The sequence below is a fragment of the Nicotiana tomentosiformis genome, chromosome 7 (genome assembly GCF_000390325.3).
Source record: "Nicotiana tomentosiformis chromosome 7, ASM39032v3, whole genome shotgun sequence".
Taxonomy (NCBI): domain Eukaryota; kingdom Viridiplantae; phylum Streptophyta; class Magnoliopsida; order Solanales; family Solanaceae; genus Nicotiana; species Nicotiana tomentosiformis.
In genome coordinates, this window is record NC_090818.1 from 71614137 (window position 1) to 71686225 (window position 72089).

The 72089-nt window shown below is 38.1% G+C and overlaps 4 protein-coding genes across 4 annotated transcripts; 2 read left to right on the top strand and 2 right to left on the bottom strand.

The window, feature by feature from the left end:
• The first annotated feature begins 9690 nt into the window (after nt 1–9690).
• Nucleotides 9691–10152, top strand: LOC138895781 (uncharacterized). Its single transcript, XM_070180510.1, has one exon. The coding sequence runs from the start codon at nt 9691–9693 to the stop codon at nt 10150–10152; it is 462 nt and encodes a 153-aa protein (XP_070036611.1).
• A 10888-nt stretch (nt 10153–21040) lies between these two features.
• On the bottom strand, nt 21041–21403 carry LOC138895782 (uncharacterized mitochondrial protein AtMg00810-like). The gene has a single exon (XM_070180511.1). The coding sequence runs from the start codon at nt 21401–21403 to the stop codon at nt 21041–21043; it is 363 nt and encodes a 120-aa protein (XP_070036612.1).
• A 7757-nt stretch (nt 21404–29160) lies between these two features.
• On the bottom strand, nt 29161–29623 carry LOC138895783 (uncharacterized). Its single transcript, XM_070180512.1, has 2 exons — nt 29614–29623; nt 29161–29567 (listed from the first exon to the last, which is right to left on the bottom strand). The coding sequence occupies exons 1-2, from the start codon at nt 29621–29623 to the stop codon at nt 29161–29163; spliced, it is 417 nt and encodes a 138-aa protein (XP_070036613.1).
• A 19723-nt stretch (nt 29624–49346) lies between these two features.
• LOC104088245 (patellin-6) lies at nt 49347–51866 on the top strand. Its single transcript, XM_009592890.4, has 4 exons — nt 49347–50204; nt 50317–50441; nt 50719–50860; nt 51396–51866. Exons 1-4 carry the CDS (start codon nt 49488–49490, stop codon nt 51660–51662), a joined length of 1251 nt encoding a protein of 416 aa, XP_009591185.1. The 5' UTR covers nt 49347–49487; the 3' UTR covers nt 51663–51866.
• The last annotated feature ends 20223 nt before the right edge of the window (nt 51867–72089 follow it).

Below are 72089 nucleotides of genomic sequence, written 5' to 3' on the forward strand. Positions count from 1 at the left end.
AAAATGAGGGGCGAAGAGATGGACAAGGCGGCGCGCTGTAATGTTGACGCCGGCTAATTCGGCGAATTTTGTAAACATCATGGCTACCTTAAAAATATAAGGGGCGAGTTACGCCGGGCACACGTTGTAGTACCAGCATAAGTCTTCTATTAGCGGCAGTAAAGGAAACGAGTACCCAATCAAGAACGGGTATGCGTAAAGGGCGCAGAAGCCGGGACGGTGAACCCGAACCTCGTCATCGCCCGATGGGATCAAGTCTACACGACCAAGTAGGACGAGTCTAACCTTGAGCTCGGCTAATCGCTCTGCCATCATCGCAAATTTGAACTACTCTGTCACCACTTTCGGCGCCTTATGGAAGTCTGGTTTGGCATCTGGATATCGCGATACAATCTCCTCAACAGTAGGTAAACTATCCTCCTCGGCGGCAGTTCTGCCTTATTCCCCCTAATCGGGAAAAACCACGTCTAAAGGAATGGAGTGATATTCCATATGAATATGTAATAATTGCAAGGACATCATTGCAGAGAAAAGCAGATGGTGAAGCAAAAGGGAACGACTTTCGAAAACAACAGAGAGTTGTAAAGATTCTACGAAGAAGATGAAGGAGAAGCTCTTGCTTAAGAAGAAGAAGGAGTTTGGAAAAAGTTTCAAAATCAACAAACCATTCCCTATTTATAAGATTTGAGGACACCAGAATCGAAATGGCAGGCCATGATTGTTGCACCCTATTTTGCACTAGTCAAGACAGGATTCAAGTTGTGGTTTCTTTGTTGTTGATGAAAGAGAGTCTCCACCTAATATTTAAAGGTATACTAGGGTACCTATTTAATTACTAAGTCATGTTATTTAATAGTCTGCTAACCGATGAGATTATGGGTAAGGGTTCTTGTTCTTCTAAGGGGAAGGTGTTAGGCCCCCCTTAAAATCTACCTAAGGTAGCTCCATAGGATTTAGACTAAGTTTGGGATCAATTGTTTTATAAAAGGCTTTGACTAGTGATAAGGAATGATGATTAATGTATACCTAAGTATGATATCGATAGAAAGAATGTGAGGTCCTAAAGGGAAATGAGTTTATGAAGAGGTTTATAAGAGATATTAAAAGAATCTTGAGATTGGTACATAAATGGTGTAGATTGTATAAGTTTATAAAAAGATTGAGTTATGAAAATACTTTGATTTGGGGGATGGTTAGTTACATAAATCTAAAGGATGTCTTGCAAGAAAATGAACCCAAAATTACCTCAGATTCAGAGGGTTTTCAAAGAAGAGGTCGTTTGCTGAAAATTCCTTAAAGGCGGCAATTCTTGAAGTTCTCATTTTCTTTCTTTTGAAAATGAAGCTGAAATATGATTTTTCTTTTTTGAAATAGAGATGTTGTTTTGCTAAGTTATGGATTTTGAAAATCTTTCAAGGAAAGGAGGGTGAGTGAAACACAATAATAATTTGCGGGCAAATTATATTTATTGAGTTAAGGATCTACTTCTAACTAATTTCTCTTTTAAATCCTATGTTGTTTAAGGCTTGCCTAAGTTCATACGATACTAAAGCATGTGTTCTAATATATGAGTGTTATATACATGAGAGAGAGAACAACAATAAAGACATAACAAATACAACTAACATTAAACTAATAGAAGCAATAAACTAAATTAACGAGACAGTAATAATGATAAAGGAGTTGAAGGAAAGAGAACCGAACTCTGTGATTGGGCCTCAAGAATGAAGGCCCAACAATAAAGAAACGTGAACATAGCAGACGTTGGACTCCTGGACGAGATGCAATAAGGTTGGAATTGGGCCTGAGTTCATCAAGAACTCAAAGGCCCAAACAGATGTACATGTCAAAAAAAATAAGAGAGTCATTAGACATATATCCAATATATATTTAGCATATTCTAACTACAGATCATACTTTAATGTTTATGATAAATACACAAACAGATAACTGGAGAAAGAATAAGATAAATATGGTAGAGAAAATTATATATTAATGTGATGGCTTTACTTAGCAAATAATTCATATGGAAACCTTTCGTTGTAATTAAATATTAAACCCTTAAAGAACTGAATGTGTCAATGAATTAAGAGCTAAGGAGGGAACCACACTCGAGGTCAATAATCCCTTTGGATCCCTCAATACTTCAAAGTTCCCAGGGGACTCAAGGCCCGGGGCAATGCTTGTGCCGGGGAGGGCAACCCAGCCTAGAGTCAAACTCCGCTCCCAAATACCCTGAATCACTAATGACATATTTTCATTACGGGTTTAAGTGCCAATGAGGCCCTTCCAATGCAAACTAAGTACTAAAGCATTACTCACCACAAAATATATATACTTTCCTCTTAATGAAAATAACACCAGAGAATACAGATTTGCTTTTAATACTAAATAGGGGACACATATCAAGGAAACCTAAAAGGGGGCTGAGTTTCCGAATACACATATATAAAAAAAGAGGTTTCATAATCACACCATTGCAGGAATGAATCATTAAGGCATAACATATTCAAACAGGTATTGATAACGTTACTTGGCACCTTAAAGCCATCGAGGCAGATTCAAACCAATAGTCATAATCAGCCATTGTTACAGAGAGGTTATCAAGGTCATGGAATTAAGCTCTCATCATGACTACAAATTCACAGGTTCAAACATGGCACCCCTAAGGTCTAAAACGGGTCATGCTTCTAACAGTATTAGTAAGTCAATGTATTCAGATAATATCAACAAATGAACTTCATAAGGTTTGAGAGTCAAGTTCAGCTTCAGGTTAATAATAAAGAGGAGGACTAAGCATCACTCAAAGCAGAACATGGTGTTACAGAGTTAAGCAAAGAGGCTAGCAACATTCGGTCAACTTTTCATAGGCAGAATAAATGAGGTAGTGATCTCATACAGGTAAAGAAAATTTACACATTACAGAACCAAATTGATCGTGCAAATGAAGAAAGGAAATGGAAAACATTGCATCAAAACAAGTTCAAATTCAAACATAAATCTAGTTCAGCATAAAGATATGAAGTGATCATGCTTCAACTCCTAAAAGGGTCACTTGATTATAACCTAGTGTCTAAGTCCTTTCTTCATGGAAGATAAGTTAAATATAGATACATGCAAACTTTACAAAAATCAACAGGGGCTCAAAAGATTAAGGACATGAATGTATTGCACATGTGTGTGAAGATCTCTACTGATTATGGAACAAATAAACTTAGTTATGCAGCAATTACTAGTTGACTTTATCCAAATAAAATTATGACTTACACTAAGAAGAGGAAAATAGTTTAACCTTAACAGAATATATATATATATATATATATATATATATATATATATATATATATATATATATATATATATATATATATATATATATATATATATATATATATAAAAGATTCATGAGAAAAAGACAGCTTGATGCAAATAAGATAGTTTCCTAGGCATACAACAGTTGAGCATGATCATGAAAAAGTTATATTGATAGCCCAGAAATTACTCTCAGTGTTAACAGGTGCAAATACAGAGAAGAAAGCATCTAAACACTCAGATTCTTTCAACTTAGTTAAGTGACATGGACATATTGAATTTTCAAGTGTACATCAGTTAAGATTACCAAATAATGCACTTGATCATAAACAAATAAGGTGCAGGGAATAATATGCATAAGTGAACATTATAACAGTATCACTGGTGAAAGAAAAACATGAACATAATTGGTTTAACAATGATAATAATCAAACAGAGTAAGGACCATAGTGGTAACTCAGAGGCAGTTTAACAAACACAGTCATACAAGAAAGTATTTAGACATTGTAAGTTCAAACTTAAGGTTAAGAAGCAGGGATATAAGTCTTGAACAAATTCAGGTTTTATTTTAGCAATAACTATCAGGCAGCAAAGATTCATGAGAAGAAGACAGCTTGATGCAAATAAGATAGTTTCCTAGGCATACAACAGTTGAGCATGATCATGAAAAAGTTATATTGATAGCCCAGAAATTACTCTCAGTGTTAACAGGTGCAAATACAGAGAAGAAAGCATCGAAACACTCAGATTCTTTCAACTTAGTTAAGTGACATGGACATATTGAATTTTCAAGTGTACATCAGTTAAGATTATCAAATAATGCACTTGATCATAAACAAATAAGATGCAGGTAATAATATGCAGAAGTGAACATTATAACAGTATCACTGGTGAAAGAAAAATATGAACATGATTGGTTTAACAATGATAATAATCAAACAGAGTAAGGACCATAGTGATAACTCAGAGGCAGTTTAACAAACACAGGCATACAAGAAAGTATTTAGACATTGTAATTTCAAACATAAGGTTAAGAAGAAGGGATATAAGTCTTGAACAAGTTCATGTTTCATTTTAGCAATAACTATTAGGTAGTAAACTTAGCTTCCAAAACTCACAAAATTACAGAAGTGCAATAAAACAGAGATAACTTTATTATAAGTCACTGAGAACTATGAAGTTTATATTGAACATAAACATATAAGAATTTAGGCATGGAGACTGTAGGAAAACTCAAAACAAAGATCAATAATTATCATTTACCTAATCGATTATTACTTTAGAGAATCATAACAGAACAAGCTGATCATAAAAGGTTGTCAAACTAAAAAAATATAAATATCAAACATGTCAAACACATACAACATTATTATAATCTACAGAAGTTAACATCGACATATCTAAATTATTCAGAGAGATGAGCGAAAGAAAAGAGAGAGAAAGATGCTAACCTTCTTAAGGGTAGCAGACCAAACGAATTCTTTTTGTAGCTCAAAGATCCCGGAAACCTTCAAGCTTGAACCAGCAAAGAACTCGGCAAAAGAGAGGAAGACAGTAAGAGACCTAAGACCAGAAACCCTAGTTTTCTTAGTGTTTTTGTACTTAGTATGTTCGTGATTGTATGTGTGTTCAGTGTTAGGTTCTTCTTAGGTGAGAGCATTGAAGACCCCTTTTTATAGTGGCATTAAATGCCTCTAGGTTTCAACAAGATTCAAAATGATAGTGGAAGATGACGCATGGTAGATGATGATAGCAAATCGAGTGAAAATCTGAAGACAGAGGGGGAAATTCAGTAGTGATTTTACCTGAGTACTGGAGTGGAGTGAGTCGATCATTGATGGCGACGACCCATCGGACAAAGCTACAAAACCTAGAGGTCACTACGTTTGACCTCTGGGTAAATAATCTTCATAATGAATTCTGAAGAGGCTCCTCATATGCTTCGATTTGAAAGAACATAAGAGATCTCAGACGATTTGAGGTTTCACCCTTTGGTCTAAGGTTTCAGAATTAGGGCCTTTGAATTTCATCGGTCGAAATGGAAAGAAAATAGCAGGATTCACAGTACGGGAACAAGATAGATGGCCATACATGCTTGATTCGAAAGAACGAAGAAGAAATCAGACACTTGCCTCTTTAAGCCTAGGGTTTCTGAATTGGGGATTTTGAATCTAGTGAAGAAAATGGAAAGATAACAGCAGGATTCGCAGATGTAGGGAGGAAAATCGAGTGTTTGTGGTTTGATTTGTGACCTTGCACAAATTTGTGCAAGGTCTGTGATTGATTTGGTGTTGGTGAGTTGAGAGAATAGAGAGAGGAAGGGGAAAGAGGGACGGCGGTTCAAAGAGAGAAATGATTAGGGTTAGGGGGATACAGGACCAGTCTTTAAGGGTTAAAAACGGATAATGTGATCTGGGCCGTTGGATCTTTAGATCAACGACCCTAATAATTTAAGGTTTAAACAATTAAAACGAGAAAATATGATAGTCGTTGGATCTTTGGATTTGAACGGCTGAGATTAAGTCTGGTGAGATACAAAAATTAAAGGAAAATTGGGGATAAAACGTGGGTCATTGATCTGATAGATCAACGGTCCAGATTCATTGTGCTTTCTTTGTGAGTGAGAGAGGCGAGTGATGTGGCAGGTTGTGATTGGTTTAGGGAGAGTGGCATGGATTGCCAAAGTGGAGAAGGAGATGGGTGTTTGGACTTGGTTAGGTCCGAATTGGGTCTTGAATTTGGGCTAAAAATCATTTAGAAAGTAGCCATTTTGTATTTAATGAAGGAATTGCAATTGTAGCCTTTTAGTTTTTAACCCTTTTAAAATCAATTTATATAAACTTAACAATTTTAATAAAAAATATGGTAAAGTTTTAATTACTATATGTTGCTAATTATTTTAATTAATTATCCATAAATGACACATATTTTGAATTATAGTACTAATTTCGAAATATTAACATAGTAACCTAATTCACTGAAAATTAAGGAGTAATTTTGTCAAATTATAAAACCTATGTAATGTATATACAAAAGTTATTTTATGATAGTGAATACATTTGTAATTACACAATATCAGTACTACATGATTAATTTTGAAACTAATACTTAATTAATTTATAAAAGTAGATATTCATTAATAGAAAAATACTTTTAAAGTATTTATTATAAATTGTTAAGCGTGAATAAATTAGTTTTAAAAGGGAGGGTCAAAATTGGCCGTCAACAATGATTAGCACGAAAATCGAAACATAGAGCCAATCAAGGGTCACACTTGAATCGATGCGGCACGCAAGTAAATAGTGTCATTATGACGCATGACGTCACCTTTTCTCTTGGACCAGATGGCTCCAACGGACTTCCCGGGAAAGTCAAAGAATTCAAAACGTGAGGGCCTCAGAAGGCCACATTGCCCTGTATCCATGACCGCGACCTATATAACCAGCTCGATAAGATTGTATCACAAACGACATTGTCCACTCATCGACCTCGGGGACGACCTCGATGAGCGGAGGGACTAACTGTATGGGACAAAATTTATCTCTAAAATATTTAAGTAAGGATGGCATTAGCGAAACACTCCCAGGCTGCCACATGTCGAAGTGGCTTAAGGAACAATGAAGGTCGTGGTTTAAGAGTCAGCAAGGATTGAGGTATAGTAGTCGTCAAGGATCGAGGCCGAAGTCGAATACCCTTGACAAAGTTATAATGGCTAGTCTCAAGATAGGACATTAAAGAGAATATTCTAGTGGATATTCTCTGCACTTGTACTGTTAGATTTTCTAGGACATGTTCCCTATAAATAGAAAGAGACATAATGATAGGAGACATGAGATATTCATTTGTAAAAGACACTTTGACTTTATTCAGAGAATCTGGCCTTATTACATACATACAAAATCAACCTTTTCACGAAGGTTCTAATCCACACTTCTCAGTTGGATCCGAGAATAGCTCAAATATTCAAAGGTTGATCTATCATTCATCATTGTCAGAAAGAACATCTGCTGATTTTATTCTTTCTCGGGTGACCCATATGTTTTATTTACATAAATACCACTTATTGCTATTCATCACTATTTTATGCTACATTTCTTCCTTTTGAGTCTTTGAATATTGTCATTATTGTGCACAATCATAACCTTTGGAATAGATATACGTGTTATTTATCACCATACCGAGAATTTAATCTTTAGGATATTATTATTAACTCAGATTAACCCCTAATTATATAAATTTAATTATTTGAACCAAGATTTATATTTTTGGTCAAACAATTACATGTATGCATCGACAAATAATATGTTTATGTAACGATTCGGCCGGTCGTTTTGAGTATTACAGCCCCGTTCCCCCATTTACTGCTTATCCTGTGTTCAATTCTAATTATGTGACTTGTTAGGGAGGTTTCAGAATAAATTGAAACACTTAGTTCCAAGATTTAAAGCTTAAGTTGAAATAGTTGACCGGATGTTGACTTATGTATAAACGACTCCAAAATAGAGTTCTGATGATTTCAATAGCTCTGTATGGTGATTTTAAACTTAGGAGTGTGTCCAGAAAATTAATTGAAAGTCCGTAGTTAAACTAGGCTTGAAATGGCAAAAATAAAAAATTAAAAGTTGGGAAGTTTGATTGGGAGTTGCCTTTTTGATATCGGGGTCGACCGATTCTGTAAATTGGAATAGGTCTGTTATGTCATTTATCACTTGTGTGCAAAATTTGAGGTCAATCGGACTTGATTTGATAGGTTTCGGCATCGAAAGTAGAAGTTGGAATTACGTGAGATTTTCATTATGTTGTATCACATATGGCATGTACATTGGCATGTAGACATAGAGATGTCATATTCCTCATATCATTCAGAATTGATCTATTTTACTTGTACTGAGTTAACTGGTGAACTTGAAAGCATGCCTATATTTCTGTACTGTTATTTCTATACTGGACTGTACCTGTTGAGCTCGTCACTACTTTCAGCCCAAAGGTTAGTCTTGTTACTTATTGAGTACATGGGGTCGATTGTACTCATATTACACTCTACACTTCGTGTGCAGATCCAGGTACTTCCTGATACGGCGGTTGCTAGATTTGTGGATTTATCTGTTGAAGACTATTGAGGTAGCTGCTCGGCGTCTGCAGACCTTGACTCTCTTCCCTTTCAGTTATTTGTGTTGTTCTATATATTTAGACAATAATTTTATCAGTCAGATTGTGTTGTCATTTAGATCCTCATGTACTCAGTGACACCAGATTTTGGGAGTGTATTTGTATCAGTATTTGGGAGATTTTCTATTGAATTTAAATATTATATTTTCAAACTTAAAAGAAATTATGGTTTATTGAGGTTGTCGGCTTGCCTAGTATTAAGATAGGCGCCATCACGACATGCGGATTTTGGGTCATGATAAGTTGGTATCAGAGCCTAGGTTACATAGGTCTCACGATTCATGAGCAGGTTTAGTAGAGTCTTGCAGATCGGTATGGAGACGTCTGTACTTATCTTCGAGAGGCTGCCGAACCCTTAGGAAAATTTCACTTTCTTGTATTCTGTCGTGCGAATTTGTTGATTTCGGGAACTAAGAATTCTGTTATTCTATTCTCTCACAGATGGTGACGACACGTACTATCGGATCCGACGGTCAGCCACCAGTGCCACCAGTTAGGGCCACGAGAGGTCGGGGTCGTGGTAGAGGTCGAGGTGTAGCTCGCACAGCATTTGGAGAAGCACCTGTAGAGACACCAGTTGCTCCAGTTCAGGAGCAGGTTCCAGATATAGTTGAGCCGGCAGGACCAGCTCAAGCACCAACTATGCCTATTGTGATTCCAGGACTTCAGGAGGCTTTAGCCAAGATATTGACTGTTTGCACTGGCCTTTCTCAGGTGGTTTCGGCTCAGGCCGGGGGAGTTACTCATACCCCTATTGCACGTACTCTAAAGCAGGTAGTGCAGGGACTTTAGATACTGGGGGCACTACCAGTCTAGCTGGTTACAGCTGCTCAGGCCCAAGTGGGTCCTATTATGAATTATGATGAGCAGAAGAGACTAGAGAGATTTGAGAGACTCCGTCCTTCATCTTTCAGTGGAATTGAGTCAGAGGATGCTCGGGATTTCTTGGACAGATGCCAGCGGATGCTTCATACAGCGGGTATTCTGGAGACCAGTGGGGTCTCATTTACTACTTTTCAGCTGACCGGGGCAACCTTCAGATAGTGGGAGACTTATGAGAGGTGCAGACCAGTTGGTGCAGCACCACTATCATGGCATGAGTTCTCCTTATTATTTATGGAGAAGTTTATGCCATAGACCCGCAGAGAGGAACTGCGCAGGCAGTTCGAGTATTTATGTCAGGAGGACCTGTTCGTGACTCAGTATGAGATGCGGTTTTCGGAATTAGCTCGTCATGCAGTTTGGTTGGTTCCCACTGAGAGGGAGAAGATCAGGAGATTCATTAATGGCCTCAACCATCAGTTCCGTTTTGTTATGACTTTGGGAAATGTAGCATGTGGTAAATTCAACGAGGTAGTTGACAGTGCTCGACGGCTAGAGATGGTCCGTACTCAGGAGCGTGAGGAGAGAGAGGCCAAGAGGTCTCGTGGTCTAGGTAATTCCAGCGGTGTTCCTTCTGGGGGACAGCCTTATCACAACAGGGGTCGTCCTTATAGGCCTGCTCATATGACTTTTCCAGTTCATCGTGGCGCATCAGCTAGCCATGGTTCATATAGTGCTCGACCGAGTCAGTCTTCTCTTAGTGCACTTCCAGCTCAGAGTTCAACTCATGCACCATCAGTTCAGGGTTCATCTGTACCAAGATCTTCTGGTAGTTATTTTGGTTCTTGAGGTCCGCCTCAGAACTTGCCACCATTGTTCGAGAGGGATTGCTATGAGTGTGGAGAGTTGGGTCATGTGAGGAAATATTATCCCCGCCTTTTGCGAGGTCCAATTCAGCAGAGGAGTCAGGCTACGAATCCTGCACCAGCTGCTACGCCACCCGCCCAGCCAGCTCGGGGTGGGGCTTAGTCTGCTAGGGGTCGCCCAAGAGGGGGAGGCCGATCAGGTGGCGGTCAGGCTCGATTCTATGATATTCCTGCCAGACCAGATGTTGTTGCTTTAGATGAAGTGATTACATGTATTTTCTCAGTATGACACAGGGATGCCTCTGTATTATTTGACCCTGATTCCACTTATTCATATTTATCATCATATTTTGCTCATTATCTGGATATGCCCCGTGAGTCCTTAGTTTCATTTGTTTGTGTATCTATGCCGGTGGGCGATACTATTATTATAGACCATGTGTATCGGTCATGTGTGGTAACTATTAGGAGACTGGATACTAGAGTTGATCTCTTATTGGTTAGTATGGTTGATTTCTATGTAATCTTGGGTATGGATTGGTTGTCTCCATGTCATGCTATTCTGGACTGTCACACAAAAATTGTGACGTTGGCGATACCGGGATTTCTGAAGGTCGAGTGGAGAGGTTCTCTAAATTATGTTCCCAACAGGGTAATTTCTTACTTGAATTTCTCGTGATGTCTTTTGGGCTGACCAACGCCCAAGCAGCGTTCATGCACTTGATAAATAATGTATTCCAGTTGTATCTTGATTTGTTTGTCGTAGTATTTATTAATGATATCCTGGTGTACTCATGTAGTTAGGAGGAATATGCACAACATTTGAGTATTGTACTACAGAGGTTGAGGGAGGAGAAACGTTATGCAAAATTCTCTAAGTGTGAGTTCTGGCTTTGTTCATTGGCATTCGTGGGACACATAGTATCCAGTAAAGGAATTAAGGTGGATCCGAAGAAGATAGAGGCAGTTCAGAGTTGGCCCAGACCATCTTCATCTACTGAGATTCGGAGTTTTCTCGGCTTGGACGGGTATTATCGTCGCTTTATGGAGGGATTCTCGTCTATTGTGGCACCTATGACTTAATTGACCCAGAAAGGTGCTCCATTCAGGTGGTCGGATGAGTGTGAAGAGAGCTTTCAGAAGCTCAAGACTGCCTTGACTACAGCTTTAGTTCTTGTTTTACCTTCAGCTTAAGGCTCTTATACAGTGTATTGTGATGCTTCTCGGATCGGTATTAGGTGTGTCTTAATGAAGGAGGGTAGAGTGATTGGTTATGCTTCGCGCCAGTTGAAGCCACATGAAAAGAACTACTATGTTCATGATTTAGAATTAGCAGCCATCGTTCATGCATTGAAAATTTGGAGGCACTATCTATATGGTGTGTCTTGCGAGGTATTTACAGATTATCAGAGTCTCCGGCACTTGTTCAAACAAAAGGATCTAAATTTGAGGCAGCGGAGATGGTTGGAGCTGCTAAAGGACTATGATATTACTATTCTGTATCATCCCGGGAAGGCCAATGTGGTGGCCGATGCCTTGAGTAGAAAGGCGGTGAGTATGGGTAGCCTTGCATTCATTCATGTTAGTGAGAGGACTCTTGCAGTTGATGTTCAGGCCTTGGTCAACCAGATCTTGAGATTAGATGTCTCGGAGCCCAGTCGGGTTCTAGCTTGTGTGGTCTCTCGGTCTTCCTTATATGACCGCATCAGAGAACGCCAGTATGATGATCCCCATTTGCTTGTCCTAAAGGACACAGTTCAACATGGTGATGCCAAGGAGGTTACTATTGGTGATGATGGGATGTTGAGGATGTAGGGTCAGATTTGTGTGCCAAATGTAGATGGGCTGCATGAGTTGATTCTTGAAGAACCCTACAGTTCGTGGTATTCCATTCATCCGGGTGCCGCTAAGATGTACCATGACTTGAGGCAGCATTATTGGTGGAAAAGGATTAAGAAAGATATAGTTGGGTTTGTATCTCGGTGTTTAAATTGTTAGCATGTGAAGTACGACCATCAGAAACTGGGCGGATTACTTCAGAGACTTGAAATCCCGAAGTGAAAGTGGGAGCGTATCACCATGGACTTCATAGTTGGACTCCCACGGACTTCGAGGAAGTTTGATGCTATTTGGGTGATTGTGGATCAGTTGACCAAGTCCGCACATTTTATTCCAGTTGGTACTACTTACTCTTCGGAGCGGTTGGGTGAGATTTATATCTGCGAGATTGTTCGCCTTCACGGCGTGCCAGTGTCCATCATTTCAGATCGGGGCACACAGTTTTGGAGAGCAATGCAGCGAGAGTTAGGCACACGGGTACAGCTGGGTACAACATTTTCACCCTCAGACGGACGGACAGTCCGAGTGCACTATTCAGATATTGGAAGATATGTTACGCGCTTGTGTTATAGATTTTGGGAGTTCTTGGGATAAGTTTTTGTCGCTTGCAAAGTTTGCCTATAACAACAGCTACCAATCGATCATTCAAATGGCTCCGTACGAGGCTTTATATGGGACACGGTGTCGGTCTCCGGTGGGTTGGTTTGAGCTGGGTGAGGCTAGGCTATTGGGTATTGATTTAGTTCAGGATGCTTTGGAGAAGGTTAAATTGACTCAGGATAGACTTTGCACGGCACAATCTAGACAGAAGAGTTATGCCGATCGGAAGGTTCGCGATGTTGCTTACATGGTAGGAGAGAAGGTACTACCCCGAGTTTCGCCTATGAAGGGTGTTATGAGGTTCTAGAAGAAAGGCAAATCGAGTCCTCGATTTATTGGGCCTTTTGAAATACTTAAGAGGATTGGAGAGGTGGCTTATGAACTTGCATTTCCTCCTAGTCTATCGGGTGTTCATCCAGTGTTTCATGTATCTATGCTCCGGAAGTATGTCGGAGATCCGTCTCAGGTTTTGGATTTTAGTACAATGCGGTTGGATGGCAATTTGACTTATGATGTGGAGCCGGTGGCCATTTTGGACCGACAAGTTTGAAAGTTGAGATCAAAGAACATAGCTTCAGTGAAAATGCAGTGGAGAGGCCAGCCAGTCGGAGAAGCTACCTGGGAGACTGCGCGGGAGATGAAAAGCAAATATCCATACCAATTTGAGACTCCATGTATAGTTCTAAACCCATTCGAGGATGAATGTTTGTTTAGGGGGGAGAATGTAATGACCCGGTCGGTCATTTTGAGTATTGCAGCCCCGTTCCCCCATTTACTGCTTATCCTGTGTTCAATTATAATTATGTGACTTGTAGGGGAGGTTTCAGAATGAATTGGAACACTTAGTTCCAAGATTTAAAGCTTAAGTTGAAATAGTTAATCGGATGTTGACTTATGTGTAAACGACTTCGGAATAGAGTTCTGATGATTTCAATAGCTTTGTATGGTGATTTTGGACTTAGGAGTGTGTCCGAAAAATTAATTGGAAGTCCGTAGTTAAACTAGGCTTGAAATGGCGAAAATAGGAAATTGAAAGTTGGGAAGTTTGATCGGGAGTTGACTTTTTGATATCGGGGTCGGAATCCAATTCTGGAAATTAGAATAGGCCTGTTATGTAATTTATGACTTGTGTGCAAAATTTGAGGTCAATCGGACTTGATTTGATAGGTTTCGGCATCGAAACTAGAAGTTGGAATTCGTTAGTTTTCATTAGGCTTGAATTGGGGTGCGATTCGTGGTTTTTAGCATTGTTTAATGTGACTTGAGGCTTCGACTAAGTTCGTATAATGTTTTAGGACTTGGTGGTGTATTTGGTTGAGGTCCCGGGGGCCTCGGGTGAGTTTCAGATGGTTAACGGATCAAAACTTTGACTTGGAGAAATTCTTGAAAATTTCCAGTTCTGGTGCAATCGCACCTACGATGGAAATGGTCGCAGGTGCACGACCACAAAAGCGACACAATGGTCGCGGATGCGGCCTGGTCTAAGGAGGGCAGTGATCGCAGAAGCGGGCAGGTGGACCGCAGAAGCGGGTTGCGATCGCAGAAGCAGAAGGGCGAGAGGGGAGGTTGCCTCGCAGAAGTGAGTCCGCAGAAGTGAAGGCAGTCGCAGAAGCAGAAGCTTCACCGCAAAAGCGGTTAAAAATTCCGCATAAGCGAAACCTCTGGGCAGTGTACAAAAACAGAGGGGTCTGAGGTTTTCTCATTTTTGGACATTTCAAACACGAGTTGAGGCGAATTTTCAGAGAAAATTCACGGAAAAACTTGAGGTAAGTCATTTGTGATCATTGTTAGTCAATAATATTGAATTATCATTGAGTATTTCGACTAGAATACGTGTTTTTGAAGTGAAATTCGAGGATTTGGGCCTAGAGATTTGATTTAAAGGTCGAATTGATGTCGGAATTTGGTAAATTTAGTATGGTTGGACTCATGGTTGAATGGGCGTTCATATTTTGTAACTTTTGCCGGATTCCAAGATGTGGGCTCCACTGACGATATTTTAGTTAAATTTTGGATTTTTGTTGGAAAATTTAGTATTTTCATATGGAATTGATTCCTATAATTTGTGTTGACTGTATCGAATTAATTGTGACTAGATTCGAGGCATTCGGAGGCCGATTCGCGAGGCAAAGGCATATTGGAATAAAGAATTCCACGGTTTGAGGTAAGTAACACTTCTAAACTTTGTTTTGAGGGTGTGAATCCCTGAATTTCGTGTTATATGAATCGTTTGGAGGTGATGCACATGCTAGGTGACGGGCATGTGGGCGTGCACCATAGAAATTGTGACTGAAATAGATTCCGTAGAGTTGCATAATCAAAGAATCATGTCATTATTTACATGTTTCCCACGTGTTAGAGAAATTGAGTTGAGGCTCGTATTAAAGATCATGTTTAGGTTACGTGTCGATATTTTGGGACTCACAGGGTCGTGTTGCTGTTGAATTAATTATTTTTAAATGTAAATTTCATACTCAGTCATGTTCATCCATTTGTGAGGATATTTATGGGATCGAGCTGCACGTCGTAACATGCCATATTGGCTTTATATTTATTACTATATGGGTCGGGGCTGCACATCGCAGCAGGCCTTATAGGCTTTATTATTATGCTATCGGACTGCACGTCGCAGTAGGCCATATTGGCTTTATATAGCGCTTGGGCTGAAGGAGCCCCTCCGGAGTCTGCACCCCCCACAGTGAGTGCAGTTGATGTTTATATTTGGGATGAACTTCCGAGGGCATCTAGTTGCCTTATCTATCTGCTTATATGAGGGATGGTTCTTCCCTGGACTGGATTTGCTCGTACAGTACTGAGTGATTAAGTACTCTGAGAGTGTGAGTAGGTGAGATTTTCATTATATTATATCACATATGGCATTTACATTGTCATGTAGACATAAAGATGTCATATTCCTCATATCATTCAGAATTGATCTATTTTACTTGTACTGAGTTAACTATTGAACTTGAAAGCATGTCTACATTTCTGTACTGTTATTTCTATACTGGACTGTACCAGTTGAGCTCGTCACTACTTTCAGCCCAAAGGTTAGTCTTGTTACTTATTAAGTACATGGGGTCGGTTGTACTCATACTATACTTTGCATTTCGTGTGCAGATCCAGGTACTTTCGGATACGGCGGTTGCTAGATTTGTGAATTTATCTGTTGAAGACTATCGAGGTAGCTGCTCGGTGTCCACAGACCTTGACTCTCTTCTCTTTCAGTTATTTGTGTTGTTCTATATATTCAGACAGTATTTTTATTAGTCAGATTGTGTTGTCATTTAGATGCTCATGTACTCAGTAACACCGGATTTTGGGAGTGTATTTGTATTAGTATTTGGGAGATTTTTTATTGAATTTAAATATAATATTTTCAAACTTAAAAGAAATTGTGGTTTATTGAGGTTGTCGGCTTGCCTAGTATTGAGATAGGCGCCATCACGACATGCGGATTTTGGGTCGTGACAGTTTATATACTTGTGACTTCAGCATTGACCTAATTTCATGATTAGTTCTTTTTATATTTTTTATTCCTAATAATTAAAAAAAATCCAATTCTACCGTTAATTCATGAGGTGGCCCTGCATGGGACGATGGAAAGAAAAACAGATTTATTCTTTCAAGGTAAGTTAAACTATATGCCATTTTTGCAAGCTAACCTATTCACTTCTTTTCCACTATTTTGTCTCCCTTTTTATTGGTCCCAGAGGAAAAAGGTGCAGAAAAAGAAGAATATATATATATATATATATATATATATATATATATATATATATATATATATATATATATATATATATATATAACACAATGAGTAAGAAGAAAAAGGATATTAAAGATAGACAGGAGCACTATACAAACAACTAGAGGCTAGCTAATAATCCCCGAGCTTTCTTTTAATATAACAAAACAATATTTTAAGTACAATTAGATTGATGTTACCATCTTAGTTTTTTTTTTCTATTTTATATTGCAAAAGTACTTTTTTGGGATCATTAATTTAAAATTGTCCAAATGAATTTCCTACAATAATCAAGGTAAACAAAAGAAAAGAATATAAATGAGAACTGCATTTACCCGAACCAGAAGATTTTGAAAGTAAATTCAGAAATATATCAATTTTTGTAGGGCGACTGAAATAACTAAAGTTGACGATGGTCCTTCGTCTTAAGGTCCCAAGTCAAAAAGGAAAGCCTCTGGTAACAAGTAATCACCAGATTTTAACTAAAACACTTTCCTTTTTACTAGTCCCCATGCTTTTCTGAATGCTATGTTGGTCCCTTTCTTCGCTTCAAATGTAACCCAAAAATACTCTTTTTCTTTATTTGAAAGTAATTTTTTATAACCTTTCGGTATATAGAATTCAATGACGGGCTCATCTAGATTTATTTAATTTAGAGTCTATTAAAAAGGGAAGTACTCTCTTTCCAGCGAGGACGTATCCAGATTTCAACAACATAGGTGTACTACTACCTTTAAAATGTATACTTAATTTAACTATCTAATTTTTTTTTTACGATACAACAAATAAACTATAACTTTAGCATCATTTACGTCCTCGGCAAATTTTCTTACTTAGAAAACTATCAATAATAACATCGTTACTTAAAATTTTAAACACCTTATATTTTATATAACAAACTAAAAATTATTAAAAAATTTCTTCATCCATCCTACCAGGTAAATCGTTTTTATGTACTTATAGTTCCCTGCAGATGTACTATTTGCATTTTTTACTTATAGTGGGAAGATTAATTTTATTATCTTTTTCTAGCACTTCATTTCTCGACAAGATGTAAAAGTTTTCTTGATAGATTGATCTTCCAATTTTGTCGTTCTCTTTTTCAACAAACACTTACGGCCTACTTATATAAACTTTATCACTGATAATTTTCAAGAAGAAAAGATAGAAGCATCTTCCATAAAACATTATATTGAAGGAAAGAAAATGTGTTTTTTTTCAGGGATTAAGAAATTCAAATGTCAAAAGAATGATCAAGACTAGGTAACCAATAAAGTTAAAAAGTCCAAGAGAAAACAAGGATCAAACCCCTGACCTCCAAGGCAAAGGAGTTCTCAGTTACCACTGGATCAAAGTGCTTATTTGAGCATGGGTTCGCACTTATTTATTTAAAGACGCGTTTGGCAGCAAATTTTGTCAAATTTTTGTCAAATATTTTTTGGCAAATACATGTTTGTTCATAAATTTTATCCATATTTTGATAAATTCCCAAAACCCAAAATTCAAATCCCAAAACCAGCTCAATTTTGGCCCAAAATATTACTATTACATTTTTTAAAAATTGCTCCAAACTTTAGTATTTTATAAAAGAGCCTACTATTTATTATTTTATAGCAATGCTGCTTCGACTTCTCGGTCATCTGATAGTGTATTATGTAGTTCATTATAAAAATAATAATTTTATACCAAATTTATTTATGTTCAGGACTATGATTTGTGACAATGATAATGAATGTTATTGATGAAGGTATTGTTGGGTATTTGTGATAGTTTTTAGAACTTGTGGGTATAAGTCATGTTTCATATTTTTTTTCAAAAATAAAAGCGAAATATGTTTTGAAAACTGATGTCCAAACACATTTTCATCTTCAAACCAAATTTCACCCAAATCAGATTTTTCAAAACAAATTTGGGATCTATGGCCAAACGCTAGTTAAGTATATAATACGAAAAACACTAGTCTTATATATAGTCGAGGGAGAGGAGCATGGGTTCACGTGAATCCACCTGCTTTCACGTAGATCTGCCCCTATTTTCAAGAATTTTTTTATTTTTGGGTCAGAATATCTAATTAAGGGTGAAGTGATCTCTTTCGTGACATCAGAAATGGCTATTTTAAAACATATACAAGAAGCATAATACAATAAAACATCGATCAAATTAGCTACCATTTGTTTTCTTTTCAATGATTAATTTTCTATGAATGCAACTTATCCGAAATATATTTTTGCTTATATACTTTTATCACTTATAAATAAGCGGTGCGTATTATTACTTTCTATTGCAACGCTAAGATTAACTTATTTAGAATATTAATATAAACATCGCGGGCATATAATTTGTTTTTAAAATAAAGATCATGAATTGGGACTTGAACTCATTATGTTACACTGTCGTTGGAATTGCGTTGTCTTAAACGCTATGTGTCCCCTTGGGACTATATCATTATAGTAGAAAGGGCCTTTTACTTTTAGGTCGTGATGAGGGATTTAAATTCTGAGCCAGTAATTAGTTGCTGTGATTTTGGTGGGTTAAATGATTAAGCTTTAGCTGACCTACCATTACTACACTTGACATTTGACAACACTTCAATAGTTGGATCCCAAGACATTCTCTCAAGGGCACCTAAAAACTTCGTTTATTTAATTAATTAGGCACAATTACAATGTTTCTATCTGATTGCGTCTCAAAGGGAATATAAAAAGAATTATTAAGCTACTAGATAGAGTTTGAATCTCCTGCCATCCTGTTAACTTCCATGGCTATGGTGGTTAAGCTGGAGAGGAAGATGAGAGAACTCGATAGAACAGTAGGCACAGAGAGAGAGAGTAACTGATTCTGTTAAAATATAAAAATGATTGTACAAACTAACTTGTTGCTACAGTGTTCTATTTATACACATTTGTATATTAACTAACTAACCAACTATGTTAACTATTCTAATAAACTTAACCACAATTAGATAAATTTGAGTACACTTAACACTCCCCTCAAGTTGTTGGCTTGAATAGATTTCGTACTCCAAGTCTACTTAGCAGGTAGTGGTGTTGAACCTTTCCTAAGCTCTTTGTGAGAAGATCTGCTAGTTTCTCTTTGGTTGGAACATGTTCAGTTCTCAGTATTCCCTGCATGATTCTTTCCCTTACAAAGTGGCAATCAATGTCTATATGTTTGGTTCTCTCATAAAATATTGGATTGACTGCTATCTGGATTGCAGTCTTGCTATCACACCTCAGCTTTATTGGGAGTTTCACATCTACTCCAAGCTCTTTGAACAATCCTATTAGCCAGGTTATCTCAGTTGTGCATAGGGGTGGGCATCGGTCGGTTCGGTTCGGTTTTGTAGAATTTCAGTTCGGTTAATTTGGTTTTCGGTTTGTGATTTTAATAACCAAAACCGAACCATAATAATTTCGGTTCGGTTCGGTTTAATCGGTTCGGTTTTCGGTTTCAAGCGATGGTAAAAAATTTATTTTCTTTTTAACGACAAGCATTTATCATCATAGTTGTTTCGATATATTTAAGACGACAAGTTTCAAAAGTTTTAAAATCACAAAAATATTATAGTAATATATTTAAGACTACAAACTTAAAAAATATTTATGTATTTCTTAAATTTCATGATTAATCAAACATAATTATATAAAATAAAACGAACTGAGTACTTTGCTGCAATAAGAAAACTAGATTTTGAGTGAAAAACAGAGCATGCACACTAACATAGGATCTCCTGCTTTGCGTGAATCTAAATGTGCTTATCCAAAGCTAATTTAGAACCCAAAAAAGAAAACAAATCAAAATTTAATGATGCAAATGAAGAATAAAATGCAAGCTTTAATGCCAATGATTTCATAGAGCATCGTGCAGTATGAAAAGCTTCAAAAGGTAGCTAAAGAGAATATCTGTGGGGACAAAACTAGCTAGCTAGGTGTTCATAAATATTATACAAGGCATACTTTATTTTCACTTATCACTTCAAAGCTTTCAAAAAAAAGAAAATAAATAAAATAATAAATTATATACTAATACTATGTCTTGATTCACTTTCTTTCCCTGCACAATGATGCCTTGCATTGGACAAAGCCTACCGACCACCTCTACCGAAATTTGATTTTTTCGGTTTTTCGGTTAAACCGAAAATCGAACCATTAAAACCGAACACCGAACCTTTAAAAACTATAAACCGTAAACCGACTGAATAAACCGAAAAATCGAAACCGAATAAACCGAAATTTTCGGTTCGGCCGATTTTTTCGGTTCGGTCGGTATTATACCCACCCCTAGTTGTGCATGAAGCCATACTCCTGAATTCAGCTTCTGTTGAACTCCTAGATACAATTTATTGTTTCTTTGACTTCCATGATATTAGTGCACCCCAAAACTTGACCAAATAGCCTGTTACAGACCTCCTGGTTTACAAACAAGCTCCCCAGTCTGAGTCACAATAAGCACTCAGTTGATTGGTGTCTTGTGTAGGCATTAGCAGTCCCAAACCTAGAGCCTCTTTTAAGTACCTTACTACTTTAAGAGTTGCTTCCGTGTGAGATACTTTTGGACAGTGCATGTATTGGCTTAGCACTTGAACTACAAATGCCAAGTCTAGCCTGGTCATGGTTAGGTACAAGAGTCTGCCCACTAATCTTTGATATCCCCCTGGGTCTTTAAGGAGCTCATCCACACAGTCCTAGTCACTTCCTATATGTTTGTCATATTCTTCAGATGTCAGTTTCTTATTCAGTTCAAGTGGAGTGCCAACAGGCTTTGCTCCCCCTAGCCCTGATTCTGAGACAAGTTCCAGAGTATACTTTCTCTGGCACATCATAATACCTTCACTGGATCTTGCAAACTCAATGCCAAGAAAGAACTTCAACTCACCTAGGTCTTTCATCTTGAATTGATTCTGTAGGCCTTCCCTTGTTTGACTGAGTAGTGAAGGATTGTTTCCTGTGATAAGAAGATCATCCACATATACTAGGATAACCACTAGATCACTGCCTGCTTTATTTGTAAATAAGGAGTAGTCAAAATGACTTTGTTGAAAGCCCATCTGCAATAATAACTCAGTAAGTTTCTTGTTCTACTGTCTTGGTGCTTGTTTGAGCCCATACTGTGAATTGTGAAGTTTACAGACCTTCAATGACTCCCCATGTCTGGTAAACCCCTCAGGAACTTACATATAAACTTCCTCTAGTAGGTCACCATTGAGGAAAGTATTGTGAACATCCATTTGGTATATCAGCCAGTGCTTGGCTACAGCTAGAGCAACTATTGTCCTGACAGTCACCATCTTAGCTACAGGGGAGAAGGTCTCTGTGTAGTCAAGACCTTCCCTCTGACTGTAGCCTTTAGCAACCAACCGAGCTTTATACATTTCCACCTCTCCTGAAGCCCTGTACTTAACCTTAAAGATCCACTTGCATCCAATTGGGACCTTGCCATGTGGTAAATTAACTATACTCCAAGTATTGTTGTCTTCCAAAGCAGTTATCTCAAGCCGCATAGCCTGTATCCATTTTGGATTAGTAGAGGCTTCCTTAAATGTCTTTGGCTCTGACACAACTGAGAAAGTTGAGAGTGCATGCAGATAAACTGGTTTGAGTCTGTTATAAGAGACATAAGAAGACAAAGGGTAGGAGCAAGGTTATTTTTAGCCTTTGGTCACATAGTCCTGCAGCCATAATGGTGGTCTGCTTGGTCTAGAAGATCTCCTGAGCTCTAGAGAAGGAGGTGTAACAAGAGAAGGTTGTGCAGTGGACAACTGCTCAGTATCGATTTCACGAGCCTTTATGGAGTGTGCAGTGGACAGCTGCTCAGTATCAATTTCATGAGCCTCTTGGGAGTGTGCAGGGAACTCCATGTGAAGGGTAGTAGCAGGTGACTCCATGTGATGAGGCTGAATAGTTGGTAACTCGGGAGGAAGAGGTGAAACACTTGGAGCCTCCCTGGTATCATCCACTACAACAGGAGATAGAAGATCAAGAACTGAAAAGATAGGAGTACCGCTGCCTTCATGTGTCTGAAGGAGAATATATCTTCTTGGAAAACCACATGCCTGATCACAAAGAAGGTATGAGAGTAGAGATCATATAATATGTAACCTTTATGAGTAGAGGAATACCCCATGAACACAGTAGGTATAGCTCTAGAAGCAAATTTGTCCACAGCCTTAGGAGTAGCAGCATAGCTCAGGCAACCAAATACTTTTAGATGAGATAGTGAGGGAGCATGAAAATACAGTACTTCAAATGGTGATTTGTCTACAATAACTTTGGAGGGCAGTCTGTTGAGTAGGTAGACAGTAGTTAAGACACACTCTCCCCAGAATCTCAAGGGTATAGCACCTTGAAATCTGAGGGACCTGGCCATATTCAGAATAATCCTATGCCTTCTCTCAGCTACTCCATTTTGTTATGGAGTATAGGTACAAGTACTTTGATGCTCAATACCAGAGTCAAACATAAAAGCTCTGAACTCATAACTGAAGAACTCACCTCCATTATCTGTTCTTAGTAGTTTAACAAAGCTGGAAAATACATTCTTTACTTTATTCACAAACTCTCTCAGCACAACTATAGTGTCTAATTTAGAAACAGTCAGAAACACCCAGGTGTACCTGGTAAAATCATCTACAATTATAACAAAGAACCTCTTACTATCATATGTTGGAACCCTATAGGGTCCCCAGACATCACAATGTACTAGCTCAAAAGCATAGTGTGACTCAGTAGAACTCAATTGAAAAAGAAGCTTTGTTTGTTTAGCAAGGGGACATACAGTACAATATGACTGATCATAGTTTTTCAGTTGTCTCAGTGACTCATGCTTTCTTATTACATTAATTGGGGCATGGCCTAGCCTCATGTGCCACAATGAACTAGAATCAGAAGCCTTAGTACACATATTAGTTGTAAAACAACTCTTATTAACTACCTTAACTGCATTATTTCCTCACTTAGCTGAAGTAAGTAGTGGACTCTACTGCCTTGGATTTCCTTATAGAATGTAGAGCCCAAAATCCTCCTTACCAATCTCCTTCACCTAACCAATGTAGAGATCCTGAAATATACAGAAGTCAGGGAAGAAAGCTACTAGGTGTGATGACCCAAAATATCATTTTTAAATTTAATAAATAAATTATATGTTCTAAGACCTCGTAAAGTACTATTTATCATTTTTTCGATTTGCGTGCACAGTCCGTAAAATTTTTCGAAAAGTTCTTATGTGAAAAATAGATTAAAAGGTAAATTAGAGCTTTAAAAACTCAACTGAGTTAACTTTAGTTAGCATTTTGAAAAAACAGACTCAAATTCGTGTTTTGATAATTTTGTTAGGTCTGTAATCATGATTTGAGACTTGAGCGTATGTCCGGAATCAAATTTCGAGGTCCCTAGCCTGAGATATAGAATTTTGATGAAAAATTTAAAGTTTGAAAGCTTAATAATTTTTAAGAATTTACTAATGTTGGATTTATTGACACCGTGTCCGTATTTTGGTTTTGGATCCCGGTATAGGTCCACTATAATATTTATGACTTGTGTGCCGAATTTAGTGAGAAACAGAGTTGATTTGACGTGATTCGGACGTTCGGTTGTAAAAAATATAAGTTTTAAAGTTTTCTTACAAATTTCCTTTGATTTGGTGTCCGATATGTAGTTTTAGGTGGAATTTGGGCAATTTGATCGCATGAGCAAGTTCGTATAATATTTTAGGACATGTTGGTATATTTGGTTCAGGTCCCGAGGATCTCGGGTTAGTTTCGGATGGATAACAGATCAAATTCGGACTTAAAAGAAATCTGGGAAAATTTCTATCTTCTGGTGTAATCGCACCTGTGAGAAATTGGCCGTAGGTGCGATGCCGCAGATGCAGCTCATGTTGCGCAGAAGCGCTTGCGCAGAAGCGCTTGCGCAGAAGCGTGAGGAAGGGCGCAGGTGCGGGCAGGCGCGCATGTGCGATGGAAATTTCCGCACTGGCGAAGGCACAGATGCGGTCCAAGGCTCGCAGATACGAAGGCAGCTGGGCTGACTAATTTCCGAAGATACGGTGTTTCACCGCAGATGCGGGACCGCAGGTGCAAGAATTTTGTCCGCAGGTGCGAAAGTACTGGGCAATGTACAAAACAGAAGGGTCCGAGAAATTTTGTCATTTTTGACATTTCCAAAAGCGGGTGAGGCCATTTTTGAGCGAGAAATCACGGAAAATCTTAAGGAGAGTCACATGTGATCATTGTTAGTCAATTATATTGGATTATCATTGAATATTTCGAATAGATTACATGTTTTTGAGGTGAAATTAGAGGATTTGGGCCTAGGGATTTCAAAATGAGAATTTGAGATTTGGAGGTCAAGTTGATGTCGGATTTTAGTAAAAATGGTATGGTTGGACTCATGGTTGAATGGGCGTTCATATTTCGTAACTTTCGCCGGATTTCGAGATGTGGGCCCCACGAGCCATTTTGAGTTAATTTTGGATTTTATTAAAAAATATAGTATTTTCTTATAGAATTGATTCTATAATTTTTGTTGACTGTATCGAATTAATTATGACTAGATACGAGTCGATCGGAATCAGAAAATCGAGGAAAAGGCGTACTACTTGGTTAAATTGGAGCAAGTCGAGAAAGTGACTTGTCTAACCTTGTATGGGAAAAATTTTTCCCTAGGATTGGTATTAATTGTAATGTGATAAAAGTCGTGTACACGAGGTGACGAGTGTGTACACGGGCTAAATGTGAAGGATTATGTTTTTAAATTGTGTAGATCACTGTTGCATATTAATTAAATTAATAAATCTTGTTATATTTTCCATCATTGATTTGATTTATATACTTTAAATTTGCTTGACCTTTTTCCTGCTAATTGTTTTACCTGTTTTGTTGGAACTTGGTTTCTTTTATTCTGTGCATTATTTGAAGGTTGATTTTCTTTAAATTAAATATTATTGATATAAAGTATTTGACATTTTTAAATTTGGTATTGAAGCAATGTATTAAAGATTTTAAAATATTATTTTACTGAATTATTTATTCCTGAATATTTTTGTAAGTTTTTCGTACTCATTGTGATGGAGCCGTGAGCTCTTTATTGTGGAAAAATATTATTGATAATTTATCTTGGCATGAGCCGTGAGCTATTTATTATGGAAAAATATTGTTGTTGAATTATTTTGGCAAGTTAAATTATTTGAGCACTTGAGGTGCATCTTATGATATATTGTGATATTGATACGCATGTGGTGGTATAAGGTCTAGGTATTGAAACGCATGCAGTGAGATAAGGGTGGCTTGATACGTGTGGCTAGTAGGGGAACTACTAGAAATCATGCGGTGTGATAAGGATGGCTAAAATGCGGGATGCTATTTCGGAAAAAATGATTTCTTTAAAATAAATTGTGAAGGCTCCCACAGTGAGATAAGGGAAATGAGATATTGTGAATTTATTATGATTTGGGACTACGATGCGGTAACTCGGGAGTGTCCTTGTTGATATTGATTTATGGTCGTAGTTGCCTTTGATTTGTTGTGATTTTTCTTAAAGTTGAAAAGAAATTCTGTTTTGTTCCACGGGGTATTATTTGCCATTATTTGTGTAATTAAATGATGACCTGCTACTTGATTCATTTCCATTGTTATTTTATTTTATTATATTATGAAATATTTTACCGTGCCATTTATTATTATTTTCCAGTAGGGCCTGACCAGATATCGTCACTACTCTACCGAGGTTAGGCTTGGCACTTACTGGGTACCGATGTGGTGTACTCATACTACGCTTCTGTACATCTTTTTGTGCAGATCCAGATACTTCTTACCAGCCCAGACATCAGTGAGTACCAGTACACGGAGACTTCGAGGTATATCTGTCAGTGTCCGCAGACTCCGAAGTCCCCTTCTATTATTGTTATGTTGCTTCCTTATTTTCTTAGACTCTGTTATATAGAGACATTGAGGATAAATCCTTAGAAACTTGTGACTTATTTCTATCAGGGGAGTTGTAATTATGTAAAGTTTCAGATTTATTTATTTCAGATTTCTATTTTTATTCTGCATTGATAGGCTTACCTAGTCTTAGAGATTAGGTGCCATCACGACATCTTACGGAAGGAATTTGGGGTCGTGACAAGTTGGTATCAGAGCACTAGGTTCATAGGTGTTATGAGTCACAAGCAGGTTTAGTAGAGTCTTGCGGATCGGTACGGAGACGTTTGTACTTATCTTCAGGAGGCTATGGAACTGTTAGGAAAATATTCACTTCTTTGATTCCTTATCGTGCGCAATTGTTGAATTCAAAGTTCTAAACCATTATCTATATATTCTCTCACACATGGTGAGGACACGCACAACTGGATCCGATGATCAGACACACGCACCCCATGTTAGAGGCGCAAGAGGCCGGGGTCGGGGCAGAGGCTGAGCCAGAGGCCGATGAAGGCCACATGGTGCAGCCAGAGCACCTGCATGAGCTGCTGTACCAGAGCCACCAGTAGCTCCAGTTGGAGAGCAGGTACCTGAGACGTTTGTTACTACTCCTGCACTTCAGGAGACTCTTGCCCAGTTTTTGAGCATGTTTGACACTCTAGCTCAGGCAGGGTTAATTCCACTTGCTCCTGCCATATCTCAGGCCGGGGGAGGAGCACAGACTCCCGCCATTCGAACTCCAGAGCCACGGGCCCAAGTTGACCATGTCCCAGAAGTTTTACCAGTGCAGCTAGTTATCCCAGTTCGGCCTGAGATTAGGACAGCAGTTTCAGAGGGGGAGCAGCTCAGGCTCAAGAGGTACAAGAAGTACCATCCTCCCGTGGGGTTTCTTTCACGGCATTCCAGTTTAGAGGAGCAGCCTACCAGTGGTGGCGGGCATATGCATTGGATAGTCCGGCTGAGGCAGCTTCACTCACTTGGATTCAATTTTCAGATATATTCTTAAGGGAGTATGTTCCTCAGAGTCTTAGAGATATATGGCGCGCAGAGTTTGAGCAGCTGCGCCAGGGTTCTATGGCCATGTCAGAATATACGGTCTGATTCAGTGATTTGGCTAGGCATGCACCAGCCTTAGTTGCTACTGTTTGAGAGCGGGTTCACAGATTTACTGAGGGTCTCCACCCTAGTATCAGATATAGTATGGCCCGAGAGCTAGAGATGGACATCACATACCAACATGTGGTGTCAATTGCTAGGAGATTGGAAGGTATATGAACTCGGGAGAGGGAAGAGAGGGAAGCTAAGAGGCCCCAAGATTATGGCACATATAATAATTCTCGTGCCCCAGTTGCAGCCCGTCATGATAGAGGTTATGTGAGATGTCCTATTCATTCAGCACTTCTAGCTTCCAGTGGTATTCCGGCTACTCCCAGACCTCAGGTTCCATATTATGCACTGCCAGTGTCCACTGTACCTCCTGTATGGGGTGCTTTCAGCGGGCATTCTAGTCGATCAGGCCCGAGCCAGTCCCAGCAGCCACGACCTTTGAGGGCTTGTTTTGAGTGTGGTGACACTTGTTATATTATGAGAGATTGCCCCAGATTTAGGAGGGGTGCAACTCCATAGATTTCTCAAGCCCCACCTATTCCACAGGGCCCTCAGGCTTCTCAGGCCATAATTACTGCACCAGTTGCCACTCCACCTGCACATCCAGCTAGAGATTGAGGTAGGCCAGGTAGAGGTCGCCCTAGAGGGGGAGGCCAGTTACTTCTTACCAGCTCAGACATCAGTGAGTACCTGTGCACGAGACTTCGAGGTATATCTGCCAGCGTCCGCAGACTCCGGAGTCCCCTTCTATTATTGTTATATTGCTTCCTTATTTTCTTAGACTATATTATATAGAGACATTGAGGATAAATTCTTAGAAGCTAGTAACTTATTTCTACCAGGTTTTGAGAGTTATAATTATGTAAAGTTTCAGATTTATTTATTTCAGATTTCTATTTTTATTCCGCATTGATAGGCTTACCTAGTCTTAGAGACTAGGTGCCATCACGACATCCTACGGAGGGAATTTGGAGTCGTGACACTAGGCACTGCAATTTTCTGGTAAGCTTAGACACTGACAACAAGTTATATTTGAAATCAGGTATGTATAGTACATTACTAATAGCCTGATTATTAAACACAGATGATATCCCTGTATGTGTAACTAGTGCTACATCTCTTGTGGGTAAATGCACTTTGCTTCTTTCAGATGTTGGAACTAACTGACAAGTTTTTAACAACCGCAGTGTAGAAGTCATGTGGTTGGAAGCTCCTGTATCTATTATCCACTTAGGATTAACATATTTAGATATCAAGGCAATTAGAGTACCTGTTGCTGCAGTTTTGTAAAAATGTCCTTCATCTGATCCTTTGTTGAGCAGCTGAACAATCTAATGATATTGCTCCTGTGTGAAGAATGGAGCTAGCTGCTGAGAGGATTTCTGAGACATTTGTTGAGTGTGCTAGTGTTGTTCCTGTGGGAAGAGAGGTACAGATTGATGGATTAGTTGTTGAAGCATATGATGTGCATGTTGCTGCTGCATTCCATAGACCATATGTGGGTTATTGTTGTTATTGAAGTTACATGTATCACTGAAAACAGGACCTGCTGTTAGACTTGCATAATTTGCATACAGACCAGGACTACCTCCCTTCTTCTTAGATTTGAAGTCTGAGGGGTACCCAATCAACTTGTAGAAGTTCTCCTTAGTATGTCCTTTGCAGTGACAATACTCACATTGAACTAGCTTCCTCTATGGTCTGGGATTTCCCCTTGAAGATACTGAGCCTCTGTTACGGTATAGTGCAGTCCCTTCAGCAACTTCTGCAACTTGAACTACCTATGTAAAATTAGCTAGACTTCTTTGACTCTTAAGGTCCACAAGTAGGGAATAAGCTTTGTTGATATTTGGAATTGGGGACATCATCATAATCTGACTCCTAGCTTGTGAGTAAGAGTCATTTAGACCCATAAGAAACTGCAACAGCCTGTGATACTCAAAGTGAGCAGCATACTTCTTAGAATCTGGGCAAGAACACCCAGGACAGGGCATGAGTGCGTCAAACTCATCCCATAAATCTCTGAGTTTTGAGAAATAATCAGCAACAGTCATGGTACCCTGAGTTAGGGTGTGTATTTCCTTATGAAGGTGAAGTACTCTAGATCCATTCACCTTATCAAACATTTCCTTCAAGTCTTCCCACACTTTGTGAGCATTAGAAGCATATACAACACTACTCAACAAGCCTGGTCACACAACATTCATTATCCATGATAGAACTACTACATTAACCTTTTCCCATTGGTCGTGCAATTCAGGCTCAAACTTAGACTTAGGGTACCTTTCGTCCACAAAACCTAACTTGCTCTTACCAAAGAGACCAATTCTCATAGACCTACTCCATATAGCGTAGTTGTCTGAACCAGTTAATTGAAGAGAAATCAGAGAACTACCTGGAGTATCTATAGGTTGTAGGTAAAAAGGATGATTATTATTGATTGGCGAGAAGCTGGCTGCACTAAAAGTAGGAGAGACATCGCCATTTTAGCTGCTTCGAGTTGTAATTCCACGCTATTCCAACAATTTTCAAACCCTAGCTGTCACAACCCAAACCAATGGGCCGCGATGGGGATCCGGTACCTTACTCAATCGAGTACCAACGTAATGTATCTTTCTTATTACATTATCATATACACGTGACATACGGGCCTAATAGACCAACATGATCATTTATAAACTCAAAACATAGGCCGACAAGGCCATACAATCTTTCACGTACACGACATACGTCTACAAGCCTCTAAGAGTACATAATTGTCATAAAGGTCGGGACCGGGCCCCGCCATACTAATCCGTACATGTCCTAATCATACTGACCACATAAGCAACTTCGGAGCAAATGGAGCGCACCAACTTCTTCCGCTGAGCTGATAGCCTACTTGGAGGACTCTCAACCGGTCTATCAAGACCTGCGGGCATGAAACACAGTGTCCCCAGGCAAAAAGGATGTCAGTACAAATAAATGTACCGAGTATGTAAGGAATAAAAATCAGTAAATAATAGACATGAGATAAACATTAAGTAAAAGACTCGACATATATGTTTGAACAACTCTGTGAATCAATAATACTTATTATGTTATGTATATGCGTATAAATGTCATACCATACATGGGTATATGCGTTCATAACATCATCAAGCCTCTGAGGGCATCTCATCATATCATCTCGGCCACTGTGGGCAAATCATCAACGGATACCAGGTGATCAGGTAGTGATGCGTATATAATGCCATAATCTTTTCTCATATCCCATATACATATAATATACGCGTATATAATGCCATCTGGCCATGGGTCAATGTACATGTATAAATGCATGAAATGCATCAGAAATACGTTAATAAGATCTTTCGGAATGTCATAAGACTATTATGTCTTTGATTAATATCATGAAGTAAACTTTATCCACTTACGAATTTTCTGAGACCCATGAACAAATGATAGAATAATAAGACACATGGGGAATCAAGAATATAGACACCCCTAGTATTTTTATTAATAGATTCATTTATGAAAGTTGGTATTTTTCTCATTTCATTTGTATCATCTGGACCGATTCTTGACAATTCCTCTAACACACGTCTTTTGCGACAAAATATTTAACGGCGGATCGAAGTAGAGAAATATCCGTATGATATCCTTGAGAAAGATTGTATCGGGCTTCCTTAGAATTGCAAAAATATTTCGTTGCTAAGATGCTAAGAAATTTTTGTTGCAATTCACTTTGCTATTGTTTTTAATGAGTTTGCTGAAGCTAGTTACGTTCTTGTGAAGATAAATATGTCTCTCTTTTGTGAATTTTAACAAAATCTCATATGAATTTTTGAATTTGAGAAGTCTTTCATGGCTTCTGTTGAAGATCCGTTTTCTTGGAGCTTTTGATGTAAGCATCTCCATTTTGTGTAAATTAAAGAGATTATTAAGTCTCGGTGGTGTGGGGCCCACTTTGTAAGACTTGGCCACCAAAATCACCTCAATTTTGCCACCTAATTACATGAAATAAGAGTCATTTCTTGGCTTGATCAAGACAACCTTGGGCAGCCACGTTTGTTTTACACTTTGAACTCATCCAAAGACCTTAGTCTTTACCCAAAGACTTTAATTAATCCACCAGTAATTATTAATTAACTAGGTAATGTCTCATTACCCAATAATTAACCAATTACCCATATAACTAAAAATTATCTCCACTTACTTAAAATACTACTCACTTTTAACATACTTTATACACCTTACTATCATGGACATGTGGTACCTTGTATGGCACTAGTCCATAAATACCGAGTATTTTAGCTCGGGCCGTATTTTATCCCAATATGTCAAACTTGGACGAAAATTCATTTTCTTTGACTTGCTTCCCCTCTCACCTTCACGAATTTACTCATCACTTGTTTGAAATAGCATAATGCTTATAATCTCAAAATAATCTCATTCCCGAACTTACGTCGATTAACTTACGACGAAACCTTAACGTACGAAAATGCAGAATGTAACATCTCATTTCCAAACTTATATCAATTTACTTATGGCGTACTTCCATGTACGAAAACATGGGGTGGAATACTAGCTTTCAATTCTCTATCACTCTGAGACAATTCAACATCGTGTGACTGAATTGAGATGAGACGGGAAGAAATTGAGCGGAAGCTTGCGCTTAGATCGAAGATGCAAGCTCTTTTACTATGTTAACTTCCATGACTATGGCGGTTAAGCTAGAGAGGAAGATGAGAGAACTCGATAGAACTGTAGGCACAGAGAGAAAGAGTAACTAATTCTGTTGAAATGTAAAAATGACTGTACAAACTAACTTGTTGCTGCAATGTTCTATGTATACACATTTGTATATTAATAATTAACTAACTAACCAACTCTGTTAACTATTCTAATAAACTTAACAATAGTTAGATAGACTTGAGTACACTTAACAATTCAAATTAACCTTTTTGCAACGAAGTTTTTATTGTCTCCAAATATACTCTAATAAATTAATGTTTAGGAAAGTGCACTTAGTGATCCATCTCTCACAAATCCAAAAACTATTATTATGCACAAGCCAAATGGATTGAGGTTGCTCGTAGACCACCTAAAAGGAAGTATTTATTATTTGATCCATATCTCGACATTATCGGTCCAAAGGGAACAACACTTGAAATGATCCATGAAAAAACACATACTAAAATCGGCTAGAATAAGATGATCAGCAAAAGAAATTACCGAATAACTTAGAATTATTTTTGAGGTTTTTAATAACCACGTATTTTTCAATATATCACACTTTTGCAAGAAGTGTGATGATTTGAAGACCTAAGTCTAGCTAGTAGCTAGCTGGCGGTAAAGAGTAATTAGCAACTATTTGCACATTGATTCTCATCAGATTCTTAATTATTTATTATATCGGTAATCCTCAAAAGAATATTTTCCTCTGTGTTTTTCTACCTTTCCTTAATAATCTCCACTTTCATGTTCACTATTTTAAAAATAGATTTTAATTTTTACTTGTCACTTTTAGCATATTAAGAGAAGATAATTTCTTTTTTTTGTTATACTCACGGTATTAATTACTCATTTTAAATTATTTTCTCCATTCCATTAAAAATATACATCAATTAATATAGGTATCATGGTAAATAATACACTTCATTTATTATTTCTTAAGGGGTGTGCAAAGTCCATAACGGACAAGTAAAAATCAACGGCGGAAGTAATTTACTTAGTGCATATAGCATTGTAGCCTAATCTATGCCAAACATGTCAAATTGTCAATTATATTATACAATCTCTAAGGGGTCGTTTGGTACGCGGACTAAATTATCCCGAGATTATAATTCCATGACTAATTTATACCACATGAGAGATTGGATAAAATAATATCACATTTGCTGGGATAAGATGGGATATCCTGGATCAAGTCTAGGATTAAATTTATACCTTGTTTGGTTGGAGGTATAAATTTATCCCAATATAAATTTATACCGCCAACCAAACAAAGTTTAAATTTAGTCCTACAATTTATCCCGCCTTATACCTCATGCCAAACGATCCCTAAGGGTTTATAATTTATAGATTTGAGGATCGATAGGCTAAGCTATTTGTGTTAAACTGCTAATTAACATGGTATTACAAGGGAGGCTTCATGTTTACATGGGAACAGTGTTTTAAAAGGCGGAGGCATGAGGCGAGATATTTTACTTGATACGGGACGAGACGTAAGTCTCGAGACATGGGGGCGTAAGCCCCACAAATCTTTAAATTTTTTAATTTATAAATTAATAATATAATATTATAACACAAAAATATATAAAAATAATACTTTAAAAGTTCAATAAAACTAAAAAACTTAAAAAACTATTAGAAAATAAAATATCTAACATATTTTACAAGTATAAATAATACAAAAGTTACTATGAAATATAAATCAACTATAATGTCTTATTTTCAAACAATTAAAAATCATAATTTCTTAAAACATATTATCAAACTACATATTTTACCTCCCTAAAAGTAAATTCACTATAAATTTTATCAATACTGTAACTTAAGATATTACTCCTTCGTGAGTAAATAGAAGACTACTTTTAAATAGCAAAATAACAAATGTATGATAATTTTAAGTGACACAGTGCTAAGACACGATGATATACCAAGTAAAGATATAAATTTTAGTTATCTATTTTCACAAGAAATGTTCAAATGATATTCACCATCACAATATTCTCAATTAGTAAATATGCAATATTATGGTTTGTTATTTGAGTTATTCACAATTTTTATACTCATTTAGATGAAAAGAACTTTAATCATTCATTTGTTAAGAATTTTGAGAGTCAACTGTGCTAATTAGTGAATTTCACACATGATTTGCATAAGAACTATTGGTGAGCCCCGAGCGTTAAGCGTTAGGCGTGTTTAGGGCGCACAGTCGGGCGCTTGGAGGCGTAAGCCTCACAGAACTAAGCCTCACATATGAACTTCAAGACATTTTGATAGTGCCCCGTCCCGGGGCGAGTCCCAAAAAAGTCTTTTAAAACACTGGATAGGAGTAGTTAGGGGTGCTTAACGGTTATCGGATTATAAATGTAGTAATCCGCTAGCCATCCAATGAGACAACAGGCGGATTGGTATTGGATTAACAATTATCGGGCGGCGTATCGGCTAAACCAAATAGAAATTTTTTGAACAACCATTCAATCAATACCAAAAAGTTTCAAATCAATACTAAATTTTTAATACCATCTAAGATCTAACCAAACGGTATTTTTAATTGAAGAGTCTTCAAGAATACTCATATTGTCATACACGTATTAACCAAAATTTTATTACCATCAAGACTACTCATACATACACACGTATTAATCATTGAGATTTCGATTTTTCGATTTCTCAGTTCTCATTTCAAGAGAGACAAGACTTACGGCTTCTCTGCCTCCGGTGACTGCAGACAATTGAGAATTAGAAAATAAAAATTAGGGATTTAGCCATTTATGGTTTCAATAGTACTTTATATATATAAGGATAAAAGTATAAATATAAAATTTTTTAACGGGTTAACGGTTTACCCGATAAGAAAATTGAGTAATTCGCCCCCAAACCGTTAAGCCGTTAATTATAAAATCCCAATCCGTTCATCATCTATTACTCCGATAATCCGATATCAATAAGCCATTGATTCGATTCGGTTAACAGTTTCGGTTCAATTTTGAACATCCCTAGGAGTAGTCCCGTAATTATTGTTAGACCCCAAAAAGAAGTCAAAAGTTGTTGGCTATCTAATTAATCTAGGTTTAAAGATAACAGTCACAAAATCTAAAAGGTATAGCATGCAACCACTTCCGACTTTTTGGTAATTTGTGTGGAAAAGGTTAGAAACCTCTTGTTTTGTTTGTACCCATATTTTTTGCTTCAAAGAATCTCTTGTATTCTCTTGTTTTTGCACTAATTTATAGTATTTGCTAGTACGTATGGTGTGTTTGGTACGAATGAAAATATTTTTCATGAAAAATATTTTTAAGAAAAATGAATGATTTTCTCACTTATTTTCACTTGTTTGGTTGGTGAGGGTGGGGTAGGGTGGGAGGGGGTGGGGTCGGTAGGTGAGGGGTGTGATGTGGGTTGGTGGGGGTTGGTAGGAATGGGGAATAGGACGGGGAAGATTGAAAAAATGTTTTGAAAAATGTTTTCTCTTCTCTTGATAGGAAAAAATATTTTCCTCCAAGTCATGAAGAAAATATTTTTCAAAACATTTAATGTTTGGGTTGGTGAGGGTTGGTAGGAATGGGGAATAGGACGGGGAAGATTGAAAAAATGTTTTGGAAAATGTTTTCTCTTCTCTTGATAGGAAAAAATATTTTCCTCCAAGTCATGAAGAAAATATTTTTCAAAACATTTAAACCAATCAAACATGATAAAATTAAAAAATATTTTCCAAAAAATAACAAACACAGCCGTAATGACTACAAGTTAAATTATTGCTTTTGATAAATATAGTTAAGCATAGGAAATTGAATGAGTGTGAAGGAGATCTTACAATCGCATGGAGACAAGATTCCGAAAGAAATCCTTACTGAAAGGATTTTGCTTTAAGAAAACAATGACCATAGAATATGAATAATTAAAAAGAACTCATTTTGCTCAAATATTCACAGAATTAGTCACATTTGCCTTTTATATAAACCATGGCTCTTTGATTGTGTGAATGTTTGAAGTTTTCATAAAAAAGGAAAAATATACAAAAGCCCTTTCTGCAAAGCTTTTCTACAACTATGGATTCAAACTGAGCCAAGTCGAGTCAAGTACACATCTAACCAAATAAGCTTGGCATCGAGTTACGCCTGGGCGTTGAGCCAAATGGATAGTGTAAGGTTAAATAAATCTAATGTATTATCATCATATAATAAAGTAAAGCTTTACCCTACAAATTTTTAAAAGAAAGAAAGTGATGTGTAAAAATGAAAGCGGTATTTCTACTTTTGTCCTTCATTTAGGACCTACAGGTTTTAGACCCCTCTATAGGATTACCAAAGCCCATGCCTTTCTCAATTATTGACACCTCTCACCTCTTCTTCCTATGTCACGGTGTATAAATGTCACGATCCAAAATTCAACTAGTCGTGATGGCACCTAACCCAATCCACTAGGTAAACCAATTAACAACTATTCATTTTAATGAGATTCATTAAGAGGAGAAATGATAATACAACTGAACTATTATACAAAAAATTCCCAAAGACTGGTAGTACAAATCGTGAGCTTCTAAATTTTAGAGTTTATCAAGTTAGTGTAAAATAAATACATCATTTGTCCGAATTATACATAAACAGATTTTACATAAGTCTAGAGCTACTATGAACAAAAGGCAGCTATTACCGAAATGCAAGTACGTCTTCAATGCTAGCTCACGTCATACACAGCAACGTCAGCATCCAAGTCTGCATGCAAGGTGCAGAACTATAGTATGAGTACAACCGACTCCATGTACTCAATAAGTAACAAATCTAACCTTAGGTTGAAAGTAGTGACGAGCTGGGACAAGGGTCAAAGTCCAACTCTAATAATCAGCAACAATGCATAATAATATAGTAAAAAATAGTACACGAAGTAACTCAGAGATATGATGCTCAACTCATTCACAATTACGAAAAAATTCAAATGGCATGAGAAAAATACATTGCTATGCCTGCATGTCAATAAGTATGAGACGTCATGAAAGACATGATATCATACATCATGAGGAAAATGCATCTATATACCTGTATGTCAAGTGTGCATGTCGAATGCGATGCAACTCAGTGATAAAACTATATGCATACTCTCAGATTATCAATTCACTCAGTCCTCACAGTCACTCAGTCCTCATAGCCACACATTCCTCACAGTCACTCAATCCTCTCAATCACTCGGACTCGCACTCAGTAGGTACCTGCGCTCACTGGGGGTGTGTACAGACTCTGAAGGGGATCCTTCATCCCAAGCTCTATAATAAGCCAATCATGGCATAAATCAAAATAACATGCTGCGGCGTGCAACCCGTTCCCATAAATATCACTCACAAACAGGCCCTCGGCCTCACTCAATCATCAATCTCTCTAGTCTCCCAGGCTCACAATATCATGAAAGATCAACCCAAAAATAATGATGTGATGTATCAATAAATGGTAACTGAGACTGAGATATGATATGTAGATGAATGCATATGACTGAGTATTTAATTTCAATAAAAACAGGTAACTCAACAGTAGAAATGACACCAGTGGGTCCCAACAAGATAAGCATATAACCTAGACATGATTTCTAATATGGATCACAGCTCAGTTACTCTAGCACGTAGAGATTTCATAAATACAAATAAGATTAGGTGACTACACAGTACCACAGAAATAACTGAGTCACAATTCACACGGTGCACGCCCACACGTCCATCACCTAGCATGTGCGTCACCTCAATACCAAACACATATCACGTATATTCGGGGTTCATACCCTCAACACCAAGTTTAGAAGTATTACTTACCTCGAACAAGTCAATTTCAACACCGAGCAAGCCAAACGATGCTCCAAAAATACCATCCCGCGTGTACCGATCTCCGAACGGCTCGAAACTAGCTAAAAGCAACTCAAATACATCAAATAAATCCCAAGGAAATAATTTCAAATGATAAAGGTCGAGACTTTAATCAAAAGCCCAAAGTCAACCAAAAAGTCAAAACAACTCTGGCCACCCACAAATAGATAAATAACCCTCCTTAAGTCCACCATGACCTCATCATAACACATGCCATCATCTGGCTAGCTTTAGCCACATCTTCACAGTCCACAACCACGAAACAATCTGCTTCTGAGAATTCCTGACCTCCAAATCCATAGAACACACGAATCACCATATTTGATCCCAACTCCACCGCCTGAATGTCTAACATATATCTCATACACGATCATCCCACGAGGAATACTTTTATTATTCTTCCGTGCCACATAGCAAAATATGAATACCAGCAGTCGATCAACTAGGGGAGTACCGCAATACCAATGAAGCATCCGTAAGTCTGAACACAGTGCGCCTTCTGAAACGCACACTTCTCAGGCAATACCAAGTAGTAATAGCATTCATCTAAACATCGAAAACCGTCCATGTTTTTCAAAATTACGAACTCTCATCCAAAACTAAACTGCCACTTTGTACATGCAAATCTCAATCTCACACCATGTGCCGCCTCTATTAGACCACCATATGCAAACATGAGAACCTCATTATCAACTCTAAGTCACCAGCAGAATACATACCCGATCAGTCAAAAACCTTCGATTTGATCCCATCCAGGAGAAAATCACAATAAGTTACTCATGTTCCTTAAGCCGGTAGGAAATATCCATCTCAAACTGTGGTAGAAACCATCGAGAACTCTTTGAAACCCATTTACACATAACCAAGACATCATAACAGAATCTCTCTAACTCAACCAAACCACGCAGGTCACCAAACCCAAGAGTATTGCCACAAAACTCCAGTAAAGCCTCACCTCATCATAAGATCCAAAAGAACCGAGCATACCATAACCATACTGATCCAATCTACTACCAAGTTGTCATATTTCCTCCGAGTTCCTTCTGAATTACCCTCAAGTTGACACTTCTGCTTGCCAGAATACCACGATCTTTACCCAAAGCTCACCACAAGAGATCTAAGAATAAAGCCACACCGTCCTAAGGCCCATAAGCCATTGTATTCCCTCTTGAGCACCCCAAAAGTACCACAACCGAGACACACTCTAAAAAGACCTTATGTGAATCTAAAGTCGTTCCCTTCACCTTCCTGATACTAAAATGTATAATCCATAATGAAATAGAAATACCGCGAGTCTCGACACCATCCAATGTAAATCTCAGTTCTAGCCATATACAAATCCTGAAAATTCCCAATTGCTACATATAACTCCTTAATCCATTAGAACCTTCTCGAGAGCCATCCACTCTGCTCAAATCTTAATTGCACCGCCCAACGGGCCGAACGACCTGTGCCCCATTAGCACGATGACACCCAAAGAAGTAATCCACACCTCTAAACAACCGAGTAAATTCCTACTCTATGCGTACTACATCCCTCACGAATAACCACTCAATCATTCCATGATTTACATATACCCATAGAGTGTAATACAACCCGCATCCAAAAATTCCCTAACTCGAGTCATCCTCGATCTCAACCTCTGCAAGCCACAACTGATTCACAAGTATACCTCAAACCGAAACTAATACAACACATAACCGTGCAATCAACTTGTCGATAGCAGACTCCCCTACTTGGCTCAAAGCCGTGGAATAAAACATTTGATAACTTACAATAACCATACTCCATTACTGCCATAATACCACCGTGAGGTTAAACTAAATCCTTCATAAACCCATGTAACACAATCCATATAATACCTCAAGTCACTTTCAAATCTCGCATTCATCCTCGTGACGGTCAGGTCAACTATTACAATCGATCCAACTCAAATCGCAAAAATATAACCCACTGGTAGAATAGGAAACATCCACACAATATCATAAGGATCACACATCTGTAGATTATCGCGCAAGTTAGAACCCACCTGCTTAGCCTCAAACTGATATCTCTTTATACCCTTTCGCAACCACCACTACTACGCCATCACCTAATCTTCTTGAGTCTGAACTAATTAATAAAACATGAGAATCTAATTCATTCCACAATTAATCAACATGAAAAATTTCGTATTACGATAATAACTCGAGACTATACGTCACATCCAAAACAAAATCAAGCACCCAATAGTCCTTTCCTATTTGTGAAAAAGAAAAAGGGGGGTTGTCTAATATCTTTCTTATTAGTTGATACCTCAAGGGGACTTTAAGAACCAAAATGGAGTCATGAAGCTTTAATTACTGAATTGCTTCCCAACGGTCTGTTCCGGGTTCGTTTAGATCTGATTATAAATTATGTTTCAGGAAAGATCACATCCCAAGAAAATTCCTCCTGTCACATTCAAACCATCTGAACACATCCCGCAGTCACATCATACTCATCATATAGTCATCTAGCCATTCATCGAGCCATAAATTCCACTCATTGGGACACTACTGGACATATAAGTCCTAAAGCATATGCTCACACAGCCGAAATCCCCGTGCTCAAGCTACATTAAAAAACCGGCCTCAAGTCCTCCAGACTGGCCCATCATCAGCACGCCAAAATCACATCTCGTACCTCATCCATGGAATCACAAGCCGTCAATGCACAACCGATACCAAGTGCTCACATACGCATACGAATGCGTGGAAGGAATTCAAAGAGTTACGTTCCAAGATGAATCAATGTCACACGATAAGGAAAGAAAGATGGAAAGTTTATCCTAAATGCCCTGTAGCCTCTCGAAGATAGGTATGTACGTCATCATACCGATCTGCAAGACTATACTAAACACTTGCTCATGACTCGTAGAACCTATGAACCTAGAGCTCTGATACCAACTTGTCACGACCCAAAATTCGATTAGTCGTGATGGCACCTAACCCAACCCGCTAAGTAAGCCAATTAACAACTATACATTTTAATGAGATTCATTAAGAAGATAAATGATAATACAACTGAACTATTATACAAAAAATTTCCAAGGACTGGTAGTACAAATCATGAGTTTCTAAGATTTAGAGTTTACAAAGCTAGTGTAAAATAAATACATCATATGTCCGAATTATACATAAACAGATTTTTCATAAGTCTAGAGCTACCATGAACAAGAGGCAGCTATTACCGGAATACAGGTACGTCTTCAATGCTAGCTCCCATCATACATATCAACGACATCATCCAAGTATGCACACAAGGTGCAGAAGTATAGTATGAGTACAACCGACCCCATGTACTCAATAAGTAACAAACCTAACCTTAGGTTGAAAGTAGTGACGAGCTGAGACAAAGGTCAGAGTCCAACTCTAATAACCAGCAACAGTGCATAACAATATAGTAGAAAATGGTACACGAAGTAACTCAGAGATATGATGGTCGGCTCATTCACAGTTACAGAAAAATAGGCATATTTTTCAAGTATAACAGTAAATCCCAAATCTTTCACCGAAAACACCAAAAGTATGAGTAAGTTTGAAAAGTGTAACTTTTTCCAAAGCTTTCAACATGTAAATGTTTCATTTTCAAATGGCATGAGGAAAATACATTGCTATGCCTACATGTCAATAAGTTTGAGAAGTCATGAAAGACATAATACCATACATCATGAGGAAAATGCATCTATATGCTTGTATGTCAAGTGTGCATGTCGAATGCGATGCAACTCAGTGATAAAACCATATGCATACTCTCAGATTATCAATTCACTCAGTCCTCCTAGTTACTCAGTCCTCACATTTACTCAGTCCTCACAACTACACATTCCTCACAGTCACTCAATCCTCTCAATCACTCGGCACTCGCACTCAGTAGGTACCTGCGCTCACTGGGGTGTGTACAGACTCTGGAGGGGCTCATTCAGCCCAAATGTTATAATATGCCAATCATGGCATAAATCAAAATAACATGCTACGACGTGCAGCTCGCTCCCATAAATATCACTTACAAATAAGTCATCGGCCTCACTCAGTCATCAATCTCTCCAGTCTCTCGGGCTCACAATGTCATGAAAGATCAGCCCAAAAATAACGATGTGATGTATCAATAAATGGTAACAGAGACTGAGATATGATATGTAGATGAATCAGTATGACTGAGTATGTAATTTCAATAAAAATAGGTAACTCAACATCAGAAATGACCCCAGTGGGTCCCAACAGGATAAGTATATAGCCTAGACATGATTTCTAATATAGATCATAACTCAATTACTCTAACACGTAGAGATTTTATAAATACAAATAAGATTAGGTGACTACACGGTACCCCAGAATTAACCGAGTCACAATTCACACGGTGCACGCCTACACGCCCGTCACCTAGCATGTGCGTCACCTCAACACCAAACACATATCACGTATATTCGGGGTTCATACCCTCAGCACTAAGTTTAGAAGTGTTACTTACCTCGAACAAGCCAAATCCAATACCGAGCAAGCCAAACGATGCTCCAAAAATGCAATCCTGCGCGTACCGACCTCCGAACAGTTCGAAACTAGCCAAAAGCAATTCAAATACATCAAATAAAGCCCAAGGAAACAATTCCAAATCATAAAGGTCAAGTCTTTAATCAAAAGCCCAAAGTCAACCAAAATGTCAAACCCGGGCCCGCACCTCGGAACTCGACAAAACTTACAAAATCCCATAACTCATTCAATTACTAGTCTAACCATACTATTTTCATTCAAATCCGACTCCAAATCGATGTTCAAAACTCAAAATTTCACTTTATGGAATTTGTGACAAAACCCCCCAAATTTCACTTTTGAAATCATAAACCAATTGCCAAAAATGAAGATAGATTCATGAAATATAATTAAAAATGAGTAGAGAATACTTACCCCAATCCATATGATAAAAATCACTTCAAAAATCGTCCAAATCTGAGCTCCCCAACTCAAAATATGACCAAATGAACAAACCCTTGATTTATATGCTTCCGCCCAGCTGCCCTGCCTCGATTTTCATGCCAAACAATCCCGAAACTCACTTTTGATACATCCAATGGATTCCTTGTGAAATTTTAGTCAAGTGAGGCTTTTGAATCACTCCATTTGACATTATAATGTAGGAGATATGTTGGTTTCAATATTTGCAAATAGTACAGATTTTTAAATACGAATTTAGTGGCAATTTCGTAATTAATCTGAAAAAAAATCTGGCAACACAATTCTTAGTAAAGTGACCATAAATTCTTCATACAATGTCGAAACTTGATAATTCCAGTTGCTATAGTTCCAAAATTATGATACGGATTTAATGCTTTAATCAAAATAAAAATTGGAGCTCATTTGTTTAATGTGGTACCACTTATGCTTGAAGAAATGACGCCGAAACATAAAAAACGAGCGCAAAACAACACAAACCTATCCGAAACTCACCCAAACCCTTCGGAACCCCGTCCGAACATACCATCAAGTCCCATAACATAACAGGTACTTATTTGAGGCCTCAAATCACGCATAACAACATCAAAACTACAAATCGCACCTCAAATCGAATTTAATAAACTTTGAATCTTTCAACTTCCAAAACTTGTGTCGAACCTTAACAAATCAACTCGGTATGAACTCAAATTTTGCACAAAAGTTCCAAATAACATAACGGAACTATTCCAATTCTCGGAACCATAATTCGAACAAGATATCATCAAAGTCACTCCCGGTCAAACTTGTGAACATTCCAAACCTTTAAATTTTCAACTTTCGCCAATTAGCGCCGAAACCTTCTAGAAATATCCAATTGCAAATCCGGGCATACGCCCAAGTACAAAATCACCATTCGGACCTAATAGTACCATCAAAACTCCAATCCGAGCTAAAATGCTAAAAAGTCAAACTTTGTTAACTATTCCAGCTTAAAGCTTCAACAATGAAATTCATTCTTCCAAATCGATTGCGAATAATCTGAAAACCAAAACCAACGATTCACACAAGTCATAATACATTATACGGAGCTACTCATGCCCTCAAACTAGCGAGCGAAGTACAAATGATGAAAAAGACCGATCGGGTCATTACAAAAAACCTGTCCCACCAGTTTGTAATTTTATTTTTAGGTTATAAATAATCATCAAAACTAAGTAGGCATTTGAATATAAAAAAATCTGAGATTTGATAGTTTTTGAAGTTAAGTCAAAAAATATATTTCGGCCAAATTCTTGGCTGGCCATTTTAAAATCGATGTTAAAATTATATTTGGATATACATTTCACTTGAAAAAGATTACAATTTTTCAGAAGAAAATATTACTATTTACTATTGCTACTTTTTCAAACTTAAAACTCATTGTGCGTTCCGTCATTTCACTCTATAGGTAGAATGGTAGATGTTTGAGATTTGATACAAATTTGAAATAGAAAAAGCAATTGATACATATCAAAGTATTAATAGAATATCTGATCATAAATATGCCATCATATTTATATGATTATAAGAATATATCATTAAAAGTAAAATAAAAAATTTAAATTTTTAAAAAATAATAATATATTATAAAAAATGCACATAAAATGATATCTGTTATAAAATAAAGACTGTAAAGTAAAGACAAGTAGAGAGAGAAACTGATATATTATTCAAACTTCAAACTTATGTACATAATGAACTGAAAACTCCTCTATTTATAGAAGAAAGGAAGCAGCTGCAAGGCTTTTCTTTAGCTGCTTGTAAGCTGTCTGCATGAGCTGCTTGTAACTTGCATGTTTAATAAGAAGCTGATGCAAATCATTTCATTGAGCTGCTTGCAACCTGCCTGCATCAGCTGCTTGTAGATAAACTTCAACAGAGTACTAAATGGATAATCTTCTTCAGGAAGATTATCTATAGTGGAGTAATAAATGAACATCCACAATATAATTATTTTCATAACACTCCCCATTGGATGTTCATTAAAAGGTATTGTGTCTCGTTAAAACCTTACTAGGAAAATACCCTGTGGGAAAAAATCCTAGTGAAGGAAAAAGAGTACACATATTTAGTAATACGCATTGCTAGCTGCCTCATTAAAAATTTTATAAGGAAAACCCTATGGGAAAAAACCTTAGTAAGGAAAAAAGAGTACATCGCGTATTTTACTCCCCCCGATGAAAATCTTGTTTCAAATATTTAAGTCTCCGCATTCCAATCTTGTATACCATCTTCTCAAAAGTTGAAGTTGGTAAAGATTTAGTGAATAAATCTGTCGGATTGTCACTTGAACAGATTTGTTGCACATCAATGTCATCATTTTTCTAAAGATCGTGTGTGTAGAATAATTTTGGTAAAATGTGCTTCGTTCTATCTCCTTTTATAAATCCTCCCTTCAATTGGGCTATGCATGCATCATTATCTTCGTATAAAATTGTGGGTCTTTTCTCACATTCCAAATCACATTTTTCTCGAATAAAATAAATTATTGATCTCAACCATACGCATTCCCTACTTGCTTCATGAATATCTATTATTTTAGCATGATTTGAAAAAGTAGCAATAATAGATTGCTTTGTGGAGCGCCATGATATGATAGTACCTCCACATGTAAACACGTACCCGGTTTAAGATCTAGCTTTATGGGGATCAGATAAATAACCTGCATCTGCATAACCAACAAGATCTGCACTATCTTTGTTAGCATAAAACAAACCCATATCAAGAGTTCCCTTTAAATATCGCAATATATTCTTAATCCTGTTCCAATGTCTCTGTGTAGGAGAAGAACTATATCTTGCTAGTAAATTAACAGAAAATCCTATGTCAGGCCTTGTAGCATTAGCAAGATACATTAGCGCACCAATTGCACTGAGATAAGGTACTCCGGGACCAAGGAGTTCCTCATCCTCTTCTGGAGGTCGGAACAAATCTTTATTCACTTCAAGTGATCGAACAACCATTGGTGTACTCAATGGGTGTACTTTTTCCATGTAAAAGCATTTTAATACCCTTTCTGTATAGGCAGATTGATAGATAAAGATCCCGTCTGCTAAATGTTCAATTTGCAGACCAAGACAAAGTTTTGTCTTTCCAAGATCTTTCATCTCAAATTCTTTCTTAAGATATTCAATTGCCTTTTGGAGCTCTTTTGGAGTTCCAACAAGATTTATATCATCAACATAAACAGCAAGTATAACAAATTCTGAAGCCATTTTCTTTATATAAATACATGGACAAATAACATCATTTATGTAACCCTCTTTCAGCAAATATTCACTGAGGCGATTATACCACATGCGCCCATATTGTTTTAAACCGTACAAAGATCTTTATAATCTGATTGAGTACATTTCCCGAGATTTTGAATATGCTTCAGGCATTTTAAATCCTTCATGGATTTTCATGTAAATTTCATTATCAAGTGACCGGTACAGATAAGCTGTAACCACATCCATTAGATGTATTTCAAGCCTTTCACGTAAGGCTAAACTGATGAGATATCGAAATATTATAACATCCATAACTGGTGAATATGTTTCTTCATAATCGACTCCAAGTCGTTGTGAGAATCCTTGTGCAACAAGGCGAGCCTTGTATCTTTCAACTTCATTTTTATCATTCCTTTTTTCGCACAAAAACCCATTTATGACTAACTTGCTTTATACCAGCAGGTGTTTGGACTACTGGTCCAAAGACCTCTCTTTTAGCAAGTGACTTCAATTCCGATTGAATTGACTCTTGCCATTTTGGCCAATCAGATCTTTGTCGAAATTCTTCGACAGATCGGGGTTCAAGATTCTCACTATCTTGCATAATGTTAAGTGCAACATTATATGCAAAAATATTATCCACAACTATTTCAGATCGATTTAAATTAATCCCATCACCAGTAGAACTTATTAAAAGTTCCTCACTCACTTGAGTCTCGGGTTCATTGATTTCTTCAGGAATCTCAGAACTAATCAGATCTTGGGTCTCTTCAGGAGAACCCTTCATAATATCATTTTGATCATTTGTCGATTTTTTTTTCTAGGATTTCGATCCTTAGAACCCAAAGGTCTACCACGCTTTAGGCGTGCTTTAGGTTCACCAGCTCTCATGCTAGTAGATGGTCCTACTGGGACATCAATTCAGATAGGCACATTCTCTGTAGGGATATGCGACTTAGTTATCCTTTTCAAATCAGTAAATGCATCTGGCATTTGATTTGCTATATTCTGTAAATGGATGATCTTCTTGACCTCCTGATTACATATAGGGGTACGCGAATCAAAGTGATATAATGATGAAACTTTTCACATAATTTCTCTTTTGATTTCCTTTTTCTCTCCCCCTAATTATGGAAAATTTGTTTCATCAAATTGACAATCTGCAAATCGAGCAGTAAATAAATCTTCCGTCAATGGTTCAAGATAGCGAATAATAGAGGGTGATTCAAACCCAATATATATTTCTAACCTTCTTTGGGGGCCCATCTTACTGTGATGTGGTGGTGCTACTGGCACATATACAGCACATCCAAAAATTCGTAGATGGGCAATATTTGGTTCATGACCAAAACCTAATTGTGACGGAGAATATTTATTATAATGTGTTGGTCTGAGACGGATAAGTGATGCTGCGTGCAAGATATCATGGCCCCAAACAGTAGTGGGCAATTTTGTTTTCATAAGTAGTGGTCTTGCTATCAATTGCAACCGTTTAATAAATGACTCTACAAGGCCATTTTGAGTATGAACATAAGCTACAGGATGTTCAACTTTTATTCCAACTGATAGACAGTAATTATCAAAAGCTTGAGATGAGAATTCTCCAGCATTATCAAGGTGAATAGTCTTTATAGGATAATCTGGGAATTGTGCCCTTAATCGAATTATTTGGGCTAATAACTTTGCAAACGCTAGGTTGCTAGATGATAGTAGGCACACATGAGACCATCTTGAAGATGCATCTATTAGGACCATAAAATATCTAAACAACCCACTTGGTGGGTGAATAGGTCCACATATATTCCCATGTATACGTTCTAAAAAGGCAGGGGACTCAATGCTAACCTTCATTGGTGATGGTCTAGTGATCATTTTGCCTTGATAACAAGCATCACAAGAAAATTCATCATTTGTAAGAATCTTCAGGTTCTTTAATGGATGCCCACTCGAATTTTCAGTAATTCGTCTCATCATTATTGATCCAGGATGGCCCAAACAGCCATGCCAAAGTACAAAAGTATTTGAATCAGTAAACTTCTGGTTTACGATAGAGTGTGCTTCAACTGTACTAATTTTTGAATAGTATAAGCCAGAAGATAAAGTTGGTAACTTTTCTACAATGCATTTCTGGCCAGAAATATTCTTTGTAATACAAAAATATTCCACGTTCATTTCATCTATTGTCTCAACATGATACCCATTTCGGCGGATATCTATAAAACTCAACAAGTTTCTTCGGGACATAGAGGAGAATAATGCATTGTCTATAATAAGTTTTGTTCCCTTAGACAGAAATACAATAGCTCTTCCGGAGCCTTCAATCAAACTTATATTACCAGAAATTGTAGAAATATTTGCCTTTTCCTTATGCAAATAAGAAAAGTATTTCTGATCTTTGAATATGGCATGAGTTGTTCCACTATCAATTATACAAATATCTTCATGATTGGTCTTTGATCCAAATATAATTTGAGTATTATCCATATTCTCTCATACTTTCAAAGTATTTTTTCGAGATGACAAAGTCTCGTGCTGATAACGTGTTATAAAATAAAGACTGTAAAGTAAAGACAATTAGAGAGAGAAACTGATATATTATTCAAACTTCAAACTTATGTACATAATGAACTGAAAACTCCTCTATTTATAGAAAAAAAGAAGCAGCTGCGAGGCTTTTCAGGAAGCACCTGCAAGGCTTTTCTTTAGCTGCTTGTAAGCTGTCTGCATGAACTACTTGCAACCTGCCTGTTTAATAAGAAGCTGCTGCAAATCATTTCATTGAGCTACTTACAACCTGCCCGCATCAGCTGCTTGTAGATAAACTTCAACAGAGTACTAAATGAATAATCTTCTTCAGGAAGATTATCTATAGCGGAGTAATAAATGAACATCCACAATATAATTATTTTCGTAACAATATCGAAAAAGTAGTTGGTTCTAATATATAGTCACATTTCTATGACTATATATTTTCGAGTTTCTCTTCTTTTTTTTTTTCCGGAGAAACGAAAGGTGCTTTACCTAAGTTTTCAAAAAAGAAAAACTTATTAAAATTAAAATGACGTTAAAAGGAGGAAGGATCAGAAAAGAAAAAAGAACAGTATTTGCAAATTACAACTAAGCTTCAAAATTGCAGGATTCACATTCAAAACTTTGAAAGTGAACCGCGGCTACACAACAATAATATAGTACTAATAAATTATAGTCCCAGCATTGCAACATTTTCACTCAACTTCCCTTTCATCTTTGTCTCTGTACTTACACTGTTACAAAATCCACAGCAACTTCTCTCAAAATCTTTTATCCTTCTTCTTCACCCATCCACAAAAATATTTCTCTAAAAGATGGACTCTTTCTCTCCCATTTCAGTACCAGAATCTTTACCAAAGCCACAGACTTTCAAGAAAAGCTTCGTAACTTCTTTAATGGAAGCAGCTACATTAAAAACCCCATCTTTTAAAGAAGACACTTACTTCATTTCCCACTTAAAACCCTCTGAAAAAAAGGCATTACAAGAGTTAAAAGACAAACTTCAAACTTCTTCTAATGGAGCTGAATCTTTATCCATGTGGGGTATTTCACTTTTAAGTGGAGATGAAAAAGCTGATGTCATTCTCCTAAAATTCCTTAGAGCAAGGGATTTTAAGGTTTCAGATTCACTTCACATGTTAGAAAAATGTCTGTCTTGGAGAAAAGAGTTTAATGCTGACATCATTTTGGAAGAAGATTTAGGTTTTAAAGAACTTGAAGGGGTTGTTGCTTATATGAATGGCTATGATAGAGAAGGACACCCTGTTTGTTACAATGCTTATGGGGTTTTTAAAGATAAAGAAATGTATGAGAGGATTTTTGGTGATGAAGAAAAATTGAAAAACTTCTTGAGGTGGAGAGTTCAAGTTCTTGAAAGAGGTATTGACCAGTTGCATTTTAAGCCTGGTGGGATTAATTCAATTATTCAAGTTACTGATCTAAAAGATATGCCTAAAAGAGAATTAAGGGTTGCTTCAAATCAGATCCTATCTCTTTTTCAAGATAATTACCCTGAAATGGTGGCTAGAAAGGTAAATGGTTTAATTTTTTGCTCCTGATAGGAGTACCTTTTTTGTTTTCCCCTTCTAATTCTCGAGTAAAGTTTCTAACTTTATGTTTTTTTTTTTTCTGTTGGGGTTTTAGATATTTATAAATGTGCCATGGTACTTCAGTGTGTTGTATTCAATGTTTAGTCCATTTCTGACTCAAAGAACTAAGAGCAAGTTTGTGATATCCAAGGAGGGAAATGTTGCTGAGACATTATACAAGTGAGTATTTTATTGCACTATAATTTAATTTTTTGCCTCAGTAGTATATAAAATTTGGTTCCTTTTGTCCTTTTTGCTGTCTGTCTCAGTAAAATGATCTTATGTAAACCTTCTGTTTTGTTTCTTTCTACATTTTCTTGTCCTTTGAGGTTAATATAATCCCATAAAGATGAGTTTATTGCAATAATGAGGTTAAGAAAGAATGTGTAACTTTTTAAATTTGTCCCTTTTATATTTCAAAATTAACCATTTTGAGATGCATTTTTGTTCTGACCAGATTCATAAGGCCTGAGGATATTCCTGTTCAGTATGGTGGACTGAGTCGACCCACTGATCTGCAAAATGGTCCACCAAAACCAGCTTCTGAGTTCTCTGTCAAAGGAGGAGAGAAAGTCAATATTCAAATTGAAGGAATTGAGGTGCATTATTGTTTTTCCCATTTTGGTTAATTTTTTGAATACTCCATAAATTTTGTCTTGGATGCACAACATAATGAAATTACAATATCACTATCCTACATTTTCTACGTTACCTATGCACAGGACTGGATGTAAGGACTTGTCTGCCCTTTTGGTCAATAGTAATTAGTAAAGTTGAAGTTACAGAGTATTTTTAGAAGTTGAAATAAAGAGTTGAAACTTTGTTTGGATATATATATTTCACTTGACATAATCCTTGGCCAATTTTTTTATTGCGAGTTGAAGTAGGCCTACTCAATCATTTTGCTGTCAAATTGCTATACAAAACATTGACAAATTTCTGCTTAAAGCAGATCTCAAATGAGGTCATTTTAATGATGTAACATTATGACTGTCTTAAGGTGTTTGACCATGTAATGATAATAAGGTACAAAGATGAGTTATTGAAATTTTAACTCAAGGAGATGTTTTGTTTTAATGTATTTGATCATGTTATTCGTTGTCGTGACCATTCCATCTAAAAGTTTATATATAGGCCGGTGCAACAATAACATGGGACATAGTGGTAGGAGGATGGGAATTGGAGTACAGTGCAGAATTTGTACCAAATTCAGAAGGCAGCTATACCATTGCTGTGGAAAAGCCAAGAAAAATTGGAGCAAATGAAGAGGCAATTCACAACTCATTCACTTCAAGAGAAGCTGGAAAAATGGTGCTTTCAGTAGACAACACTGCTTCTCGCAAGAGAAAAGTTGCTGCCTACCGATATGTCGTCCGCAAATCCGCAACAATCTCAGGCTAAATGCAGGAAGAAGAACAAAAAAGCTTAGGCTTTTCGTTTTTTGATTCACTTTATCTAGAGTTGTTTAATCTTTTTGTTGACGAATGTATGGAAACTTAGTAATATCTAAGTGATAGTGCGCTAGTATGAATGTATAAATGGTGGTATTATATTGCTTATTAGTACTACTAATATGAAGTGAAAAGCATCTTAACTTTGCTAATACCACTTAATTGTGGAAATTTTAATTTATAGTTTTAGTGGCGTTCTTTTTCTTTTTGCTCATTTTGTTGATGTGGGTCAGTGGCTTCTTTATTTATTTAATTTCTTTTTGTTGTTGAGGTGTGGTGTGGTCTTATTTTTTTGCAGAAGTGGGTCAGTAGGTGAAGACTTTAGAGAGCAAAATGTCTAGGTTTGAAAAGGAATAGGGTTGGTGTGTTATTTTTTGTTGAAAATTTTCAGTTTTATGGTCAGGCATGCTTTTTTGGGAAGTGTAAAAGAAGAAAACTTTGGCCCCAGAAGAGTGGATGTGGACTGAACTCTGGAGTTTTGCTGGGGCATATCATATGGAAGATTTTGGAAGAAATTATTAAAGCAGACTCCAGTGGGGTCAATAATAATAATAATCTGCTGGTGGTAGACAGAAGATAGAGAGTTTTTCTGTGTCTCATGTTAAAATTTTTGCTTTTGTTCTTCTGAATAGTTACTCTTATTTTTATTTGTATATTATAATACGGTATGTGACTGGGGGTTGTTTGTGTTCATTTTGATTATTTTATTGAGTACTGTACCTTTTTAGCGTATATTGAAATTGATTATTACTATAATCCATTAGTTCTAGCTCAATAACCTTAATTAGTTGTATCTAAGTTAGCTGCTTTAGATAAGTTACTTGGCTTGCTCAAGCAGAGCTTTGGAAAGGCAGTAAATAGGGAATTGATATACTAATCTTCTAATCCAGTTCATTTATTCTCAATATCAATTCGTCAACAAAGCAAGGGATGATTATAAACAAAAGAGGGTAAAAATGCCCCTCAACTATCAAAAATAGAGCTGGAATTCTGTTAGTGCATGTGCTCCACTTGACTAATGGCGAGGGTATTTTTGTACCCAAAATCAAATAAAGGGTATAATTACTCTATTTTTAATAGTTACTTCAGAGGCATTTCTGACAAAGCAAGAGAAGATTATAATACTAATAAATAAACTCATAAAAGTGGTACCTAGATGTTTTTTCTACTACCGTTCGACTATTTTATTTAATACTTAGTTATCTTCCATCAGCGTAAATATTGACAATGATAGAGTCACATGCAAGGACGAGTTTAATTAAATTCCCTTAGTCGGAATAGGGTAAAAACAAATATTTGTACAGATTGAGAATTTTGAATCCCCTTAATACAAGAAAAATGTAGGTTAAAATTTTAAATTTTTAAAAATTTCCTTATCAGAATTTCTGGTTCCACCCACCGGATGCCGATAACTCTGGCAACTAGGCCAATTTATTCTATATTACTCTTTTGGTGAGCATGCCTATTTGCTATATATTGCACTTTTGGTGTGCAGGCTGTGCAAAACTCTGTTTCTGTTACTCTTCTGTTTTTGTTTTGTTGGGGTTACTGCAATGATGCTGTGTGTGCTTGGCTGTTTTTGATCTTATGAACTCTTTATGCTTGCCTATGGTGTTACAGTTACTTTCTACAGACTCGAGGTTTGTCAGTTTTAGCCATAGGGTTTTCTGCAATTGATGATTTTTCAACTTTTACCATCAGCTAAAGATGAAAGGTGAAAACGAAAGAAACTCATCGATATTTCAATCTACAACAACAACCAACCAATATAATCCCACAAATGAAATTTGGGAGGATAGTGTGTACGCATACGTTACCCCTACCCTAGAATATAAAGACTGTTTCCGATAATTCATCTACACTTGCGTGAAAAAAAAAAGTCTAGTGAAGTCTCTCACTTGAAAGTGATATACGTAATTTGGACACAACACATTTAGTGGGCCATAAGAATTGTAAAATTCCCAAAAAAGTGAAAAATAATTTCTAAATTGAAAATGGTATTTGAAAATTAGAGTTGTGTTTGGACATGAATATTATTTTAGATTATTTTTTAAGTTTTGTGAGTGATTTGAGTGAAAATTTTGAAAAATAACTTTTTGGAGTTTTTCAAATTTTCGAAAAATTTCAAAATTCATCTTCAAGTGAAAATTGAAAAATTTTATGACCAAACACTGATTTCTGAAAAATGTGAATTTTTTTTTTTTATGTCAGTTTTTCGAATGTGTCCCCCTATTCAGTATCCTTCTTTAAATATTTTAAGGTACATTTGAAGTTGCAATGTTCACCAAAAACAGGCCCCTACTTGATTGAGACTATTTATAAAATGTTTTTCATATGACTTGTTAATTCAATATGTTTTTTTTTTTAGGTTTTTTCTTGTCTGTGAAAAATTTAGACTTAGGACCTATTTGTCCATAGATTTTTTTTCTTTTTTTTGATTTTATTTTTCAAAAACGTGTTTGTCCATGTCACGACTCAAAAATTCACCGCACGCGTCGTGATAACACCTAGTCTTTAAGACTAGGTAAGCCGATTACTAACAACGATTAGGCAAATTTTTAACAACGATAATTTGAAATAGAGTCTAATATGAATACCAAAACAAAGGCGTAATAAGCCTACGCGACAATAATCAAACCTCCCAAGATTAGTTAATACAGAGTCGCGAACTCTAGCTAAGTACATGGAAAGATCTCAAAGATCGAAATACAATACTGTTCAAATAATAAGCTGACAGTACAATGAAAGGAAAGAACTCCAAGGGACTGTGACGACCAAGCATCTTTACCTTGAATCCTCGCGACCAATATGCTAACTCTGCCCGAGTCCGATATCTCCAATACCCTGGCTCTGCATACAAATAAGTAGAAGTGTAGTATGAGTACACCACGGTCGCTACCCAGTAAGTATCAAGACTAACCTCGGTGAAGTAGTGACGAGGTACAAGTCAAGACACTCACTAGACAAAATAACTTGTGCAATAAAGAAGTATAAAGCTAATAATAAAAGCAGAAATCAGTAAATGACAACAAGAATCAATAAGTGATATAAATAGTAAAGCAATAAGAACACCGCGAAGTATCATTAAAACTGCATAAGGAACACAAAGGACAACCAATTAATCAAGCCGTTCTAACACAAGTTTCACAACGAAATCACTCTGTGATACCTCATCTCATAATCACAAGTCACGGGTCTCAACCCACCATCCTATGCTCATAGCACCTTGTGCCCATATTTCAGATCACAACCGCACAGACAACTCACGTGCCAATATCTCAATCCCCAAGGCATGTTCACGGGATCACATTCACAATCCACTCGGTGTGAATCACAATCACAATCCGCTCGGCGTGGTCACTGGCTCAATATCAACATGAAAACCAATACAAGAACACATGGGCATGATTAATAAATGTCAAGTTTCATACTCCTGAGCTAGTATAAGTGGCATGCTTAGGTGTATGCTTGTGCGAGTGTACTACTGTAGCCCAAGTAAACAAGTAATATCAAAGACATCGAGTAGCTCATCGAAGCAACATAATAAATAACGTAAGGTGTATGACATACACAAGGAAAAACACATCATCACACGAAAATCACCACACAATATCCCTAAGCCATCACACATCATCCCTGATATTGCCACCCTTATCTCTCCGACAGCGACCCGTATCACTTCACCCTGACAATATCATTAGCCACCCATACCATTCCGATAGCCACCCGTATCACTCTATGTAATTATCACGCCCCAAAACCAAGGAGCGCAACCGGCGCTCAATCGAGTGAACCTGACCGAGCAAGCTTGTTAGATTTCATTCTACCCAAACTCATCCACAAATGGAGATAATACATATTTTCATTAATTAGACAAAATGGTGTTCATGTCTACAATACCAATTCATTTTCAATAGCTTCATCATTTTTAAAGTCTCAATGGACGAGTAATACAACCACAACATAATATATATTGTCTTTTCCAGCACCAATACACAACCCACACTATGTCTATGGAGCCTCTATAGATAAAGAAGGGTACAATGATAATATCGGCAACAAGGTCCCGGCTGTACCTCAAACAGAATACACAAAGTACAAAAGATTCATGATCCCGGAATGAAGTGGGGCTTACCAAGTCAGCTGGGAAGAAGGTGTACTGCTATCACTGATTAATGTCTCCTGCTGTGGAACTACCTGCATCCATTTAAAGATGCAGCGCCCCCAGTAAAAGGGACGTTAGTACCGTCGAATAGTACTAGTATGAAAACTAAACACCAATTTGAGAATTTAGAAATACAAGATAATTATGATGAATCAGTGCGGCAGTAGAATAATATAGATAACCGTCTCAACCATAGAAAGATTATTAAAAGCTATCAACAACATTTATAGGATTTAAGATGAGATCCTCTATAACCATCTTCACCCAAAGCGGCCCCGCCGCCTCACCCGATGTATACAGGTGGAGGTGTACGTACAATACCACAACTCAAATCAAGCGGCCCTGCCGCCTCACCTCAATGTATGCGAGTAGATGTATAACCACAGTACCAAGAACTTACACAAAGCGGCTATGCTACCTCACCCCAATGTATGCGGATGGAAATGCATCAACGATACCAATACCAATACAAAGCGGCTATGCCGCCTCACCCCAATGTATGCGGGTGGTGGTGCCACAATAATACCAAAACAATACACAAAGCGGTCGTACCGCCTCACCCCAATGTAAGCGGGTGGAGATGCAGTCCCACAATATCATAATCCCTATACAAAGCGGTCATGTCGCCTCACCCCAATATATATATATGCAGGTGGAGGTGTATCACAATCACAATCTCTATACCATAATCCCCACACAAAGTGGTCATGCCGCCTCACCCCAATGTATGCGGGTGGAGGTGTATCACAATCATAATCTCTACACAACTTGGCATAATAGCTTTCACATAAATCACGACTAGAAATTATAACATGTGGATACACAATCCATAGTTTGGGACACATCCTCAATTTATAATGCAATATGATAAGAGCATTTGAAATACTAATTGAACATATATCTTCACCACAAAACTTATCGGAATACTCCATTTATAATCAATATCTCGGAACTTACAAGGATATTGGGAATTCTAATTCTTAAAGAAGAGTGTAGCCAACATACCTCAATTGAGATTCCTTACACTCTAAATATTCTGGAATTCTTAGCAACTTCAATCTATTTTAGAAATATAACAAATTGAACCAAAATTAGGAAGATGATTATGGTTCTAGCTCATTTGAGCATTTTATCAAACACTAGGTGTGCATTAAGGTTTTAAAGCCCCTTTTATGGAGAATTCCATCATCCCACAACCCAATATTTACCATGCTTAATTCAACAATCTTCCTACACCCCTTGATATCATATGCATGTAAAATAATCAACTCTCATGCCCAAAAATTATCTTGCTAATTACCTATTTTTAGATGATTTTGAAATTAGGGTTTAGGGTGTAGAATCTTACCTCTAGGATGAAGACCTAGTGAGTTTTCCTTCTTAATCTTCCAAAACTTGGGCAAGAATTGAAGGAAAAATATTGGAGAACACCTTCTCACTCTAGGGCACCCTCTCTCATTCTAAAATGTCAGATAATAGTTCAAAAATGACCCAAAGAGTGTATTTAACGAAATAGGGTCGGGTTTTAAAAACCCAAAATAGAGCTCCGGAACAAGGTATGTGATCGCATAACCAATATGCGGACCGCATATCGATCGCATAATTGGTTACAAAATAGCCAGAAGAACTGTCTGTGTATGCGGTCACTATGCGGTCCGCATAACCGGTATGCGATCGCATAATGCACGGCATAACAGTTATGCGGTCGCATAGTCGATTGCATAATTAGTTCTAATTGGCCCAATTAACTGCCTCACTCTGCGGCCATTATGTGGTCCGCAGAGTGATTCTGCGGTCGCTTAATGGACCGCATAAATGCACTTTTTCGCCAAAAATATTTCTTTACTTTTCGGTGCATTGTTCAACCCAAAAAGTCCGAGCCGCAAGAATTTCTATAATACTCAACACGAAAAACCAATTCTGCACCACGAAACATTATTTTCTTTTGCAAAAATTTACGGTGCCTTACATTATCCCCCACTTAGGATCATTCTTCCTCGAATGAGGGTCAAAATCTGTTATTAGCATCTTATGCAACTCAGGTTTTCATACCACACACCAGCAGCACCAAATTTGACTAACTCCCTAAATTTCCAAATATTTCGCCAGAGTTTCCTTTGTAATTAGGCCTATCCACCTGTCAGAGAGCCTCAGAAACACATCCTAACAACATATACATATTCCAACGACATAACATAATACAAAACAACACCAACTATGGCCTCATCAGTAATATATTTCCAGAAAGGAACACCCTTAACACCAAATGTACAAGTCATACATATTTCATAGGAATATCCCTTAGCATTTTCATAAGGCACAACTCATAATTACATGGTTATTCGAATAAATAAGGATACCTTTTCTTCATTTCTTCTTCGGCATCCCAAATAGCCTCTTCAACTTGTTGGTTTCGCCATAGCACTTTCACGGATGTAATTTCTTTGTTTCTCAACTTTCGGGCTTGCCGATCAATAATAGAAACTGGAATCTCTTCATAAGTCAATTCTTCATTTACCTCAATAGTCTCAACCGGAACAATGACTGTCGGATCTCCAACTACTTTCTTTAACATAGACATATGAAACACCGGGTGTACTAATGACATCTCAGGTGGTAGCTCAACCTTGTACGCCACCTCACCGATACTCTGAATGATTTTGTACGGTCCGACATACCTCGGACTCAATTTTCCTTTCTTACCAAATCGCATTACCCCTTTCATGGGGGAAACTTTCAAGAATACCCAATCATCTTCTTTGAACTCCAAATCCCTGCGACGAACATCCGAATAGGATTTCTGACGACTCTGAGCAGTCTTCAATCACTCCTTAATGATTTTAACTTTTTTCATAGCCTGATGCACAGGGTCTGGCCCTATCAAATCTACTTTCCCAACTTCGAACCACCCAATGGGAGATCTACATCTCCTACCATATAAAGCCTCGAATGACGCCATTTGAATGCTAGCATGATAGCTATTGTTATATGCAAATTCTATGAGTGGTAAATGATCATCCCAGCTACCTTTGAAGTCTATAACACAAGCGCGCAACATATCCTCAAGCGTCTGAATAGTCCGCTCTACTTGCCCGTCAGTCTGCGGGTGAAAGGCTGTACTAAGATTCACTTGAGTACCCAAACCTTGCTGAAATTTCTTCCAAAACTTAGCAGTGAATTGTGCCCCCTGATCAGAAATGATGAAAACTGGGGTGCCATGCAACCTGACTATTTCTTTGATATACAACTGAGCATACTGCTCCACTGTATCAGTAGCCTTAACCGGCAAAAAGTGTGCTGATTTCGTGAGTCGATCCACAATCACCCAAATTGAGTCAAACTTGCGCGAAGTGCGCGGTAATCCTACCATAAAGTCCATATTAATCATTTCCCACTTTCACATTGGAATTTCTATGTTTTGTGCCAACCCACCAGGCCTTTGGTGTTCGGCCTTCACTTGCTGACAATTCGTATATCTCACCACAAATTCCGCTACATTTCTCTTCATATCGTTCCACCAATAGACCTCCTTAAGATCATGATATATTTTCGTAGAACCCGGGTGCACATAATACTTAGAAATGTGAGCCTCGGTCATGATTCTTTCCCAAAGACCATCTACATTTGGAACACATAACCACCCTTGGTACCTTAGTGTACCATCATCCAAGTCGAGAGAAAAAGACATAGTCTTATGTTTATGAATACCCTCTTTCAATTGTGCCAACAATGGATCGTTGTACTGCTTCTCTTTGACTTCCACAACAAGCGATGATTCAACCCTATTTTGCATAATTACCCCTCCTTCACTAGAGTCCGCAAGACGAACTCCTAAACTAGCCAATCGGTGAACTTCTTTGGCCAATGGCCTTTGGTATGACTCCAAGTGTGCTAAGCTACCCATAGATTTATGGGTAAGAGCATCCGCCACAACATTGGCTTCCCCGGATGATATAGAATATTGATATCGTAATCATTACGTAACTCATGATATCTTCTCTACCTTAGATTCAATTTCTTCTATTTGCAAATATATTGAAGGATCTTTTGGTCCGTGAATATGTCCACCTGGACCCCATACAATTAATGACGCCAAACCTTTAACGTATAAATCATAGTCGCAAGTCCTAAGTCATGTGTTGGATTAGTTTTCTCATGATTCTTGAGTTGCCTAGAGGTATAAATGATCATTTTGCCATATTTCATCATTAATGGAACATCTATATCAGATTTCTCTTTCATATGACCTCCTAGAAATTGAGTTCTACAAAAAATTTTCTTGATACAGTTACGATCTTATTAGTACTTGCAACTTATTTTTCCAAATTTCTCAACAAAAGGCATTACTAGGCCAGTTTTCTTATGGGACCATCTGTTTCAAATGAATAACATCTACTAGCTTGCGCGCACACCCTGATAACATCAACCTGCATGGCATTGCCTCAATATGTGAAGTAACATCGTGCTCAGACCTTTCTTAGCCATCCTCTTTCCTCATTATAAGTCTTATAGGATTTTAAGAAATCACTATACTTCCCTGGTGAACATTCTCACGATTCCTCTTTACTACTAAACACTTTCCAAAACACATATCGATACCCTTCATATATATATTTAACCTGAACAGGGCCTTTTCTGAAACTTGAGATCCTCCTAAATTCTTCAACGACGACTTCTTGTTTTCCTTATAAGTGTAGGACTTAGTCCACCTGATTCCATCATCGATGAGTAACTCACCTTATTCTCCGTATTGTAGTTACCAATAGTGTTTCCTGATATTGCAGCCTAAGAGCTATCATGTTAAACATGTTTGGTTCGTAACAAGTGTTCATCCTCTCTTAATCTGTTTCAAACATTTCCCCTTTGGTCTAGACAATATGTTGATACCATATTTCCTTTATGACTAGAGCATACACTCCCATCCCATTTTGCCCTTAATTCATAGTTGACAACCTTATTGTGCCACACACTTGTTTGCCTCCCATGAACTTGTAGTATCATTATGTCTGGTTTGTTGAGTTTATCACACCACCACTTCATCACCAGTAGTCTTACTTTCCAATGTAATATGTAGACATGAACTCCCTCTATATCTTTTAGTTGATATTCGGCGTCATTCAAATCGGCTGCATTACAGTTGATCCTTTATATCTTCCATTAACACTTGTGCTCTAGGCGAGTCCACCATTCTGATACGAACTATTTTGCGATAACCATGACCATCTCAATTTATATAATTTTCTTCCAATTTTGCTCACCTCATTATCCCTAGTTATTGAATAGCTATTCTCCCTTCCATACATTACGTGGTATTTTCCCTTAGTTGGGAATTCATCCTGCTCGCCTCTCGACACTTGTTGGGATATCTGTGGGAAAGTGTGTTCATCTGTGTATCACTTAACACTTCCTTGCTTGTAAGATTCTTAAGAGACTCTCCATCAAGTACCGATGCACTCTTGGGTTATTATAACATCACATTTATCTTTCCCATTCGTTCTGTCTTTCTTAAAGCCCTAGAGGTTTAGCTAAATTGCAAATCCGTGATTAACTCATTCTAAAAACTCGCAACCTTTCACATTTGACCTATATTACTTCCTTGGGTTCCATTGTTCCTGACCCCTTAACAAGTATGAAATCCCTTTGTAAACATACTCTTAGTTTCTAGGATCGTTGACCTTGTCATTCACATTGCCATGTATGAAGAATTTACCTTCCTTAACCTTCCACATTTTTGGAGTATTAGTTGTCTATCATTAGCATATCCTTTCAGAGAATCATGCTACCCATTATCTCTTTTCTAGACTACACCTGTCTTCAACAAAATATTCAAACATCATAGCTACATGGTCTTACTCTTGTTTCATTGTATTTAAGTGGCCTATCTATGGCCCTTCCTCCCCCACTTGGGGTGAATGATTCATATTTTGACAGAAGTCTTGAATTTAGCAGCTTCAGGGACATATGTATTATTTATCACGTCACTGCCTCTTTCGAGGTGGGTAATCACTTCTAGCACTCTTCTCATATAAAGTATGCTCATGGTACGATATACTTGTCTTATATGTTATACTATTCATTCAACATGATACATGTGCCAACTGTTTAATATTCAAGCCTTTACCCTTTCGTCATGTCACATGACAACATTAGTTGGAATAAACCAAAAGAGCATTTAAACTTACCTTGAACCTCAGCGCATGAGTTGGAGGAATAACAGTTTCACAACCAGTTTCATCGCACGATTCAGAATATCAAAAAAAGATAATATTCCTAAATGCCCATGTAGCATCCTAATTATAAATGTGGTCGACAACACACCGATAATAAGGACTCTACTAGACATGTCTCCGAGACATCCTAGGACACTTTAAAACCTTAGGCTATGATACCAAGTTTGTCACGCCCCAAAACCGAGGAGCGCGACCGGCGCTCAACCGAGTGTACCCGACCGAGCAAGCCTGTTAGATTTCATTCTACCCAAACTCATCCACAAATGGAGATAATACATATTTTCATTAATTAGAAAAATGGTATTCATGTCTACAATTCCAATTCATTTCCAATAGCTTCATCATTTTTAAAGTCTCAATGGACGAGTAATACAACCACAACATAACATATTTTGTCTTTTCCAGCACCAATACACAACCCACACTATGTCTACGGAGCCTCTATAGATAAAGAAGGGTACAATGATAATGCCGGCAACAAGGCCCCGACTATACCTCAAACAGAATACACAAAGTACAAATGATTCTTGACCCCGGAATGAAGTGGGGCTCACCAAGTTAGCTAAGAAGAAGGTGTACTGCTATCACTGATCAATGTCTCCCGCTGTGGAACCACCTGCATCCATTTAAAGATGCAGCGCCCCCGGCAAAAGGGACGTTAGTACCGTCGAATAGTACTAGTATGAAAACTAAATACCAATTTAAGAATTTAGAAATACAAAATAATTATGATGAACTAGTGCAGCAATAGAATAATATAGATAACCGTCTCAACCATAGAAAGATTATTAAAAGCTATCAACAACTTTTATAGGATTTAAGATGAGATCCTCTATAACCATCTTCACCCAAAATAGCCCCGCCGCCTCACCCGATGTATGCAGGTGGAGGTGTACGTACAATACCATAACTCAAATCAAGCGGCCCTGCCGCCTCACCTCAATGTATGCGGGTGGATGTATAACCACAATACCAAGAACCTACACAAAGCGGCTATGCCGCCTCACCCCAATGTATGATGGTGGAAATGCATCAACGACACCAATACCAACACAAAGCGGCTATGCCGCCTCACCCCAATGTATGCGGGTGGTGGTGCCACAACAATACCAAAACCATTCACAAAGCGGTCGTACCGCCTCACCCCAATGTAAGCGGGTAGAGATGCAGTCCCACAATATCATGATCCCTACACAAAGCGGTCATGCCGCCTCACCCCAATATATATATGCGGGTGGAGGTGTATCACAATCACAATCTCTATACCATAATCCCCACACAAAGCGGTCATGCCTCCTCACCCCAATGTATGCGGGTGGAGGTGTATCACAATCACAATCTCTACACAACTTGGCATAATAGCTTTTACATAAATCATGACTAGAAATTATAACATGTGGATACACAATCCATAATTTGGGACACATCCTCAATTTATAATGCAATATGATAATAGCATTTGAAAAACGAATTGAACATATATCTTCACCACAAAAATTATCGGAATACTCCATTTATAATCAACATCTCGGAACTTCGCAAATGCGAGAAAGTCTTTGCAAATGCGAAGAACTCACACCTCTGCTGCCATCGCAATTGCGAACAATTTGTTCGCAAATGCGAACCTGAGACTATCGCAAATGCGACAAAAGTTTCGCAAATGCGAGAACCCAGTCCCCATCCCATGCTCGCAAATGCGATGATGTGATCACAAATGCGAGATCTGCATACAACACCAGAACACACATGCAACAGCTATTTCTCTAAGTCTAAAATTACTCTATAGCCTATCCGAAACTCACCAAGCCCTCGGGGCTCCAAACCAAACATGCGCATAAGTCAAAAAATATCATACAAACTTGCTCGCGTGATCAAAACAATAAAATAACACATAGAACTGCGAATCAGACACCAAAACGAATAAAATTTCCAATGAAACTTAAGAACTTTTAATATTTCAATCGGACGTCCGAATTACGTCAAATCACCTCCACTTTGCACCAAATTTTGCAGACAAGTCATAAATACAGTAATGAACCTATATCAAGTTCTGGAACCAAAATCCGAACCCGATAGCAACAAAGTTAAACTACGGTCAAACTTATTAATTCTTTAAACCTTTAAGCAACTACTTTTCAACAAATTACGATAAATTAAGTTAGGGACTTCCGAATTTGATTCCGGACATACGACCGAGTCTCAAATCACGATACGGACCCATCGGGACTATCAAAATACTGATCCGAGTCCGTTTTCTCAAAACGTTGATCGAAGTTAACTCGAATGAGTTTTACGGCATGATTTCACATTTTCATCAATTTTTCAAATAAAACCCTTCGAAAAATGACACGGACTGCGCATGCAAATCGAGGAAGGTTAAACAGAGCTAGTCGGGGTTTCAGAACACAAAAATGAAGGTTAAAACTATAAATGACTTATCAGGTCATCACATTCTCCACCTATAAAACAAACGTTCATCCTCGAACAGATATAGAAAAGTACCTGGACTGGTGAAAAGGTATGGATATCTACTCTGCATGTCCGAATCGGACTCCCAAGTGGATGCCTCGATCGACTGACCTCTCTACTGCACTCGAACTGAAGGATAACTCTTAGACCACAACTGCCGGACCTGCCGGTCTAGAATAGCCACCGACTGCTCCTCATAAGTCAAATCCTTGTCCAATTGGACTGAGTTGAAATCTAACACATGGGACGGATCACCGTGATACTTCCTGATTATGGACACATGGAACACTGGATGGACTGTTGATAAACTGGTGGCAATGCGAGCTTGTAGGCCACCTCACCTACTCTCTCAAGAATCTCAAAGAGTTCGATATACCTAGGGCTCAACTTGCCCTTCTTTCCGAACCTCATCACACCCTTCATGGGTGAAACCCGGAGCAACTCCCTCTCTCCGACCATGCATGCAATATTACGAACTCTACGATCGGCATAACTCTTCTGCCTAGACTGAGCGGTGCGAAGTCAATCTTGAATAATCTTGACCTTATCCAAGGCATCCTGTGCCAAATTTGTACCCAACAACTTAGCCTCCCCCGGCTCGAACCATCCATTTGGGGAAAGACACCGCCTCTTGTATAATGCCTCATAGGGAGCCATCTAAATACTAGACTGGTAGCTGTTGTTGTAGGCAAACTCCTCAAGTGGCAAGAATTGGTTCCAAGAACCCCTGAAATCCATAACACAAGGGCGAATCATATCCTCCAATATCTGAATAGTGCGGTCGGACTATCCGTCCGTCTAAGGATGAAATGATGTGCTTAACTCAACCTGCGTGCCCAACTCACGCTATAATTTCTTACAGAAGTGTGAGGTGAACTGTGTACCTCGGTCAAAAAGATAGACACGGGCACACCATGAAGACGGACGATCTCCTTGATGTAGATCTCAGCTAACCACTCTAAAGAATAGGTAACTGCCACTGGAATGAAATGTGCTGACTTAGTCAACCTGTCCACAATGACCCGTAATGTGTCAAACTTCTTCTGAGTCCGTGGGAGTCCAACAACAAAATCCATAGTGATACGCTCCCACTTCCACTCAGAAATCTCTAACTTCTAAAGCAAACCACCAGGTCTCTAATGCTTGTACTTTACTTGCTGACAATTTAGGCACCGATCTACATATGTAACTGTATCCTTCTTCATCCTTCTCCACCAATAATGTTGCCACAATTTCTGTTACATCTTAGCGTCACCCGGGTGAATAGAATACCGAGAACTATGGGCCTCCTCAAGGATCAACTCACGAAGCCCATCCATATTGGTCACACATATACGACCCTTCATCCTTAAAACCCCATCATCTCCAACAGTAACCTGCTAGGCACCACCATGCCGCACCGTATCCTTAAGGACAAACAAATAGGGATCATCATACTGACGCTCTCTAATGTGCTAATAATACAAGGAAGTACGAGCGACTGTGCAAGCTAAAACACGAATGGGCTCTGAAACATCTAACCTCATGAACTGGTTGGCCAAAGTCTGAACATCTAGTGCAAACGGTCTCTCACCCGCCAAACGTAGGAAACTCCAAATCTTTGTAGTTGAAGTAGATCTAGGACAGTTCTGAACTGCCTTAATCTTCTTAGGATCCAACTTTATGCCCTCTACCGATACAACATGTCCTAAAAAGATGATTGAGTCTAACCAAAACTCACACTTTGAGAACTTGGCATATAACTGGCTATCTCTCAGAGTTTGAACTACAATCCGAAGATGCTGCTCGTGCTCCTCTCGACTACGGGAGTAGATCAAGATATCATCAACGAATACAATCACAAGAGAATCCAAGTCGGGCTTGAACACCCGGTTCATCAAGTCCATGAATGTTGCTAGGGCATTTATCAACCCAAATTACATCACTAGGAACTCGTAATGCCCATACCGAGTCCGAAAAGCCGTCTTAGGGACATCAGATGCCCTAATCCTCAACTGGTGATAGCCAGACCTCAAATAAATCTTCGTAAACACATTGGCATCCTTAAGCTGATCAAATAGGTCATCAATCCTCGGCATCAGATACTTGTTCTTGATAGTGACTTTGTTCAACTACCGATAGTCTATACACATCCTAATCGACCCATCCTTCTGCTTCACGAACAACACGGGCACACCCCAGGGTGAAACACTAGGTCTAATGAAGCCCTTGTCAAGCAAATCTTACAACTGCTCCTTCAACTCCGGCGAGGCCATATGGTATGGCATAATAGAAATGGGTTAAGTGCCTAGAGCCAAATCAATACAGAAATCAATATCCCTGTCGGGTGGAATCCCCGATAGGTCTGCAGAAAACACCTCTGGAAACTCACGAACAACTGGCACTGAATCCATGGAAGGAATCTCCGCACTAGAATCAGGGACATATGCCAAATAAGCTAGACATCCCTTCTCAACCATGCGTCGAGCCTTCACATAGGAGATAACCCTGCTGGTAGAATGACCAGGAGTCCCCCTCCACTGTAATCGAGGCAACCCCAGCATGGCTAAGGTCACTGTCTTGGCGTGATAGTCCAATATAGCATGATAAGGTGACAACCAATCCATATCCAAGATAACATCAAAATCTACCATATCAAGAAGTAGAAAATCTACCCTAGTCTCAAGACTCCCAATAGTAACCACACACGAGCGATAGACATGATCTACAATAATAGAATCTCCCATAGGCGTGGACACATACACAGGAGCATATAAAGAATCACTAGGCACAACCAGATATGAAGCAAAATAGGATGACACGTAGGAATAAGTAGATCCCAGATCAAATAGAACTGAGGCATCTCTATGGCAAACGGGAACAATACATGTGATAACGACGTCAGATCACTCGGCCTCAGGCCTAGCTGGGAAAACATAGCATCGGGGCTGGGCCCCACCACTCTGAACTACATCTCTGGGATGGCCTCTAGCTGACTGGCTGAGCGAGCGGTGGAGCAACTGGTGCCGGAACCATGGCACGTGAAATCTGCTGTGGCATGCCGCCCAATAATCTCGGACAAGACCTCCTGATGTGCCCAATACCACCACACTCAAAACACTCATCCTGCTGCTGTGGCTGCTGAAGCTGAAGATGACACGAACGGGCTGGATAACCATGGTGATAGCTATGAATCGGAGGCGCATTGATAGGAGCTGATGGTGCACTGTAGGTTGGCTGCCCAAAATAAGGAACATAAGGACCACGACTCCCCGAAGCGCTATGAGATGCCTGAAGCGCTGAATGAAATGGCCTAGGAGGATGGCCTCTACCAAAAGCACCCCTGCCTCCAGATAAGGCACCACTGAAACTACTGGAATGACGGGGCCTCTTATCTGACACTGGCCCCCTCTCTTGAGCACGAACCAACTCTATACATCTAGCAATATCAACAGCCCTCTGGAAGGAAATATCACTCCCTGTCTCCTTGGCCATCTGAAGCCTGATAGTATAAGTGAGCCCATCAATAAATCTCCTCACTCTCTCCTTCTCAGTAGGAAGCAAGATAGTGACATGGCAATTTATGTCCACAAATCGAGTCTCGTACTGGGTGACAGTCATACCACCCTACTGAAGTTGCTCAAACCGCCTGTGGTACTCCTATCTCAGGGTGACAAGGATGAACTTCTCTAGAAATAGTTATGAGAACTAATCCCAGGTAAGTGCGGGTGACCCAACTGGTCTAGTCAACATATAATCTATCCACCATCTCCGGGTGGAATCAGTCATCTGAAATGCTGCAAAATTGACCCCATTAGTCTCAACTATACCCATGTTGCGCAACACCTCGTGGCAATGGTCTAGAAAATCATGTGGATCCTCAGAAGATGCACCACTGAAATGAACAAGAAAGAGCTTGGTGAACTTATCTAACTTCAACATAGCCTCATAAGACAAAGCGAGCCTATCACCGGCCTATACCGCAACAACCGGCTGAACTACCCCAACTGGCGAGGCTGCTGGATTTTGGAACTGGGGAGCCACCTATTTCGGTGTGTGAGTAGAGGGAGTCTGTGCTCCTCCCCCAGCCCGAGAGATGGTTGGTACCACCGAAAAGGTATCGGTCTAGGCCACACTCTCTATAAGGCCCACCAAATGGACTAGAGCATCCTGAAGTACTAGAGTGGCCATGAACCCCTCCGTGACCTGAGCTGGTCCAATAGGTACAGTCTGGGCTGGAACCTCCTCCTCAAAATCTACCTGAGGCTCCACTGCCGGTGCTGCTGCTCGAGCTCTAGGCTGAGCTCTGCCTCTGCCTCGACCTTTGGCGCAACCTCGGCCTCGACCTCTGCCCCTAGTCATAGCGGCCACAAGGGCTCCAGATCATGTCCGGCGGTAGATGTAGTGCATGTTCTCGCCATCTGTGAGAGAACAAGAATAGAAGGGTTCAATAATCAATGATAGAATAAAATCGCATGTTATAGTAAGAAAAAGTGACATTTTTCCTAAACTCCATAACCTCTGAAAGATAAGTACAGACGTCTCCGTATTGATACTCCAAACTCTACTAAGCTTGCTCGTGACTCATGAGACCTAGGTAACCTATTGCTCTGATACCAACTTGTCACAAATCGAAAATCCCACCCTCGGGATCGTAATGGCGCCTAACATTTCACTTGCTAGGTAAGCCAACGTTAGAATAGTTTATCTATTTTTAACAGTTCAGATTAAATATTAATAATAAAGAAACCGAAATAACTAAAATGAATCTGAAGTAAAGTGTGGAAAACCATAACAATTGAAATATCTTATACAATCCCGAATCTGGTGTCACAAGTGCACGAGCTACTAGAATACTACAGATAAAGGTCTGAATAAAGGTAAAGCTGTCTAAAAGAAAAAAACACAGCTAAGATAAAGTGGGAGGGGACTTCAGGGATGCGAATGCCGAGCAGCTGTACCTCAAGTCTCCACACTGATAGTCAACCCGAGCAATCTACAGATCGCCATCGGGACCGACTCTAAAATCTGCACACAAAGAGTAGAGTGTAGTATGAGTACCACCGACCCATATACTTTGTAAGTGCCGAGCCTAACCTTGATGAAGTAGTGAAGAGGCTAAGGTGGGTCACTTACAATATAACTTGGACGCAGTATAAAATAATGACAGGAAAGGAAAATACAGAAACGAAATAAAGTAGTAAACTCATGAATTACGATAAATCAAGTTAGGGACTTCCGAATTTAGGGACCCCATATACTTTGTAAGTGAACTCTAGTTTTCAACAAATTACGATAAATCAAGTTAGGGACTTCCGAATTTGATTCCGGGTATACGCCCAAGTCCCAAATCATGATATGGACTCATCAGGACCATCAAAATACTGATCCGGGTCCGTTTGCTCAAAATGTTGACCAAAGTTAACTCAAATGAGTTTTAAGGCACGATTTTTTATTTTCGTCAATGTTTCACATAAAAACCCTCCGAAAAATAATACGGGCTGCGCACGCAAATTGAGGAAGGCTAAACGGAGCTAGTCGAGGTTTCAGAATACAAAAATGAAGGTTAAAATTATAAATGACCTATCGGGTCATCACATATGCCACCCCTATGCCCCGCATAACAACAACGCTGAAATGCTACCCTAATACTCCGCATAACAACAACTAACCACAGAACAATTCATATGTGCTAACATCACAACAACACGACATATCCACTCGTATCACAAGTGCCCATAGGCCACAACCTTTTCAAAGATCCAACAATATTAATATTTCCATAACAAATAGCCCGTGGCTCAATACAATATGTATAGAATCTCAATAACAACAAAATGAACGGGAAAGTAACTCAACAAGGAACAACACCCCCTTTAAACACAACTTCAATTAAAATAGATTAATGACTTTCGATAACCTCAATTCCAATATTCTAGTGTATGAATAGGCTAATAATGAAAGAGATGGCACGAACTAGCACTACGTCTAAATGCATGAGAATAATCCGGCAATAAAAGGATATCATGTAACAACAATTTCAACTAAGAGTAACTCCACAATAAAATAAATCACATAATGATAAAAGTGATAACAACTTCAAATAAAGCATATAAGAGCAAACTTGACAAGTAAAGAATGTGACATGTAACGACAACTTCAAATAAAGCATGTGATAGTAGACATGACGAATAAAAGATATAACATGTGCTAACAATTCCAAATAAGTACATGGAAGAAGCTTAAGAGTCTAAGCTGGTCAATTTTCCACATATAAGCCCGAGTACGTACTCGTCACCTCGCGTACACGACTTTCACATGACACAAATAGCACAGACGACTCAAATACTAAGGGGTAATTTCCCCCACATAAAGTTAGGCAAGATACTTACCTTAAAGAAGCTAAACCGATACTCTACAATAATCTTCTCGTGTGAAACAACCTCCGGACTGCTCAAATTTAGACAAAATAGCTTAATATCATAAATAAAAATCATAAACAATAATTCCGAATAATAAAGTTTCGATCTTTAATGAAAACTAATAAGTCAACCCTGGGCCCGTACCTTGTAACCAGACAAAATTTATAAAATTCGAACACCCATGTCGGTACGAGTCAAACCATACCAAAATTATCCATTTCCGACATCAAATCGGCCTTTAGATAATCATTTTACATTTTTGAAAGTTTTTACAAAAATTCTCATTTTCTCCCATTTAAATAAATAATTTAATATTAAAAACAAAGATAGAATCATAAAATATAATCTAATCCGGATAAAGAATACTTACCCCATTCCAAAGTGTGAAAATCCCCTTCAAAATTGCCCAAATCTGAGCTCCATAGCTCAAAATATGATAAAATGACCAAGTCCGTCGAAATAGAGTACTTTAAATACTGCTCCAGAGGTATCCTTCGCGATCGCGATTCAAAAAATTTCCAGCACAAATTTTACCCTTCGTGATCGCGGCCATTTCCCTGCGATCGCGATGAACAAATTCCCATTACCCTTCCCAAACTCTTCTCAGATAGTCTGTAGTTTGACAGCCTTAACATTTTGTACAAAACTCCAAATGACAAATGATTTAATTTTCTGAAAACTAGATTCAAAAGGTTACAACTTTTATTTTTGGATCATCTTTAAATTGCTTGTAGATTGCAAGATATAAGCTTTTAAAATTGGGTTAGTGACAACAGAATTTCCTCTACGCGATCGTGAAAAGGCTTTCACGATCGCGATTGACAGTGCCCAAACAACAAATTTGCTCTTCGCGAATGCGACCCAAAGTCAGCGATCGCGATGCATACTCCTGTGGCCAAAAACCAGCAATTAAAAATGGCCTAGAAATGATCCGAAATCACCCCGAAACTCACTCAAGCCCGTCGGGAACCCGTCCGAATATACCAACAAGTTCTGTAACATAATGTAGGCTTGATCGAGGCCTTAAATCACATCAAACAACATCAAAACTACGAATCGCACCTCAAATCGAATTTAATGAACTTATGAAAACTTCTACAACTCGCGCCGAA

Coding starts and splice junctions, on each gene's coding strand:
- LOC138895782 (XM_070180511.1), bottom strand. CDS start 21,403: ATGGGCTTTCAACAAAGTCATTTTGACTACTCCTTATTTACAAATAAA.
- LOC138895781 (XM_070180510.1), top strand. CDS start 9,691: ATGCGGTTTTCGGAATTAGCTCGTCATGCAGTTTGGTTGGTTCCCACT.
- LOC104088245 (XM_009592890.4), top strand. CDS start 49,488: ATGGACTCTTTCTCTCCCATTTCAGTACCAGAATCTTTACCAAAGCCA. Junction 50,442..50,718: donor GTTGCTGAGACATTATACAA/GTGAGTATTTTA, acceptor TGTTCTGACCAG/ATTCATAAGGCCTGAGGATA. Junction 50,861..51,395: donor TTCAAATTGAAGGAATTGAG/GTGCATTATTGT, acceptor GTTTATATATAG/GCCGGTGCAACAATAACATG.